The 72,089-nt window shown below is 34.2% G+C and overlaps 5 protein-coding genes across 5 annotated transcripts; 4 read left to right on the forward strand and 1 right to left on the reverse strand.

Moving 5' to 3' along the window:
* The first annotated feature begins 22,047 nt into the window (after nucleotides 1-22,047).
* On the forward strand, nucleotides 22,048-22,659 carry LOC131650444 (uncharacterized). The gene is made up of 2 exons (XM_058920154.1): nucleotides 22,048-22,335; nucleotides 22,422-22,659. The coding sequence occupies exons 1-2, from the start codon at nucleotides 22,247-22,249 to the stop codon at nucleotides 22,657-22,659; spliced, it is 327 nt and encodes a 108-aa protein (XP_058776137.1). The 5' UTR covers nucleotides 22,048-22,246.
* A 3,188-nt stretch (nucleotides 22,660-25,847) lies between these two features.
* On the reverse strand, nucleotides 25,848-26,855 carry LOC131647234 (putative germin-like protein 2-1). Its single transcript, XM_058917144.1, has 2 exons — nucleotides 26,711-26,855; nucleotides 25,848-26,554 (listed from the first exon to the last, which is right to left on the reverse strand). The coding sequence occupies exons 1-2, from the start codon at nucleotides 26,817-26,819 to the stop codon at nucleotides 26,010-26,012; spliced, it is 654 nt and encodes a 217-aa protein (XP_058773127.1). The 5' UTR covers nucleotides 26,820-26,855; the 3' UTR covers nucleotides 25,848-26,009.
* Nucleotides 26,856-34,461: 7,606 nt separating this feature from the next.
* On the forward strand, nucleotides 34,462-35,357 carry LOC131647233 (putative germin-like protein 2-1). The gene is made up of 2 exons (XM_058917142.1): nucleotides 34,462-34,579; nucleotides 34,695-35,357. Exons 1-2 carry the CDS (start codon nucleotides 34,462-34,464, stop codon nucleotides 35,237-35,239), a joined length of 663 nt encoding a protein of 220 aa, XP_058773125.1. The 3' UTR covers nucleotides 35,240-35,357.
* Nucleotides 35,358-58,983: 23,626 nt separating this feature from the next.
* Nucleotides 58,984-59,980, forward strand: LOC131647235 (putative germin-like protein 2-1). The gene is made up of 2 exons (XM_058917145.1): nucleotides 58,984-59,141; nucleotides 59,278-59,980. The coding sequence occupies exons 1-2, from the start codon at nucleotides 59,024-59,026 to the stop codon at nucleotides 59,820-59,822; spliced, it is 663 nt and encodes a 220-aa protein (XP_058773128.1). The 5' UTR covers nucleotides 58,984-59,023; the 3' UTR covers nucleotides 59,823-59,980.
* A 9,211-nt stretch (nucleotides 59,981-69,191) lies between these two features.
* LOC131647236 (putative germin-like protein 2-1) lies at nucleotides 69,192-70,282 on the forward strand. Its single transcript, XM_058917146.1, has 2 exons — nucleotides 69,192-69,348; nucleotides 69,471-70,282. Exons 1-2 carry the CDS (start codon nucleotides 69,231-69,233, stop codon nucleotides 70,013-70,015), a joined length of 663 nt encoding a protein of 220 aa, XP_058773129.1. The 5' UTR covers nucleotides 69,192-69,230; the 3' UTR covers nucleotides 70,016-70,282.
* Nucleotides 70,283-72,089: the final 1,807 nt, after the last annotated feature.

Raw genomic sequence — 72,089 nt, forward strand, 5'->3', positions numbered from 1 at the left:
TTCACAAATGAGATTATATGAGCAATGAATGTAATTGAAATTGCTTCAACCAAAGGATGGCACAATCTCGACTTGAAACATAATATAGACTAAATTTTTTGGTCTTTCAATTATATGTATACAATTTTGTATAATCTCTTAAAATTTCACAAAAATAACTCTTAGATAGGAAAGTCTGAATATATATGGGATATGATCAAATCACACAAAAGTATCAAAGTTTAATTTAACAGTAAATCTCAACCGTTCAAAACATAATTAAAATATATATAACCTGTTTTTTCTCCTTAAAATTAGGCTATTTATAATACCGTTTGTCGATTACTATTAACGGTTGAGATTTGGTGTCAAACTAAACTTTGACACTTTGGAGTTTGGTGTCATTTGATTATATATATATATATATATATATATATATATATATATATATATATATATATATATATATATATATATATATATATATATATATATATATATATATATATATATGTGTGTGTGTGTGTGTGTGTGTGTGTAAAATTCATTCACACCACGTGTAAGTCTTTACACCAAATCTCAACTGTTAATAGCATTCGATCAAACGTTTTTATAAATAGTCTATTATTTAGGAGAAATATTATATTTTTATTTTATTTAATATAATTATTTGATCAATTCTTTTAATGGTTGAGATTTAATATATATATATATATATAACAAAGTTTTTATAAAAACAATTAGAAACTAAAAGTTTATATATAATATTGTTAAATATATGATATATAAAACAATTTTTGAAATAACTATTTATATAAGTGTTATATAATATATACTTCTTTCGTCCCACAATGAGTGACATAGTCCACCATTTCACACAGATTAAGAAAAGTAGTTAAAAGTAAAAAAGAGAGAATAATATTTTTACTATAATACCCTTATTATGTATTGAAAATGATGAAACTTTTATTAATTTGAGGATAAAATTGGAAAAATATATTGGAAATTGAAATGGCTCATTCATTTTGGGACATCATTATATTCCAAATAAATCACTCATTATGGGACGGAGGGATTAATACTATGGTATATATTAATATAGTATGATATTGTGTATAGCTAGTTTGGTATAAAAAATGATTATACATGTCATCTCATCGAGTGTGATCTTAAAGAGTTAAGTGTGTAATCAATTTAAAAAACTAAAATTAACTATAAAATATTGTATATTTAATGCAAGAGACTAACTCACATAAAAGAGCGTGAGTATGGTAATATATCATGTGTGGTAATATGTCAGGTATAGTCATAGATTAAAAATTAGTGGGGTCATGTGCCTACACTTTACCCTAAATAGCTCTGTCCTTGCCTGACATATATGTCACTCGTCTCTCTCATATGGAAACTCCAAACTTATGCAAGAACTGTTGAAATCTTAGAAAATGTCTACCTTGCAGGTTCGTCTTCTTAATAGTTTATGTTTTTAAATCTTTTTATCTATTATTGTTCCAAACTTATGCACACAATCATCTTCTTAATAATTTGTTTGTTTTGACTCGTAGGTAGGGATGGATGAAAAAAAAATTAACGAGAATGAAGCTAAAGTGAACGCTGCAAACTTGTGTGAAAGACCCAGAATGACATCCATTCAAAATTAGCACTGGTTCACAATTCTCACTTCAGCTTCATCCTCATTTCCTTTCATATTTAGATGCCATTATGTGACATGTACGTTTCTGAAACATTTTGTTGTTATTAATAAAAGTGGTATGTTTTTTAAGGTTTGTTATTGATGAATATCGTTGTTAATGTTTGTGTAAAAGATGAGTTTATTATATCTTATGTGGTTTGAATGTTTTTCCAACTCCTTGCCAAATATATAACTTTTCGGATTGCATTAGACAATTGAATATGATAGATAAATTTATATTAGAAAACAAGTTACAAGTTTAATTCTAGACAAGAATTCTTCAGACCATTATTTGCATTTTGCCCTTTAACAGTTAGGACTTGATTAAATGCTTCTTGTTCTTCAACCTCCCCTTCCTTCACCTCTAATTTTATTTGCAAAGTAAATAATATGTTGAAAATGAAATAGAGGTGAAGGAATGAGTTGAAGATCTAGGAGTATTAAACCAAGTTTTAATAGTTAAAGAGCAACATGCGGTTATAAATCTCTTAATTTGCCATATTATAATGTTCTAGATCATATTGAAAAATTATATGTTTAGTGAGCATTGACGAAATAAATATTCCACATAATTCATAGTAAACTCAATGTATATACCACAACGGTTGTTTAGAACAAACGTTGTTAAATGCTTTGCATTAAAGCATATTAAAACGATTATTTGAAGTAATCGTTGTGATAGGTAGTGCACTACTTGACTTATAATCACGGTCTCACGACCGTGGTGGAAAGCATCATACATACAACCACCCCTTACTTCACAATGGTTAAACTGCCGGCCCGATATATTTTGAAACCTAAGACATATTTTAAATAAAATTCGAAATAAAAAATTTAAATATATTTATAAATATTTAAGACTTAATTTTTTTTAAACTTTTTAATCGATTTTATTTATTATATCTTTTTCAATCTTACGGATGGACAAATCTGTTTGAAAAGAGAGCTCTTTTATCGCGGATAATAAACAGTTCACTCAATATTTATTTATACATTGATCTTAAATAATTTAATAATTTTAATATTAACTATCATTATTATTATTATTAATAATGTGATGTCATGGTAAAACCAAAAACACTTAAATATTTTACAAAATCAAAAGTAATTTTTATGTTGCTTGTTGGATTTATCTACTGTTATTATTAATAATAAGTGATTTAAATAATAAAAATAATCGATATAACATATACAGTACTTCAATTACTTTTTTGTGCATGATGTTTAGGTTATTTTCTCTCCAAATTAAATTTAAATAATAAATTAAACTATCAAAATTTTCTATATGACCAATAAAAATCTACTGTAACACTATTATAACAAGAACAATGGCCTAATACTAATACTAATGAAAAGAGAAAAAAATTTGAGGCCTAAGGCAATGACATATGTGGCCTATTTGGGCTGGACCTGAATAGTTGGTCAGGCGTTGTGGTATTCCTTTTTTCACCGTTTTGGTATTGCTTTTTTGTAGTAGTGAATGTTGAAAGAAAGGGAGGGCAAGAGTTAGTTCAAGCTCTGCAGGATCAAACTTTAAGAAAGAATGGTAGTTTTGACAGACACAAAGGCAAAAAGATTCAAAAGAAATTAAAGAAGTATGCTAGTTCAAGCTCCTAGAAGACCAGACTTGATTGTAAACCTGAATCCTTTGAGAAAGGAGGATGGACATCAAACTTCAACTAACAAAAGGCTCAAAGTAATAACAAGAATCACATTCAGTGCTATAACTGTGAAAATATGGTCATTATGCCCCAAATTGTTGGTACAATTGCGATGATGAAACTAAGATAGCCTAGATGATTTAGATAATGGTATTGAAGTATTCATGGTTACAATGTCTAAAGATAAACAGAAAGAAAGATCATGGTTTCTAGATACAGACTGCTCAAATCATATGACAAGCCACAAGAACTGGTTGGTCAAGTTAATAGTACAAGAAAGAGCAAGGTGGTATTAGTAGATAATAGAACACTACATGTTGAAGAAATTAGGAACATGGTGATCAGAAGGAATGATGACATGTCTGCAATCATCGAGGATGTGTGGTTTGTACAAGGAATGAAGTGTAATCTAATAAGTGTTCACCAACTTATAGAGAAAGACTTCTTTGTAATGATGAATATTTATGTCTTTGAACTATCTGATCCTACTAACATTATTGTCTTGAGGTCACCACTTAAAAATAATATGACCTTCAAGACATTGTTCAATACCACATTGATCAATACCAACATTTAAGGTTTAGTTACATTAACTTTAGATCCATGAAATAATTAGTCATTCAAGGTATGGTGCTATTTTTTCCAAGTTTAAAAATAACCGACAAAATGTGTAATGGTTGATTGGTTAGTAAGCTACATAGGAACTCATTTAAGGCTAGCTTACCAATGAGGTAAAAAAATGTGCTAGGAGTTGTCCGCTCAGATGTGTATGGACCCTTGGAGGAGAAGTCACTTGTTAATGAGCATAAAAAAATGATGTGGATCTATTTGATTCATTCTAAGGATGAAATGTGATACATATTCAAGAAGTTCAAGGCTTTAGTTGAAAACCAAAGCAACAAAAGGATTAAGGTTCTAAGAAATTATGGTGGTATTGAATACACATCATATACTTTTGAGTCATTTTTTGATGATCAAGGTATACAACATAAAGTCAAATCTCCTTATACACCATAATATAATGGCTTATATAAAAGAAGAAATAAAACTATCTAGGGCATGGCTAGATGTTTGGTAAAACAAAGAGGTATGCCAAAATTATTTTGGGGTGAAGCGGTTAACACTGCATAATATGTGTTGAACAAATATCCAACTAGAAGGTTAAAAAACAAAGTACCTGAGGAGGTTTAGAGTGAAAAGAAACCTAATATGCATCGTTTCAGAGTATTTGGTGCATTATGTCATAAACGAGTACTTGATGACAAGAGAAGGAAGATGGAGGATAAGATCACACCAATACTTTTAGTTGGTTATTCTACTTATTATAATAAGGCCCATTCAATTCTTAAATACACTCATGGTGCTCATTTGCAAACAAAATCTTTTGCTCCGCGATCGGGGCCATTTACTATAAAATTGAAAGGTTCAATCATACTAATACATTTGATGTATGTAACAATGACCACCAAAATAAATGACCTTTAGTAAAAATAATTATCTAAGCAATAAGACACCAATTTGACTTGACATAAGAAGGTAAAAAACAAGAAATACAATATATTGTTTATCATGTTCGATCAAAAGATCCACTATGGGGGAAGGAGCAAGTCTTCGACTGACGATGCTTCAAAAATTTGTTACAAGAGATCAGAAATGAGTTACAAGAAAATAGTCGCCCAAGTTCTCAAAAACAAACTCGATTTTCTACCCAAGTGTTTCTCAGTCTTTCCAACTCTTAATATATGAATCACATAAGGTAAACGAGTTTAGAGGTATTTCAGAATTTCCTTAAATATATCCATGGGTTTCCCTAATTTCAAGAATACACTATTATAAATTTACCCTTTCCTCTCTAAGATTACCACTAGGATTTCTAAACCCTTATCTATATCTTTAGCACTAAAGTTCTAAAGGTTGTGAAGAAATGAATGATGGAGATAGAGATTTATTACTGCTTAAACTCTATGTATACGTAATGGGCCAAAAACTCAACCCATTAATAAACCTATCTACAAACTCAAAAAACCAAGCCCGATAGATAAAAACTGTCGGGACCATACCTGATACCTGACATATCTGAATCGCCCGTGTAATACGGTGAACTGACTTTTATATCGAAATGTTGCGGTAAGCAAGAGTCGCCACCGACTTTTATTTTATCCAAATAAACAGAAAGGCTAAAAGAACGGAAAAAAACCTTTTTAAAGAAAACAGGGTTCGGGGGGTAATTTATGCAAAGGGAAGGTTTAAAAAGCATCCTTTGCATCCATGGTTTTCCATGGGCTCTTAATTGCTTTGCTCATTTTCGTTCAGAAATGTAGAAGAAGTGAATTCGGACTTTAGCTCGTAAATGAGCGTAGCCATTTTGAAGGTTTATGAGAAAGAATAAGAAAAGGATTTTAGCCAGAGCAAGGCAATTAGGAGCAATTACCTTAATAATGTAGAAAATAGTTCTTTTAGCCTTTCAGGGTGAAAGGGTCTATCCATGCTATAAGAGGGCAGGAAGCCTTTCATTTGGAGGTTGAAGGGTCGTCGCAATGTCGTTCTCCATAAGACTGTCCCATGCCATAGAGAGGCAGGTGGTCTAAGGGAAGGACCAGAATAGCCTTTCGTTTAGGCAACCAGAGGATACCTCAGCCTTTCGTAGGCAACTTTCGAGGGACGAGATCATATTAATGTATCAAAGGCAGCATCAATAGGGACTTATGATCTTTGCATAATCGAGGCAACATGACTGAAGTATCCTCGTATTCGAGGGACATGACTATTCTGCAAAAAACACAAGGCAACAGGCAACAGGCAACAGGCAACAGGCAACAAGAGGGGTTACCACAAAAGCGTGCGTGGGTGCAACAATCACGTGATTAATTCAATATATTTATCTTGTAATTAGTTATCCTAATTTAGTTCAAGGCTTGCACTCCCAAAGATTACTAACCACGCAATAGCATAAACAATATAATTAAAGCAATATGGGGAAGGGGAAAAAGAAACCACTGGAGGAAAGGGAGAATGAAGCCAGCGGGTTTGACATAAGTAATAATTAAAATAAAACAGGGGTTTTAGGGTTACCGACTATTGAGCTTTGACGATCAACAAACCCTGAAAAGGTGGGAAAAATAGAAACCAACAGGAGTGAGTGCATTATCAGTTCAGAAACCAGGTGTGGTTAACCCTAATCAAAAATATAAAAAAAATACAGAGAAAAAGTGTAAAAGAAACTTAGCTTCGATTGACGAAGGTTGATAGTCGGAGGTCGCCCTAAGCATTGACTCTGATCCTCGGAGAATTGACAGAAAAAGAAAATACAGTGAGTGTATGGAGATTCTTTCATCAATAAGGCAGAGTAAACATTTTAAAAAGAATAAAGGGGAACATAATATTGCATAAGATATAAAAGAATAAAATTAATCGAGACTTAGCTTCGTGAAAGGCGTGACACGTAATCGGATGGCATTTGAAAAGTCAACCCTGAAAAAGACACAGAAAAAGTAATATTTTTAGTGTAGGGTTAATTCTCGTAAACCCTGATTCGGGTGTAAATTGCATAAAGTGACAAATCGATTTAATTAATTATTGATTTCGCAACCTAATTAATTAAATCGAAGAAAGAAAATAAAATCAGGCAACAAAAATATTTTTTTTATGATTTTTTATGGATTAAAATAAAATATATATGAATTATTGAAAATATATAAATAAGATATCTAATTAAAATAAATAAATATATAAAATAATTTAAATAATATAAATATATTAATTAAAATAAATAAATAAATAAACAAAATAAAAGAAAATAAATGATGAATATAAATAAATAATATAAATAAATAAGTAAAAAGAAAATAAATGATAAATAAAATATATTAATAATATAAATGAAATAAATTAAATATTATTATTATATATAAAAAAGGGTCTTTAGAAAATATACATATAGTTTTTTATAAGTAAAAATAAAAACAAATAAATAAAAGCAAATACATAAATATATAAATATAAAAGAAATTATGTAATTAAAAATAAAAAAAATTTATAAAAATCTTAGCTTTGATTCCATGCTACGCAGGCCTGAGAATACATGATGCATCCTCGCTCCTGGATGCGTTGGATCTATTGCCAGCAAGATCTGATGGTTGATGGTACGAGGGAGCATACTAGTGCGTGGACTGAGAAGCATGTGATCCGTCTGCACCATTATACACGTGCGCGCCAAAAGTGTTTTGAAACCGGCCAACCAAACGACGACACGTAGTCGTCTTTTCACTAAATTTCTGCAAATGTCCTTTTACAGCGCTTCTTTCTTCTACGCTGTAAAAGGCCTTATCTTCTACACCTGTGAAAATAAAAAACGCCCAGAAACTGCATAGAAATTTTTCGCGACCATCCGAACACGATCGTCTAGATGTCACGAGTCCAATGGTACATGTATTGAGCCTTAATTCTTCCCAAATCAATAAGCCCTAAATCAAAGTTATGAACCCTAAAATTGGGATTTATGGCAAACGTACATGAAAATCTAATTAAAGGTCCAGAATCGATCTACACATCATTACAAACAATAATACGCAAGCAAATTTCAATATGGATGCATGAGGTATTGTAATCGAACAAATTTAGATAGGTGCAAACCGTAGTGAATCGTGAGTGATTCTGAGTGTTTGAAGCCTTGAATTTGTTTGGAAAAGCTTCCTTGATGCTCCTGGAACGTGTTATGATCACCAAAACCACTTGAATCGACCTGCAACCTAGAATTGGTACTTGAGATTTTCTTGAATTTTTGTGCTCGGATTTTGTGGTTCTTGAGGCTGCAAAACGTAACCCTTGCCTCTGGAACTATTTAGTACTTATAATAGAAGGATTAGGGCAACAGAAATTGAATCAAATCCTCTTCAATCTTTGATTTGCATCTTGAGAAAATTTGATTGGAAATAATTTTTAAATGCTTCTAAATTTGGCCCTTAATTGATCTTTTTTGTACCTCAAATCATGTGAACGAATTTTGGGAGTCTTAATGAGAATATTTGATTGGTATTTGCCTTAGAATCAAAGCAATGATCATATCTTTCATCAATTTATTATTTTATATAATTAAATCATGATTTAAATGTATAAAAAATCATAAAATAATTAATAAAAACAATATAAAATTGAAAGATATGTCTTTGGGGCATGGTTGGACTTAGGATAAGGTTTGGATAAAAATAATATGGGCTCATTTTGAAACATATTCATTTTGAATCCTTTTTCTTCACATTTTCCTTTCAAAATTAGCCCAACTTTGACAAGGTCTATCTCCCTCAATTTTTGAGGTATAGGGGAGTTCTAGGACTTGTTAGAAACCTTGAAGAGTCCTCTAACCAGTGTTTTTGGTCCCATGTAAAAATGATTTTCCATGCTCTTTGTGTGTCCTTTTGAAAAAAATGACTTCTTGTTGATTTTTGAAAAGGACCTATAATGTTTTGGTCCATATCTCTCAAATGAAGCATTTTTTAGACTTGGCATGTGAGAGACAAATTTGTAGAGAATCAAATTTCCTTCAAAATGAGGTTTGGATGGAAAATTTCTGATGTTCCATGTAGGAGTTATGGCTGGTGAAAGTTCAGTTGACTTTCTCCTGTGAAAACCCTAATTTAGAAACTTTTGGAATTGTTGATTTCTGATCTTTCCTTGATGAACCATGATCAATTCTTGATCAAATGGTGAATGATACTTTAACATGAGGATGTTGACAAAAAATCAGGAGTTTTGACTGTACTTTGACCACAGTTGACTTTTAGGTCAATTCAGTCGACTGTTGACTTTTTGAGCAATTGAGTGATCAATCTTTTGAATTAAGACTTGAAACTTGTCATGGAGGTAGTGTGAGGTATCATAGACCATATGGGATGCCTTGGAGTCTTTGGTTCATTGATTTTCCCTCAGAACAACAAAACCCTAATCCTTGCTTAGGAGAGGTGTCTTTGAACATTGTACCTTGATTTGAACTTAAACAAGAGAAATGGTATGGGCAAATTTTGGGGTATGACAGCCCGCTAGAACTAATCCAAGTTGACAATGCTAGCCACCGTCGCTCGTCGCCTTCTTCGTTGATTCCCATACTAATTTATATTTTCTGCAATCTCAAAATATGCTTCATTTCTCTTAATCACTTAAGGTTTTAAGTCATACTTCAACAATATGGATGAAGTCAATTCTAAAGAAATTGAAAATTGAAGTAAATAGGCCAATCAAGTTGCAAATTGATAACAAGTCACTATTAACCTAGCAAAGAATCCAAATTTGCATGATAGGATTAAACATATCGCGACCAGTTTTATTTCTAGAGGGAACAAGCCAATATAGGAAATTTAGAGGTTGCATATTGCTCTATCTTGACACATGTTGCATACGTGTTAACCAAATGATTAAAGACTTACAAATTTATGATTCTTGAAAATGCATTAGGTGTTTGTTATAAGATTGAAAGATTGAATTAAAGGGAGCATGTTGTTATTTAATCCAATCCTAGATTGTTTAGAAAAATAATTAATATGGTAGTTAAGTAGTTATAGTAAAATCCATATGAGATTATTATTAATTACATATGTGATTACTACTAATTGCATGTGGTTATTAATTGACTAATGTGATTACTAACTAAAAGTTAGTTAACACATACTTATATCACTTATTAAACATAATTAAATACAATAATCACTTTCATCGCTCTCAATTTTGCCTTTATTTTTTTCCGTTTATTTCTCTAGACCAAAAATTTAAGCAAGACAACTCTTGCTCCAACACTTCGTGCTAAAATAAATGATAAATAAACAAAAATTCAAAATTATTATTGAGAGATTTGCTAGCACTTAACATTTTAATTTTCACTTAATGACTTTAAAAATTGATTAGGTGGATGGAGAAATCATTTGATACAGTGTCATTTACAAAATAGTACTACCTTTTTGGCCTTTTTCACACACATGACTTCCCTGACTTAGGCAGTAGCAGTATTCCCATATCAGGAATATGATGTCAACAAGATATCTATGAATTATAAATAAGTACTATTTTTTTATAATAATATTTTGTTAAAAATTTCATAATATTTTATATTAAAAAAATTCTAAACTACCATAGAATAATAAAATACAAATATGTTATTTTTAAGATTTTAAATTGGAATCTCGCATACATTAATTATGTCTAGAGTAAGTACAAATAAAATTTTCACTGATTTTAATTGATCATTCAACCGCAAAATTAGTTATCCATTTTATTTAATACTAAATAACTAAAAATATAATAAAATATAAAATAAATTATTTCATAGAATTCAAACATAAATATTAAATAGAAAAAATATTTATTTATTTATTTGTTGAACATAAAATTTTAATTTAGAATCCTTATATTAAATAATAGATGTTGGTAGTGTAGTAGTCTAGTCTAGTAATAATAAGAAGGGTGAAATTAATGTTGAAGTACATAAAGAAGTGATATGAGTTTAGACACATAGTGGTGTCACTGATTAACATTTGGCAGGACTGAGTCTGAGCCCCAATCTATCTACTAGTATATGACGTGACTTGTCACTATAGCTTATAGCCTGGTCCTATATATACTCCTCTACTCTATCACATTTAATTATTTTAACCTATGCTTGGCCTTAATAATGTAATTAAAATTATGTAGTACCATGCATGTAGCCATATATAGATTATTATATCAATATTGTAACTTTTAAACATAATTCCATGCACCTGGAAATAATTCATTTTATTCAACATTGGACACATAAAAAGTGAGTAATTTTATATTAGCTAGCTTGTTTAAGGGGGGTATTAGTTGAGAACAAAATATTATATGGTTACATTTTAGGAGGTTCATTAGGATCATAATTCATAGATCAATTTTTGAAGGCTATTATAATTAATGTTTTAAAAATTAGGCTTAATTGCAACTTTAGTCCTCTTCTTTTATCTTTTTCTTGATTTTGATCCTTCTATTTTAAAGATTACTATTTTAGTTTTCTGTTTAAGTTTTCTGTGTAATTTTTGTCCTCCTATTTTGTTTTTTTCTTCAAAATTAATCTCTTATATTCAAGAGAAATATAAGGGGATCAAAATCGTAGTTTTAATAATAGAGGGACCAAAATTGAAAAATAAAATAAAATGGAAGGACCAAAGTTACAATTAACCCTAAAAATTATAATGGGGAATGATCATGTAAATATACTGAATCTTCGTATTGTTGGTCTTATTGATGAGTAACTGATATGATTTAAAGGATATTTTTGATTCAATTTATAAAGGAATTTTAAAAATAGTAGTTTAGTTGTGTTTTAAATGATTAAATAAAAAATATGATCTGATCTAGCTTATTTTAGTGCAATTTGATTTTGATCAGTTTTTTAAAATTAAAATTAAAAATAAAATATTAAAATCATAAATATAATGGAATGACATAAAATCATATCAATATGATTTATTTTGCTAGTTTTTTGTTTTGTTTTGAATGTCATATATAAAAAATAAATGATAAGTGGATAACATATTGTATCGCCGTTCCTTCTAAATAATAGTAAAATAATTATTTATTATTTAGAATGATTTATATGATTAAAATAAATAAAATAATAACAAAATTAAAATAAACTAATTTGAAGTATTAAAACAAATTGAAAATTCCAAGAATAATAAATTAATATTGAATTTAATTGATATACACCAATGGTGTAAAACAGTTAATTTTTATAGCGGATTGATTTTACTTTAATTACATTTAAAGTATTACAAATAAATAGTTATGATGCACGAATTGAGTAAAAAAAATTATACCAACAATACATATCAATTAATCTCATTAATATTAAAGGTACTAACAAAAAAATATATAAATGTTAAAATATATGTATAGTTTGGTTTAGTTAAATCAACATAATAAAGGATTTTCACACAAAAATTCAAACACATCTATTAATATATAATTTTATGTGTTTTTAAATTTTTTTTCATATTATTTTATTGCTTATTTAAATCGGGCTTAAAATATTAATCATCACAACTATTAATTCATTAAAGGCGTTGAATTTTTAATTGGTATAAAAATATATAGTAATTTTATATGGAGTTAACTCCTTTTATTCCCACAAAGGAAAATAGAAGGTGTAATAATTTTTGTATACAATATAACTATTGTATAACTGTATATTTTGAAGTTAAAATAGTCACTATATATAAAAAAAAATTACGTGATATTTGAAATTTGAATCAAGTCGGAAAAAAATGCACGGTACTCTACCAAGCAAAACATAGTACTAGTACTATACAACGTTTAATTTGATAACTATAGTTTACTGTCGAAAACATTAATATGTATAGTTGGATTTTTATGCCCACTCAAAATACTACTAATATAGAAAAATTAAATAAAAATTCAAAATCGTGAAGATGTGTATAAATGATTAAATAGTATTAATTGGATGAAGTAAGAATAATGAAAGAGAAAGTTAGGGTAAAAGAAAAGAGGAATCCAATGTAGAAAATAAAGGAAGAAGTGGAGACACGTACACATGGGTTTCTGAGGAATCCTAAGCATATTAAAAGATTCTAAATTTGGAACCAAACAGTGTCTGTGAACATTGATACTACTATTTATAAATATAATGTAATAAATAAATGCTCTATAGTTTTTAATTATTTAATTAATTAATTTATTATTATTTCCTATAGTTTCTAGTAGCTATAGTTTGGATGTAACGCGGTTTTGGCTTTTTCCGTCACATCTTGTTACCCGCTCTGCCCGAGCTGCCCGTTAATTTGAAACGCAAAAGTCGGTTGGCGCCAAATCAATATGTTGTAGCCCGCGAAATACGGACTGTGGCGGCTTGTACTTTTACGCGTGGTATGTTGATTGACTAAATTGCCCTTTGTACTTTTTCTTTGGGACCCAGTTTCATCAAATCTGCACCGTCCAACGTATGGCGTAAAAACACTTATTGCATGTTGATTTTGTTTTGCAATTTATATGTTTGATTTTGTAGTCATAAATGATAATAAATGATTTTGGATGGACTCATATTTCAAATTGTTTTGGATTCGAAAATGAATTAACTGAAATTTTTTGATTTGATATGTTAATAATTAATTTGAAATTAAAAAATTATGTTTTGCATAAAAACTTTAAATTTGGATATTAGTTAAATTACATTATAGAAGTCAAAATCAATTGTATAATTTTAGACTCATATGTTTATTTTGACATGCATAAAATTTAGACTTGAATATTTTCCTTTTCTTTTTCCTTTCACTAGTAACAAATCTGTACCTACGCACGGGTTTTGTTTTGTTACGCGCATTTGGATATATAATTTATTTTAAATAAAATATTAAAAAAGAAAAAAAATAGATAAATAATTAATTATTTCGTATATAAAAATATTTAGAATAATAATAGATATTTTGGTCTATGTCATTTTAGAATAAAAAATATTTGGATCATAAATAATATTTTTCGTGTATAAAAATATTTAGATCAATAATAGATTTTTTCCTGTATACATACTTCATTTTTCTTAGGTATTATTTACAAAAATATTGGATCAATAGTAAATTTCATATATAAAAATATTTAGATCAATAGTAGATTTTTTTTCCAATATACCATTTTGGAATAAAGAATATTTAGATCATAAATACCATTTTTCGTAAATAATAAATTTTTTTCGTATAAAAATATTATTTTTGTTTAGGTATCTTTTACAAAAATATTTACATCAATATTAAATTTTCGTATATAAAAATATTTAGATCAATAATTGATTTTTCGAATAAGTTTTTCCCGTATACCATTTTTGAATAAAAAATATTTGAATCATAAATATCATTTTTCGTATATAAAATATATAGATCAATAATAAATTTTTTTGTGGAAGATAGAAGTGAGAAAGTGATGAAAGAGAAAAAAAATAAAAAATGGAGAGAAATTTGGTAAGTTTGATAAAATCCGAGAGTTGTATTATTTTAATAATAAAATTAAAAACTTTATTGTGCAAAGACCAAATAAAGACAATTTTAATATGGTAGCAAAAACCCAAATAAAGATATTGTACATTTTTTAATAACCATTAACTTTCTTATATTATAGATTTCTCTCTTTTTCTCTCTTAATCCCACTTTCTTTCTTTATTATAAAATTATTTTTGCTTAAGAGTGAGTTTAAGAGAGATAGAGAGAAATGAGAGAAAAAGAGAAAGAAAAGATCCAACGTAATAAAATTTGCGCTTCATTTGTTCAGGATTTATTATTTCATTTTTTTATTTTAATTATGATTTGTGTATATATTCTTTTTTTGATTTTTTTTTGTTAAAATATGTATTGCATTAAAATTGAAATTAATATTTTGTTTAACTTTTAACTAGCCTTATAACTTTCATTTCCCTCATATTTTAATTTTAATGTTCACTTTGAATATCTTATCATTCCCTCCATTCCTTATCTTGCAGCTTCTCGAACTGCTCACAACATCATTATTTTGGACTAGTCTAATTGTTTCAATTGATCTAATCCACTCGCTGGCACGAACCGGCCCAATAAAGCGCTAGCCCAACACACAAGAGCTGAGGGGGGGGGGGGGACTTTCCCCCCTTAAACCCAGCACGATTGGAGATTAGCCAAGCACGCTGGGACCCTGTCCCTGGCAACGACTAGTATTCCGGGCACGACTAGTCAAGACCTAGTCAACGGTCCCCTATATTCTGGGCTGGAAATCACGCTCAGGCCCACGAAGATAGGAGATCCACTCCACTCCAACGAGAACACGTATAAATAGCCCTCTATACCTAGAGGGCAAGGTAATCCAAACTTTGCCCAAACTCTCATACTTTCTGTCGTACCTTGTTGTTCTCTTACTTACTTTGGCATCGGAGTACCTTGCAGGTAAAACTCCCTTTTTTCTCAACCATCACCGAAGATCAAGCCTACCGTTGCTGGCCACCTGTTCTGCCCGTAGCGAACAATCATGTAATGATATATTTCCATTATGATTTTTTTTCTTTCTACTAATGATGTTTATTCGAGAGTCAGATTCATATAGGAAGCAACCATGTTGATGATGTAATGAAGGTGAAGGCTAAATTCAATAAGGAGTTCGACATGAAGGATCTAGGAACTACATCCAGGATTCTTAGGATTGACATCCGAAGAGATATAAAGCAATCAAGATTATGCTTATCTCAAGATACATACCTGAAGAAGATTCTAGAAAAATTTGGTATGTCAAATTCAAAGCCTGTTATGACACCAACAAATTCTCAGTGTCCTAGTACTGAGGTCGAAAAATCTTATTTGAATAGCATCCCATATGCTAACACAATAGGCTCTTTAATGTATGTTATGGTCTGTACTAGACCCGACATAGCATACGCAGTAAGTCTTGTAAGCAGGTACATGTTGAATCCTGGAAAGGCTCACTGACAAGCATTTGAGTGGATTCTAAGGTACATAAATGGGTCTTTGAACATACCCCTAATTTATGGTGGAGCATGTGGTGAAGATAGTAAAGCAGTAATCGAAGGGTATGTCGAATCTGATTATGCAGGTTGTATGGATTCCAGGAAATCTATTTCTGGATATGTGTTCACTATATTTGACACAACAATCAGTTGAAAAGCGAAACTTCAAAAGGTTGTTGCCTTATCAACAACTGAAGCGGAATATATCACCCTCACTGAAGTTGTTAAAGAAGCATTGTGGCGTTTTGCTAAAGAGCTGAAACTTCAAGGTCGAATTATCATTGTTAAATGTGATAGTCAAAGTGCAATACACCTGTCAAAGAATTCAACCTATCATGAGTGAACCAAGCACGTCGATGTGAGGCTTCATTTCGTCAAAGGGGTAATCGAGCATGGAGAAGTCCTAGTGTTGAAGATTTCGACAGATCACAATTGTGTTGATATGATTACCAAGTCATTGCCAAGTTGCAAGTTCTCCGATGTATGCACTTGATAAAGATGCATGAAGAAAGCTAGTATGTTTCCTTGATATTATAGAGTTTGTTCCAAGATGGAGATTTGTAAGGTATTGAATTGAACTCTAGTATGGTCGAATGATAGCTTCTTGGTTTGACAATTCAAAAGGATCTTAGCATGTCGTCGAAGTCTGGTCACATGCTATAATCGAAGGGCTGCAATGTTGTAGTCGAAGTATGCTTAAGTATGCAGTAGTCGAAATGTTAGGATTGTTAGCATGTCGAATTGGACCTCTTAGTTAAGCCCAATTGTTTAAGTTAGCTTGTTCCATAAGTTATCTTGTGTAATGGGTCTTTGTGTAAAAACCCATTTGCTTAATGTGTTAGTTTTATTATAAATAGTGCATACTAGTATGTAGTCTCTCATCAGTGCACACTGCAAATTCTAATTAGGGTGAGAGAGATTAATTGTTAATCTGTAACACTTGTAATCTTGTTTTAAAGAAAAAACAAATAATAACAGTTTATAATCAATTTCATCGTGTTCTTTTTCCTTCTCTCTTTTCCACCCTTGTGCGTTTCTTGCTAAACTAATTATTTATACTTTATTCTTGACATTGATTTCACAACATGTATATTGTTAAAAATTGATGCTCGTTTGACCAATTGTATCAATTTGAGAATGTGGTTGAGAAAATAATACCAAGGTGCAATTATATTTATCATATTTTTTAGAATATGTAGAACAAATCAAAAATTGATTTACTCCCTCAATTTACAATTATTAGTTGCTAATGTCTTCAACAAAATATCAATGAAATATCAATACAAAAGACATTAATCCAAAATTAATTTTAAAATTATCTTTTTTTAATGAATCCATGAAATATAGTCAAAGTTGAACAAAAAAGAAAGTGAATGACACAGAATCAAACGGAGTTATAAAATCAGGAAGGAGCCACAAATGAAACACAAATTAGACGTAAGCCAATATGCACAAATCATGAACGCTCACGTGCTGAGAAATAACTGAGTCATGTACACAGTGGCGGAGCCAGGACCCTGGACCAGGGGGTGCAAGCTCTTTTTAACAATAATACTAATAATAATATGCAGAGAGAATGAATTTAATTTATATATTTTTATTTTAGTTTATATATATTTTATTTTAAATATTTAAAGTATATGAATAGGAATGTAAATGTTTGACAAATATTTTGTTGACCTAATCGCAAAGTAAATAGATTTAAACTTTTGGTTTGAATGTTATCTGCATTGTTTTGTTAAATTAGTTTTAAACTAATTCTCTTTTATTAAAATGAAAACAAAATGTGGCAAAAATTGAGAAGAAAAGCATATACTTGTATCTTATACTGTCAATTGAAGAGAGAGAATTATGAAAGGGTTATATATTAATGAAAGAGAGAGAGAAGGGCATGGGCCTACAAATATGTTTATTGGTTCAATCAATCAAAATAAATTATGAACGGTGCAAAGACAAATTTTTCAGGGGGTGCAAATGTCAAGAAAAGTGTAAAAGTAGGGAGAAAGTAGTATAATATATAAAAATTGAGGGGGTGCATTTGCATCCCCTGAGCCTTACATGGCTCCGCCCCTGCATGTACACACGACGTAAGCCAATATGCAACCCAAAACAAAGTTGATACTTGACACCTTAATATAAGATCGTCACCAAATTGAGACTAAGCAAGTAATTTTGCCTTGATGCCTTTTATTTCGATACTTCATTAAATATATAGTAGTTACAACTTATAGAGTTAAAAATTACAAATTTCTGAGGACAAATCAATTTTAGATTTGTCTATAATTTGCTTAATCTATTTAAAAAAATATGTTAAATATAATTATACCTTTATATTATCTTTTGATTGACATGTTTTGCAAGCAAAACTCGACTTAAACTATTTTCACTCTAATAAAAAAGTTCATAGTATATTACATTTCCTTTTTTCTTTTGACATAGTGAACAACCTATCCTCAAATAAAAATTTATGAATAAATAATGAGAATATTTTATCCCACTCCTCAGTTCTCTCTTGCACGAGGCGAATTTTTTAAAATATCCTCTGTTTTCGTAGAAATATATCTGGAAGTACATTTTTTGTTTGTTTAAGGTTGTTTTATTTTCTAGATGTACATACGGAAGCTTCCGTAACTACATCCACGGAAGTATTTGATGTTATATTCGCGTCAGACTCATCTCCTCCCCATTATTCACTTTTCTCATTTCCAAACACTCAAACTCTCCAAACCTCAAAAATCAAACTTTCACAAAACTTATTTTCTTTCTCTTGAGTTCGGACAGTAACGTCAACATCAATTATCAACACATTCCAACAACTTCAAAACTTAATTTGATCGGTAAATTTTTGAGTTATTTTAGAGTATTTCTAATAGAGTTAGAATTCAATTTTTAGGTGTAGAAATGATTGGATATTTTTAAAAATATAGTTTAGAGACAATGTAGGTACTGTTTGATGTGTAAAACAGACGATTAAGCCACCAAAATGGGGTTTTTAACCCTCTGCAACCGTGAATAAACGTCATTGTTGCGTTTTTGAAGTTTCAGAAACTTTCGTAGATTCATGTACGGAAAAATGAAACGTTAAGTCATTTCGTAAATGCACATACGGAAGAAACCCAATTTTTTGAAACGCAAGGTACTTTCGTAGATGCATCTACGGAAGAGCAAATAATTTTTTTTCTTTTCTTGTAATAACCACATAGGATCTAACCCAATTTTATTTGTATCACAATGCAAACATTATGGCTGACCATCCAAACCGCATTATACATGGGAGGACTGCACAACATGCTTCGCTGGGCGTGAATGGATGCATGTAGTATCACAGGTGACTGATAGAGCTGGAGCTTCCGTTCCAGGAGATGTACCTGCTACACCCGTTCCAGCAGGGCCTTCTCCATCCGTTCTAGATGAAAGGTCTTCTCCATCTGGTCCAGATGAAAGGTCTTCTCCATCTACTACCTCATCACAGAGGCCTCAGGATGATGTTGAGGGTTCCTCACAAATGCCCTCCGCTCACAGACGTCGACGGGGACACTCTTTTACTTCTGTTCCTGTGCCAGTGACGACCGATGCAGGATCTTCGGTACCACCTCCTGAGTTGCACGAGGATGATCCGGTGTCGAGTCTGTCTGATACCCGGGGGGTCCTATAGATGCATCCCTGTTGATTGGGTATGCAGATCATTCTGTTAAACATATCTGGGATAGGGAGGTAAATTTTCTTTGGTTATTACTTATTACTTTTTTTTCTTCATTTTCTGACTTTGCTTATTAATAACATTGTTTTTTTTTGTTTGAAAATTTAAGGATAGAGATCCCTATAGGTTCTAAAACCACGACCATAAGATTGCCACTCTCGTGCAGCCTGACGAGCCGTGGTTCCAGGATGTACTCGCAGCTTCTAGCCTGAGGGACCTCTGACAGGTCGGCTTGCACACGATACATAATGAGATGCTGATGGCCTTTGCAGAGAGTTGACATCCAGAGACTTTGTGGTTTCATCTTCCTCATGGTGAGATTACCATCACTCTTTACGGCGTGGCATGCCTCCTGCATCTACCTATCATGGGTACCCTCTTTGGTCACAGTAGGCTGACGAAGGAGAAAGCAATGAAGATGCTGATTGAGGAGATGAGGGCTGATCCTGAAGACGCGCTTGAGGAGGTGGAGAGGACCCGTGGGACGCACGTGAGGTTTCACTTCTTGCAGCAGATATATGATGTCGATCTTCTTGCAGAACATGAGGCTTCTGGTGACGAGGCAGAGGTGGATAAACACAAAGAGCGGGTGCTGAGATATTACTTCCTATATTTGATAGGCACTCAGCTCTTTGTGGACACGAGCTCGTCGTACACAGACATCATTTACTTGAGGTACTTATCAGATACCGCACGTATCCATGAGTACAACTGGGGAGCGGCTACACTGGCGTACAACTATCATAGACTCGGAGATGGATGCTTGTGGAAGACATGGATTGTGGCTGGCAGCTGTACTCTCTTAGTGGTAACAATCTTATATCTTTCTACATTTTCTCAAAGTTTATTATATATTTGTGATAATATGTTTGATCACCGTGTTTTTTTTTCTGGTTTGGATATTACAACACTTCCCAGATATCATTGGCTTGGGAGAGGTGTCTGGATACACTAAGGCCATGCCACGTGCCAGAGAGCCTTCGTCCCCCTCAGAGGGAACCAGGTGTCGGATCTTACAAACGCTATCTTGATCGCATGACTGCCGAGTACGTCCGATATGATTGATATGCTGATCACCGTGAGATAGTTCCGTGGGATGACACCTCCTTATATCTGAATGGTTGGCTGCCAATTCGACCATTATTGTTCGTTTTCTTCTAGAGCGCGTCATCCGTCAATTTGACTACCAATAGACGATATCTCGCGACCTACTCTCTGCTCATATCGCCATGACTCATCGGCAGCTAGATGATGTCTTTGTAGACTAGGAGCATCACATGGTTTCTGACGAGGCTCGCGCGACCAGATCATATGTAAACTGGAGATGCATCTACGAGTACATCACCTGGTACTACATAGTGTCACACCCATACATGATTCCCACTGCACCGGGATCACTGCCCAGACTAGCCCACGAGGAGATTTTGCGGACTCATCAGGCTCAGTTGGACCATACTCAGGATGTTCTTTCTCGGTGTCGTCAGACAGGTGACGTGAGATGGACAAACATTGCAGATGGTTTCTTTCCTAAGGGGTCTAATGTCAGGAGTGTATTGGATTATATGATTAGGATGGCAGATGAGACATTTTTGTACCATTGACATCGTGCCAGGATAAGTGGGGCACTTGACGGTAGAGGTAGAGTAGCCAGCAGACGGGGTCAGAGGCAGAGGAGAGGCGCAAGATGATGTCCGACACACACAGTAGTGATGCCTGGGATTTTTTTTATATCTGTATTTTGATTGCATTTATGTACGTTTCTTTGATTATGTATTCGACATGTTGGCCGACGATTTATACGATGTATTTTTGTGTGTACTATTTACTATAGCGTTTAAATTGCATTAGTTTAATTTACTATAATTTGATTTTTCCTATTTGTTATAAAAATTAAGTTTTTGAGTGAAATGTATGTGATTTAAAAAGATTGCAGAATGTTCCGTATGTGCATCTACGTAACACTCTGTTTTTAACACGTTCCGGAGATGTACCTACGGAAAGAATCAAATTTTTTGAAAAAAATGTTTTTGGATGTGCATCTACGAAATCAGGGGACATAATTAAAATTTTGCCAGATGACTAAGAGATTCAATACGTGAATTGAATTTTTTTAAATAATATAATAATTCAAGTTGTACTTCATTTAAATATATGGTTAAATAAGTTTTTGGTCCCTATAAATATTGCTGTTTTCATTTTTAGTCTCTTCCTGCCTTTAGGCAACAATTTTTACAAAAATAAAACCGTTGTCAAAACCAGCTAAAACCGTTGCTCAAAGGCATGGAGGGACTTAAAATGAAGGCTTAAATGCACTTTTGACCCCCCTATTTTCAGTTTTATGAACTTTTGATCCCCCTTTTACCAAATTCGTTATATTGATCCCCAAACATTCATTATTTTGGCAATTTTGAAGTCCCCCTCCAAAATTACATATGTGGCACATGTAATTTGCTGAGCTGTCTAAAATTACTTATGCCATGTCATTTCATTTATTTAATTTATAATTTTAAATAGAAAACAACTTCTGAATATCCTAAATAACATTAATTCTCTTTTTATAAATCAAAAACAATTCCTAACCTAACCCAGAACTTCATCCCCAAATTGTAACGTAACCCAGAAAAATTTCATCTTCGTTTTCGTGACCTCTCTTCGTCGATGAGCAGTCTTCCATTGTCGCTCTAATCAGTTCTCGTCCATTCGCCCAAGCATCGGAGAAGATGAGCAGCATTCCACCATCATCATCAAAGACGACGCGCAACATTCCACCATCATCAACTTGCAAAGAGGATGTTCGTTTCTGTATGAGGTTTGTTCTCTTAAATCGTTAGGCTTAAATAACATTGTTTACTGTGGTAAAGTATTCTGAATGCTCATCCTTTGTTATTTGTTCAGACCATCTAAAAGCAACTACGTTAAGATAAGGCTTCATCATAGGGGACAGTTAGTAGAGAGTCCATGTAAATGGTATGTTAATGGTTTGGTGTCTGAACTGGATTGGGAATGGGATACGGACTACATGTCGTACATGGATTTAGAAGCTTCGATTAAGGATGAGGGATATATAAATATCAAATGTAGGAGATGGGATTTAACTGGAAGAGTAATTTCAACAACATCTACTCCCATATAATTTACCCTACTAATGGTCCACAGTTGTGGCCTTTGGATGAAGAGTCCACTATGAATCCTCCAGCTATGAGAAGGGCCATAGGTCGTCCCAAGAAAATGAGAAACAAGTCTAACGATGAACCAAAGAATCCACATGTCCTACCTAGAAAATTGGCAACTGTTACTTGTCTAATGTTATGATCATTGGCATTGGCATTGGTTATTCTGTTATGCTGATTAGTAAACTATTCTGTTATAATCATTGACATTGGCATTGGTTATTCTGTTATGCTGATTAGTAAACTATTCTGTTATAATCATTGGCATTGGCATTGGCTATTCTGTTATAATGTGCTTATGATATTCTGTTATGGCATTGGCATTGGTTATTCTGTTATGACTTTATTGATTGTCTAATAAAGTCTTGGCATCTGTTATATGGCCTGCAGTATAGGGATAATTTTAGGCCTGCATTATTAAGTCTTGGTCTGCAGTATAGGGATAACATGACACTTTCCAATCTGTCAATAGTTGCTTATATATGAAACAGAATTAGTTAGACATAAAATTACAGTTATGATTCGACACTTAATGCCTATGTGTCAATTCATGAGCCTTTATGAGTTGGCTCATGACTCCACGAGTCGATACATATTGTGATAAATCACAAACCAGTAGCTTCTCAACTTATATGAGTCGATGCAAACGTCGTATGGTCCGAACCATACACTTATGGTTCGATGCATAAAGGCTATGGTCCGATTCATACTGAGTAAAGATGCAAAACAAAATTGCATAACAATTATGGTTCGATCCATGTATCGTATGTATTGGCTCATGTTATTTTGGTTCGATGCATAAAGGCTATGGTCCGATACATGTTGAGTTTGAATTGAAAAACAGAGAAGCAGAAGCTGTATGAGTCGATACAAAACACGTATGGATCGGCTCATGGCTTTTCAGTTATTTAAAATTATAAATTAAATAAATGTAATTACGTGGCATAAGTAATTTTAGCCAACTCAGCAATTCCCACAGCCACATATGCATTTTTGGAGAGGGGCTCTAAATTTGCCAAAAAACTGAATGTTTGGGGATCAAAATAATGAATTTTGAAAATGGGGATCAAAAGTTCATTAAAATGAAAATAGGGGGGTCAAAAGTGTATTTAAGCCTAAAATGAAAATACGAAGGACCACAAATTTATTTAATTCTTAAATATATATTAATATTTTTTTATAAATAATATTTTATTAAATTATAGTAGTACAAGGGGTGCTCCAAAATATACATACTATAGTATTATCATATTATGAGAAGCATTGCATTAGTTGTTTTAGTATGATGAATTGATGATGACGACGAGCGTTCCGCAGAAAGCAGAAGAAGCAAAGCTAAGAGCAATCATAGTATGTACTAGTACTGTATAGCCCTATCAGTAACAGGTTATTCAATTCTACACTACACATCATCGTTATCATGACGTGCATTGTCCCTTACTTCAATGCAAATATTTAAACTTCAAAATCACATATGGTACACAAATTTTATCCGCCCGAATTAAACCGACCAACACATTAATTATTTTGTGTAATCGGATCAGATGTCAGGTTGATTTAGTTGTTTAATTAAGGTATTATAGGGTTATTCTGGTTGAACTAGAATGATTATTTTGAATTTATCAAAAACCGAATCTGACAAAATTTAATTAATATTTATTTTATTTATTTTTATTACTATAAGGCTAGCATATTATAAAAGTAAAATTCACAATATTGTCATGTTGTTATCATTTTTATAGTTTAACAATAATATGTTATCACAATAATATAAAAATACTTGCTATAAATTTTTTAATATTATTTAGTTTGTAGTTTAAAGTGTGATAATAACCAAAATAATGTCAATAATATTAAAAATATTATCACATAATAATACTTAATAATAAAAATAATTATTTTTTAATTATTCTAGAATTTTGTTTAATTTTTTTACAATTAAAAAATGAATATGTGAAATTTTATAAAAAAAATATTAATTTTAATAAGTTTATTCCAATAAATATTAAACCGATAAAATTCATCTAACTTATCCGTCTAACCGATTTAACCGAATCCGACGAAAACCGAAATTTTTTCAGTCGAAATTGAATCATTAAAATAAAATCACAATTTACGTCGGATATAATTTTTAGACCCGATATCGACCTCAACCACCTGGTTATCCACCCCTAACTTATGCCTTATGGATGCTTCATGTTCATGTTGATTAAGTTTAGAGCATCTTGAGTCATATTAAATTTTGCAAACCATAAGTCTAATTTAATTTAAATTTTTAAAGTCTAAATTTCACTATTTTATAATCTATTATACATTATTTTTAAATTTGATTTAACTTTTTTTTATATAAAGTTTTAGATCAACGGTTAATCTATTAACATATTTAAAACAAATAATTTAATTTATGCTTAAATATATTAACAATATAATGTACAATTAAAATGATTTTTTTTCTTATTTAATATACAATTTTAAAAAGTTTAAATATATAGTGACTTCATTTAATTTAACTTTCAATAATAAATTTAAATATGTAAAAGATTAATACAGTATAAAATAATAAACATAAATCACTGAAAAGGTCAACAAAACTATGAATTAATTTAATATATATTTTAAGATAAAGTAATAGTAATAGATAAAATTATTTATTTAAGTGGTGTGATAGCCATAGGTTCAAACGCTTGTATAAAACATGTAATTGAAAAACGGTTGTCATCCCACAACAAATAAAGCCCATGGGCCTGAACAACGTAATCATATTGGGTTTTATATCACACATACTAATATTTTCTATATCTCCAAATTGATTAGCACACCCTTATACGTATGTATAAAATGGGCAGAAATATTAATGAGTTCTTTAAAAGTAAAGATTTTGAAATTCTTTTATTTTTATTCTTTAAAAGTAATGGCTAGGGATGACAGGCTTCCAACGCCTGACTAGAAATATCTAATTGAGTAAAAATAAATGTTGTGATTTGGTACTTCAAATTATCAATAATGATAATAAAATGAAGAAGAGGCTAGGGTTTCAACAATATGAATATTAGCTCTAAATATGATATCTTTCAGAGTTAGGAGTTAGTTTTAGGCGTTAATTTTCCTTATTAAAAAAATAAATAAAAAAATAAATTATATAAGACTTCACGCTAAAATTTTATTCAAATAATACAAACATGCTTATAAGAGCAAGGTTCATATCAAACCTTGCATTTTATTCAATGGTATACTTTTATTTAATTATAACTATTCCAATAATCAATATAATTGATTGGATAAAATCTTAAACACACAACTTCAGTATCATGTTTTAATTGTTGTCCGTCCAAAACTGTTTTTGAAGATTGTCCACTATCTTATTGTCTACTTGAAAAGCTTTGGTGAGAACATCCGAAGAGATTTTTGGATTAGATCCAAATACAGCATTTGCGACGGTGATAACGCCTGGATTTTGGCTGCTAAGTCCAGCAATGGCAACCGCATTTCCATATCCGACATTCAATTGGAAGTGAATGAGACCAATTGGAAATACAAACACATCTCCTTTGTTGAGTACTTTTGTAATGAGACGGTTCTGTGGATTAGAAGTGACAAAACCAACATAGAGAGTACCTTCCAACACTATAAGAATCTCAGTACCTCTGGGGTGAATATGTGGCGGGTTTAGACCCTTAGGTGCAAAGTCAACACGAGCAAGAGAGATACCAAGAGTGTTTAATCCTAGTATCTCATTCACCGTCACTTGTGTTACTTTTGAACCGAGTGGATTTGATGTGTTTCCCTCTTTGACGGAGAAAAAGAAATCTTCTGGTGTAGCAAGTTTTGGATCCTCGCAGACTTTTCCATTCACAAATACTGCAAAACAAATTAATTAAAGATCAATTACATACTACTCTTAATCTTGTTAGATCGATGATCAAATCGGTGAAATTCTCGGTACACGATTCATTAGTAAAAACAAATAAACAAGTATTAGAAGAGTATTTTTGTTATTTAAAAAAGTATACTTACAATTGGTGTTATTGATAGCCACACAAAAGTCTTGTAGAGGGCTGGGATCAAAGGCAAATGCACAAGATGCTAAGGCCAAGGCTATCACAAACAAGAAAGTAGTCTTCATATTTTTTTGAGCAATTCTCTTTTGTATATATGTTTATGTAAGTGTGAGATATATTTTACAATGCAAACATAACGTCTATTTATAAGGAGGGGAAATTGAACAACTCTATAATATTACTTGCACAAGTGTACAAAGACCTAGTAAATCTTAATTAAACCAAGGTGTGTTTAATTTTTTATTATTAGGTGAACATTAGATGAATCATTCTTCAACAAATACTTATACTATTTCTTCTTTCCAAGATCAAATTGACCCACACACATATTTAATTTGTTTATATTTATGCTCCCACATTCTGACATGGTCTTATATATTTGTTAGTAAATTGCAAAAACTTCTACTAATTAATTATTAATTCAAGTAGTTTTGATAATCTAATATTATTTTATTCTAGTGGGCAAAATATATTTACCAACTACGTGAACTTTCTTTGTGATTCCATATCATGAATGTGGAACTTCATAAAATTTAAAACATAGTGGGCAAATATTATTATTATTATTATTATTATTATTATTATTATTATTATTATTATTAATATTATTATTATTATTATTATTATTATTATTATTATTATTATTATTATTATTATTATTATTATTATTATTATTATTATTATTATTATTATTATTATTATTATTATTATTATTATTATTATTATTATTATTATTATTATTATTATTATTATTATTATTATTATTATTATTATTATTATTATTATTATTATTATTATTATTATTATTATTATTATTATTATTATTATTATTATTATTATTATTATTATTATTATTATTATTATTATTATTATTATTATTATTATTATTATTATTATTATTATTATTATTATTATTATTATTATTATTATTATTATTATTATTATTATTATTATTATTATTATTATTATTATTATTATTATTATTATTATTATTATTATTATTATTATTATTATTATTATTATTATTATTATTATTATTATTATTATTATTATTATTATTATTATTATTATTATTATTATTATTATTATTATTATTATTATTATTATTATTATTATTATTATTATTATTATTATTATTATTATTATTATTATTATTATTATTATTATTATTATTATTATTATTATTATTATTATTATTATTATTATTATTATTATTATTATTATTATTATTATTATTATTATTATTATTATTATTATTATTATTATTATTATTATTATTATTATTATTATTATTATTATTATTATTATTATTATTATTATTATTATTATTATTATTATTATTATTATTATTATTATTATTATTATTATTATTATTATTATTATTATTATTATTATTATTATTATTATTATTATTATTATTATTATTATTATTATTATTATTATTATTATTATTATTATTATTATTATTATTATTATTATTATTATTATTATTATTATTATTATTATTATTATTATTATTATTATTGGTATCAGAGCATGTATTTGAAGGGTTACATGATGTTTATGGTTATTATTGATGGTGTTTAGAGCTTACTTACGAAATGTAGTGAGAATATCTATAGTTTTTGGTGAATAATTGTTCTTTCTTCTACCCTATAATTGAGGTTTTAAGAGAGAGATCTTTTAGGCTTGGATCTTTGGATTTAGAGAGTGGTAATTGTTGTACTTGAAACTTCACACACAAGAGGTGAGGGAGGGGGATGAATTTTGTAGTTTAAAAAAATTGGGTTTTGAAAACTTTTGGCAAGCAAAATCAAAGTTTAAAAACATTTTCACAAACTAAGCAGCGAAAAAGAATAAATGCGGAAAATAAAAGTTAAGGGAAAAGAGGAACACCACCAAGAATTATAGAGGTTCGGTCAAATAAAAATGACCTACTTCTCTTCCCAAGAATTGACTTGAGAGTTTCCAATGATAGTTGAGAGCTATTAGAATGAAAGACTGACGAACCCCCTTATACAAGGAAATGATGGTTGATCTTCAATCAATTACTACAAGACGATGGATGTGGGCGTTTGCGTCTTTTCTTCAATATATTGTTGAGAGTGAGGCAGAAAGTCTTCATTTCTAATGGTGGATTGAAGCGATTAGTCTTCTTTCCACGAACACGGACTTTTGTGCGGTTAGTCTTGAAATTCCAGAAAATCTGAGCTCAATACCTTGGTTTTAACTAGGCTAACCAAAAACCTGTGAGATTTTAATCAGACTAATTTTGAACCTATGAAACTTTTAATATCGGGATGAGCTTCAACCTATCTTAGTTTTTACTGGGCTGACTAAGAACCTATGAAGATTTTAACACTGGCTAATCTTTCAACCAAACCTAAGGCTGATCACAAAATCCCTAAATATAAGCATTCTATAGGATGAGCTTATAACTCAGATAAATTTCTAAATGGACAATATTCAACCAAGGTGTATACAAAAGATTTCTTTGGTGAATTTTACAATTCTACCCTTTATAGAAATGCAGATATACCCTCACTCACAAATGAACTTTTTTTACAAAGACTTTTGGCTAAAATATTTAGTGAGAGAAAGTTAAATAAAGTTTTAGAGAGTGAGAGATGAAAGTTTCAAAACACAATTTTGGATGGTTTGAAATGAGAAATGAGAGCCCTATTTTTAGCCATGAGGTTGGCTCAAAAGAGAATTTGCACTTAACGCGTTTTACCGTTAGCAAGTCGATTAGAGCAAGTTGATAATAGATTAGATGATGCAAACATACATTTTTAAGTTCTCAAAATTGAAGTTTATGATATCTAACCGTTGTACAGAATTTAGACGCATTCAAACTAGCTTGGGCCTTAAGTTTGTGCACTTATAGTTGATTTTGCATATGCTCTAATTGATTAGAAAAGTCAAAATTTTGCCTATGACTTATTTGATTGCTCCTAATTCATCTAATTCAAATTTCAAATGTTTTTAAAAGTATTTTTGTTTGGTACATCATTTTGGAAAATAATTTAGTGTGTGTGCGCATTTTAGCCCTGTACTTTCACAAAAAAGTCCATTTTCTTTATACATATGTTCACTCACTTACTAAATTAGGAGATTATTCATTTTCTACAAGCTTTCGCCATATGATGCTCTTTATGTTGACACTACTTAAGATCACTTGATATGAGGCTCCATATTATTTCCATTGTATTTTTCCTCATTGGATAGACAAGTTCATTAAACCATAATACTTAAGTTTGCATCTTTAACCACTTAATTATTCATGCTTGACTTATCATAGTTGTTATCAATGTAGCATCATGGTGGTTGTCATCTTCAAAAGTAGATGCCATATTAACTGCAAAATAAGGTTCCATGGTTATCATGCTCCTTTGTTCGGAGCATGGGACATGAAAATGTTATTCCCCTATTATTCTAGCGCATAAGGACATGCCACTCCCCATGCTTTATAAGTGGGTGAGATACGATAATCCATGCCTAACATGACAAGTGTTGTGACTAGTGGGCGACTAGAAACCCAACCTTAGGAGACATCTAGTGCAAACTCTGTATTCGTTCGTACTAGTGTGTCTGACTTGTCTTACTTTCCTTTGGATTACCTTATTTTATGCATAGTGAGATTATTCCAATACACAATCCCTTAAACATGAGGTCTTTTAAAATGCAAGGTGATTTAGTTTGAGTCTTTCAAGCGAGACTTTAGGTCGAGTCCCTCGGGAAATACTTCAAGTTGAGTCCCTTAGGAGAGACTTCAAATTCTATCCCTCAGACGAGATTTCGAGCTGAGTCCCTCGGGCAGGACTTCAAGTTGAATTCCGATAGTGTTTCATTTTCTTATGAAAGGGTCCAAAACATGGTGTATTTTATGATCTAGCAATAGAGTCAATCGTGAGTGGGTTGGCCAAGCCTGGTAATTCTTTAGTATTTGGCCCAATATCTATATCTCCCCTTAGACGGCAAGGATTCTTCAGTGAAGATCTAACATTTATATTGCCTCTAGGGTGACAAGTGTTGGACAAATGACTCCAAATACAATAGGGGGTGAATTATGATATTTAAAATTTGCGATTAATTTAAAACCTTTTCCAAACATGTAAGTAGTATTCACTCGCAAGACCCTAAGGAAACTTTGGTGAAAAATAAAAATATTTAGAGAGAGAAGATACATAAATTATGAAGAATTAGAAAATCCGAAATTCTGGTGTGGATTAAAGTGATGAGAAGCCTCCTTTTTATAGGAAAAATTATGGCTAAAAATGAAAACAATCCATGGGTCAAATAAATGACCTAATCGATTAGGTAATTAGTTAGGTACTTGAAATAATTGATTATTGCTGCTCAAGTTGAAAAGTTTTAATATAGAGTTGTTAAAAAGCATTAAGACATTGTCATAATCAATTAGGCTTCATTTATAAGATTAGGGAAATTTTCTAAACGATTAGACTATTTAAAATTTTCTCCTAATCTAGCTGACAATTCCCTAATTGAATTGGCTAGGCCTTAAAAATATTTTTGGGTCTTTTATAGTTGAATAGAGGCTTCATAAAATGTTTTAAGTGTGTGTGTGTGTGAGTTGCCTTAGTATCTTAAGAGTTATTCTCCTACTATCATAAGACTTTAGTCACTCAGACAAAACCTTCGCTAGATGTATCGCTCATATAAGCACTTTACTAGAACCTTGAATCTTCTACTTGATGCGGCTTGAGATGTTTTCAAGTTAATCACCATAATCAAGGAGTTGGAAAGATATCACCACCGACTTCATTATTCATTTGAATTGTCGTCATTAAAACACTAAGGAAGATTGTCATTAGGATCGTCAACTTCATACCTGCAAATACATAGAACCACAATAAGGACTCTTTAAGAAGATCTACCCTTTATATTGCCTCTTGGGCGACATGGATTCTTTAGAGAAGATCCTTTATATTTCCTCTTCGATAGCAAGAACTCTTCAGAGAAAATCCAACATTTTATATTTCTGCTTTGGCGACAATGGCTCTTTAGATATGATGTAGCGTTTAAATTGTCTCTTGGACAACAAAGACTCTTTGGATAAGATCCATTATTTATATTGTCACTTCGGCGGCAAGGACTCTTCAAAAAAGATTCAAAAATTATATATTATCTAATGAAGGACTCCTTTTGAAGGTTTCCTACTTTATGGGAAGATGGTAACAAAGCTAATTTAAGAAAGTTCATACATTGGCCGACTAAATACCTCTCGTTTTATAAAAATAGAAAACAGTAAATGGTTAGCTTAATAGCATCTTGAGTTAACTGAGTTCTCTGTTCTAGGTATAAGTTTTTCATCTAGCTACTCGAGTTTGTAAGCTCCATGAAGTAACTTTTGACACATGCAGAATGGACCTTTCTAATTAGGCTGTAGTTTTCCCAAATGAGTTTGCACATCAACTTTCATGAGCACGAGGTTGCTCTCATGCATTTCCTTTGTTTGATGGAGAATTCTCTAATATTAACGACATCATGGGTTTTTTCGATCTCACTGGATGCACAAGTAAGCCCTGTCTCATTTTTACTTGGATGCTGAAGAAGTAACGAAAGTTATAAAATAGGCTATCTAGCCAACCAAGATCTCACGAAGTAACAATAAGTTAATAAATCTCTTATTCCAAACCATGTTCAAAATCAACAAACCACTGATGTTGGGGTCTTCAAAGTAAATATCTCTTATTCGAATTAATTTTTGTAATTTATTGTTTTCGTTTTACTTTTTATTTTTCTATTCCATTCAAATTTCTTGTTCGGTTTCTTTATACATTAAATTTTTTTAGAGTGAAGGTTCATTTTAGTCCCTCACAAAAACTGCAGAGGTCAGATTAGTCTCTATTAAATCCTTTACAAAATTTAACCGAGCCATATTAGTCCCTCTACTAATATTTTTTTTAAACCATTTTTTTCTCTTACTTTTTAACCGTGACTGGACTGCCAATGAAGTCCCATTTTAGTCCCTCACAAAAAAGAGAGTCCAAATTAGTTCCTAATAAAAAAAGTTTTTATTTAATCCCTTACAAAATTTAACTAAGCCATGTCCGTCCCTCTTTAAATATTTTTTTCAAACGATTTTTTCTTATTTTTAAACCGTGACTGGACTTGACAAGACATACCCGCTTTCAGAAATTGAGTACGGATAAGAGGTTAAATTCGTTTGCACATGGTCTTCAGAGTCTGAGTTTCCACAGAAGTTAGGTTAACTAGTATACCTAATTGTTCACTAAATACTTTGTTATCATCAAAAGTTAAGGAATATGGTATACATCAAATTTCTTCCATCATATATCATGTGTATTATTTTCGCCACAAATATTATTTAGGCAAAATACCTTTTTTGGTCCATTATGTTAATCTCAGGGTTCATTTTGGTCCCTTAACTTCAAAAAGTGTCATATTAGTCCCTTAACTCTTCAAAAGGTGTCATTTTAGTCTTTTTTGTCGTATTAGCGACGAGAATAGCGACCGATTTTTGATTTTTTTCCGTCGCTAATTTGACAAAAAGGACTAAAATGACACCTTTTGAATAGTTAAGGGACCAATGTGACACTTTTTGAAGTTAAAGGACCAAAATGAACCTCGAGGTTAACATAAGGGACCAAAAAGGATATTTTGCCTATTATTTACATAAGTAAGAAATTAGCCTAAATCACCTCAGCAGCAGAACTAAACCTTCCTAAAAGATCATTAACAACTGAAACAATAACAACACCTAATACACAAGAATACATAACAAGAAAAATCGTATTCACTCATCCATAAGCCTGATAATAAACACAACAAAAAAAGAACATTGTGGTATCGCGATGATTTATCTACAGTTCCTTCAAAAATAATTTCAAATCAACAGTCGTAAAATAGGAGTTCAGTCACGGTTTAAAAATAGGAAAAAATCGTTTGAAAAAAAATATTAAAAGAGAGATTAACATGACTTAGTTAAATTTTGAAAGGGATTAAATAGACTATTTTTACTCAGGAACTAATTTGGACTCTCCCTTTTTTGTGAGGGACTAAAATGGGTCTTCACTGACAGTCCAATCACGGTTTAAAAGTAAGAAAAAAACCGATTTGAAAAAAATATTAGTATAAGGACTAATATGACTTGGTTAAATTTTGTAAGGGATTTAATTGAGACTTTTTTTTTCTCAGGGACTAATCTGACCTCTGCAGTTTTTGTGAGGGATTAAAATGGGCCTTCACTCATTTTTTTAATTAAATCATTTCACTTTTAACTAAGGTTTAAATGTAATCAATTTTTTTCACCTTATGACCAAACATATTCAATATATATATATATATATATATATATATATATATATATATATATATATATATATATATATATATATATATATATTTCAAAGGATTAATATTTTAAAAATCAATTCCAACTACTAACTATGTAATACAACTTCAACTTAGTACATCATCATGGACAAAAACCTCTTATATTAAATTAATCCTCTCTTTAATTGACTATATCAAAAAGGTTAATTAGAAGAATAAGTAGCATGTAGTTGTTAAAGATTAATTCAACATGTATCTTACTAATTCAAAAACTTTTTTTACTAGGCCTCTAAATGTATTTTTATAAGTAAATATATGGAATATTTCAATGCTTAAAAATTCTTATAAATAGAAGCAAACATACACCAAACAAACAAAGAGAGCAATATGAAGAATAGTTACTTGATTCTTACAGCCTTCATGGCCTTAGCATCTTGTGCCTTAGCATTTGATCCCAGCCCTCTACAAGACTTTTGTGTAGCTATCAATGACACCAAGAATGCTGGTATGTATAAATAATAATGTTTTTTCTGTTCATTAGTATTTTTCTGCTATCATAGGTTAAGCCTTTGAAATTTATTACAGTACAATCAATTTAATCACTCATATTTGATTTCCAGTGTTTGTCAATGGAAAATTCTGCAAAGATCCAAAACTTGCCACTGCAAATGATTTCTTTTTCTCAGTGAAAGAAGGAAACACATCAAATTCACTAGGCTCAAAAGTGACACCGGTTGCGGTTAATGAGATATTAGGATTAAATACTCTTGGTATTTCTCTTGCTCGCATTGACTTTGCACCTAAGGGACTAAATCCTCCACATACTCATCCAAGAGGTACTGAGATTCTTATAGTTTTGGAGGGTATTCTCTATGTTGGTTTTGTTACTTCTAACCCACAAAACCGTCTCATCACAAAAGTACTAAACAAAGGAGATGTGTTTGTGTTCCCTATCGGTCTGATTCACTTTCAATTGAATGTGGGATACGGAAATGCGGTTGCCATTGGTGGACTCAGCAGTCAAAATCCAGGAGTTATCACAATTGCGAATGCTGTATTTGGATCTAATCCAAAAATTTCTTCAGAAGTTCTCACAAAGGCTTTTCAAGTGGACAATAAAATAGTTGACAATCTTCAGAAACAGTTTTGGTTTGACAATAACTAGAGTTATTGCAAGTTGTGATATGTACTTGTAGTACTTAATTTATCTGAATTATTGTTAGTTTTATTTTTTGATATAATGTGATATTTATTTTAAGACTATACGAAAATAAAATGTAACGTAGGATGTACCTTGTATTCATATTTGAATCATTTGAATAAAAAAGTTTGCTTTCTATATTGTATCTGTAGCCTCTTATTCTTAAATATAAAAAATATTCAATTTTAGCATTTGCAACTTTTTTGAGAAGTGAAGAATTTCTCATATTTAATGGTAGCTTGTATTTAAAGAGCCAAAAGATAATGACTTATATTCTGCTTCTAATATCAACACAGTTAGCCCATGCATAAGCAACCCCAAAAACTGGCCAATAATTTTTGGAAAGAATAATCCTCTTTCCTGATTGTACCCCTTTTCCATAAACCTTGTCTTATATAACTCTCAATAGGCCTTATTCTTGATTTTATACACCCATGTACTTTCAATAGGCTTCGCATGGATATGAAGATCAACAATAGCCCTAGTTTTACTCTGTCTTAAGGCGTGCAACTCTGAGGAAGATTAGAATAAGAATGTTTAAGTAAAGGTTGCTTATTGTTATTTATGGAAGAATATTCATTGTCATTGTTGTTTTCGGAAATTTCTACGTGCGGAAATTTTTTGTTTCCCTAATTTTTGCCTGGACAAATTCTTTTGAATTTTGATTTGGATGTCCAGCGGGATGCCCTAACTTTTGCCTAAATCACATGCTTTCAACTTGTTGACTTAGCGGGCTTTTCTTTTTTCTTTATTTTTTTGTTCTCTCTTTTTTTTTTGAACAAGTCGTGTGATCCTGAGTCTCAGATTTGTTGGAAGTGATTGTGACTGCCTGAGTCCTTGATTGATGAAGAATTACCATTGTGGTATCGTCATATTTTGACCTCCTAATGTGAGGGATAACCACCGCGGTATTGATGTCGATCTCGACCTCCTGATGTGAGGGATAAAGCACAGCGGCTTTGATGTTGGTCTCGACCTCCTGATGCGAGGGATAACCATGATGTCTCAACCTCCCGAGGTGAGAGATAACCGTTGTGGTTTTGACGTTTTGTCCTTCAGCAGGATAACCATTATTGTATCCTTAGATGCGCACTCCTGATGAATTTCGAACACTCGATCAGGTTAACTGAACACTACCCGCCCATGGGTTAAAAAATAAGGGTTTTTTTATAGAGAAAAGAAACTCCTACTTCGAAGGCTCAGAAGGGTTACCGAAGGTCTATCTCCCTTATATCTCCAGTGTTTAGGAATTGAAACAATGCCTGTACATCATCAACAGGGTTTTATTCAAAAGCATACCATTTGAGGTTATTAGTACTATGTTCATCATTCTCCCTACGGAGTTATCATGCTTTATTAACAAGAGTTAGGTATCACAAAAAGCATAGAAAAACATATAAGAGCAAAAGCGAATGGATTTTTTACAAGACAAACATATCCAATGCATTATTATTATAGTTCAAAAACAACCAAGTTTTACATACGAACAGTATTGAACAAAGCAAGAAAGCTTAAACATGAACATGCATGATGAATTAGGAATTGCCAATGTTGAGGAGATCCTCTCCGTATGGACTTATTGCTTCAAAAGATCCGCTGAATCGGAGGAGAACTTCAATTCTGGCCCTCAAGAGTGCATGTGATAGCCTCAGTGTCAATCTGGTCTTGAACCTTGTCTCTGAATGATTGACAGCCTTCAATCAGATAACCAAGTTCCCCATAGTGGAAAACACACCAAGCGTTGCATATGTTCCTGTAGAACACTTTAGATTACTTCCCAGCAGAAGATTCCGGCAAAGTCATACAGAACTTGTAAGTGTCCAGCTTTTAGGGATTTGAGCCATGCAAGTAGTGCACAAACTCAAGATACAAGGCGTCTTGCTTATCCCTCGGTCGGGAGCCCCAAACAACAGCGACGGGAGTTTGTGAATGCTTTAGGGATTTGAGCTGCCAATGATGCAAACTCAAGAACACGGAGTCTTGCTTATCCCTCGGTCAGGAGCCCTAAATATAGCTGCTGAAACAAAAAACACCATCATGAATGAAGGACCTTTGTATTGCTATCGGCGAACAACATTAAACTCTGCGCTTGGTCATCAAAGTCGTTACTTGGAACACACAAGAGTTGTTGGGAAGGAAGCCTCTGGTAGTACAAATTGCAAGTGATTCTCATGAGTTACTCCTCGAGGAAGACCAAATAGTATACTTGCAGCAGATGAAATGGGATTGACCAGTAGAAACCATTATGAATAAACTCAAAATCTCTTCATCGAGCAGTTCTGGATACCTTGTACCTCAATACCTTATAAGGCTTGACAATATGATCAGGTGCCCCAGAATGGAAAACACCGAGTATTATCATCGAAATCAGGAAAGCAGCATGTGGTGATGAAGACCCAAATCAAGGAATCTTAACCGATTGAAATTCCATCAAACAGGAAAGCAACTGAACACCAGGCATTGGGATTACATCAACTGGCTTCTTACATTCTTTCTGTCTCTGTTGACAAACAAAGACTATTGACCAGGAAACTCCAAGAAGAGGTGTCTCGGGATGTGAAACAGATCCTTGAGAATGAGAGGTGTGCCCTTGAGGATCACTCTTGATTAGTGTCTGGCAGAAGATTCTGGCGAAGTCACACGCAATTTGTCAGTGCTTTAGGGATTCGAGCAATGCAAATGGTGCAAGCTCAAGACAGAATGGTCTTGCTTATCCCTCGGTCGGGAGCGAAGACTTGAAAATAATAACATCACGACCAGGTGTCCTAGGATAGAACTCAAACCTAGTGTCATTGTCATCAAGCATAGAATTTGTAGACATCCACACAGTATGGAGCTTAACCAATTACAAATAAAGTAAGCATAGAAGCCAATGAGCATAAGACGCGTCTAACTAGATAACTACAACTGAACCTTCTTCTCCGTCACTCCACAAAGTTCCATGACCAATCTTTGAGCACACAATAAGAACAGGTCGAATCTGTGAGTCTGGTGGGAGTATCAAGTCTGAATAAGAAATCCTCAACTCTGAACACCTGTTATGCATGAAATGCATGAGATGCATGATATAAATGCAATGCCATGTTCATTCAATTTCCAAGGAATCCTCGTGTTTGATTTTTTAGAAAGCAAGAGATGGAAAAGCTCGACACTAGACTTAAAGACACGATTCCTTGGAAATGGAAGGACACATATGCTAGTATGCTAGTTATTTTTTGTACATCATTTTTTGGAAAAGTAAATAAGCAATGATGCAAGGTGGTGGGAACCACAATACTGGATATATCTGGGATACCGAGAAATCACACGACACAGGTTCAAAGGTTCGGCACCAATTCGGAACTCCCCGTAGATCACGGGACATAACCAATAGAATCATAACCATAGTCACCATCACGGAAATGGAGCCGCTCGAACAAGAACCAAAGTAACCCTCGAACAAGAACCACGGTAACCCTCAAACAAGAACCACGGTAACCCTCGAACAAGAACAACGGTAACCCTCGAACAAGAACAACGCTAACCCTCGAACAAGAACAGCGGTAACCCTCGAGCAAGAACCAAAGTCACCATCAATGTACCTATTAAGCAATGATTGATTCCCGCCCCACTCACGGGTAAATCTAGGCCAGGGTAGGTCGAAAAGCCAACAGAGGATCGAATGTAGGCGTTATCATACGATATTGCCTCATTCCACCAAGCTCTGCCCGTGGATATGTGATCAGATCAATCAGGCATACGCCTTCTGTCCGTCACGGCCACTCTAGTCCTAGTTTCTATGGTATCACTCATGACCTAGGTATTGGGTCTTTTACCTCTTGAAACACCCACCCACAGACAGAAATCCAGATAGTCTAGAATATGATGCAGAAAAGTAAAAACGCACATAGAATGAAATGCAAACACGCAAATATGCAAAGCAATAAAACACCCAAGGATAAACACACAAGCGCTAGGATCGACTCGCTAAGTATGGACCCGCAATAGGTCGAGACGTCCCCAGCAGAGTCGCCAGCTGTCGCTACCGCGAAAATCAACAGAGTCGCCACTAACATATTTATCCTGAAAAGGAAGGGAATGCCAGCAAACCACAAAACAAAACAACGATCTCACGACCAGAGAAAAAGGGTAAGGGAGTCGGTTACGCGAGGGGAAGGTGTTAGCACCCCTCGCGCCCATCGTACTCGATGGTATCCACGCTTGTGTCTAAATCTATGGGTGTGTAAGCAAACTGCGCTAATCTGGACTAAAATGCATGCAGAATGTAGGGAAAAGAAAGAGTTATGCTCGCACGGGCCCTACCCCGCTGCCTACGTATCTGTTTTGCAGAATCAGAGCTACCGTAGCTCGGCTAACTAATTTCTGTTTGTTTTGTGTTTTTTAGGTGAACGAGTTACATTCACACCCCGCTGCTCGACCTTTGGAGACTTATGCTTGGGAATGGAACGGAAATAACAAGCTCTTAAGAAAAGAAAATCAAAGAGTGTGGTTTGTGTTTTAAAGGATGCATGAGGAAGACCAAGGGGGGAAAGATTGCTACCTAATGTTATCATACAAAGGGTACAAGTCTAAACTAAATTAGCAACCTACGGGGAGAAAGCGAAAGGCAAACAAGAATATCACACAAACGAGCTCCGCTCGTAAAGCAAACAAACCAACGACACTGGCCGAATGGTAGAAAAGCGGTCCCGCCATAGCCAAGGGGAGCGAATCACCCGAGTCAACCAAGCATTAGACCTCGCGAAAATGATCGGGTCATAGACAAGGGGAGCGAGTCCCTCTCAGCAACCAAGCCGTCACGGATCATAAAGGAAAACGGTGCGTGCGTACACCGAGCATCAACGTCGAGCGACGCGAGCTATAGGAAAGGCGGGGGTCCGGCTACATGAACCCTTTTCCTGACATACTCGATAACAAGATCTTGTGCTAGTTCAGAAGCGAGTCACGCGTAGCATGCACATACCGAATGCACTCGATGAGACTAGGCGGGGGTTGATTGCTAACCCTTTCCGCGTGCGTTCCATGAGGACTTAACGGAGTGCCATATAGGACTTATTACACCGTGACTCCCTGCCGCAAAGCACAAATGTAAACACACCAACAAAAACAGAGCCTCTTTCGAGGACTTGGCCAGATGCATGTCTAGGTCCTACTTCTCATGTTAAAGGATGATGTGAGAAAGCGATAAAGTGCAAGAAAAATAAAATGAAACAGAATCAATACCAAACGGATGATGATCCGTAAACTAAAGCGAAGAGAGCAAGGAAACAAGGATCCCGCGAGCGAGCTAGCAAAGCAAAGGCAAATAGTCAGCACACCGATTAGCCATGAAAGCACACAAAAGTTGACATGCGCGTCGAGCATAATCACAATACACCTGCAAGAGGAACAAGCAAACCAAACAAGCAGATATAAAGTAATAGAAGCGTGTCTCCAAGACGAGAACACGATACGAGTGAATGAGATCGTGTTCCGCAAGTAAAGCGGAACACTCAAGCAATAAGCGTCGGTTGGTGACTATCCAAAAGCCTTGCACACTAGCACACAAGTTAGAGATAACAAAACATCGCAATCGGAATTGCGTTATTGCATTCTTATCTAAAAGAAAATGAATAACTAATGCAAACATGAAATGAACACCAAAATGTCAAGGGGAAAACAAAGATGAATAAACCAAAATCAATCAACGCAAATCATCTCACAAGATAGCACGTTTCACAAGCTTTCCAACGATATAAAGAACGCGCAAATTGGAGTTACGAGTAAAAAGATATGAAAGATTGAAGTTAGGAAGTAAAGGAAGCAAAGGTAGGTCGACCTACTTTCGACCTAGGTCGACCTAACAGGTCCAGAAACGAAAGAAACAGCTCCAGGTCGACCTAAACTCACCCTGGGTCGAGCTAATAGTGCCAGAATCAAAAATGAAGGTTTTAGGTCGACCTAAACTCATCCTGGGTCGACCTAACAGTGCCAAATGCCAAAAAATGAATTTTCTCGCAAGGAAACATGATGCCATTCTTCATGAATGTTCAGCATACAAGCAAATATCAAACATGCAATGCTATGAGTTAAGAGCAAACACATTATTCAACAAATTGATTGGTCTTTAAGAGCAAAATTAAACATTCCATCAAACAATTAGCATGCAAGCATTGAATCGTAAGCATTGTGATTATATCATCAAGAGTAATGGTTATCAAACCTCAAATGGCATCAATTTAGCGTAGGCATCATGAATTATCATTCCACAATCAATCATCACATGCTAGAGCTCAAAATTAAGCATAAATGCTTCACACATTCAAATCATCGAACACTTAGCATGCAATTTCTTGGATCATAAGCAACATGAATGTATCATCAAAGACAATTCACCGGTAAGTCTCAAATTCAATCAAATAATCAAGATCAACACGAATCATTCGATCAACAAGCAATTATCATCATCAACTATCTTAGATCCATCATCCACAATCAAAAATCATCATGATCAATCTTGAATTAAGCAACAAAAACAATGATCTAGCAAGGTTTATAGTGAATTTACCGGATCAAACGAAGAAAATGAGATTGGATGAACACGAACACGACGCGAACACGAACGAAATTCAAGGTATGAGAGAGGGAGATTGGCGCGCCCTAGCCTTGGGAGAGAGAGAGAGAGATTCGAATTCGATGATCAATGAGAGAGGAGATTCTTCACTCTTGTTTTGATGTTCATTTGTTCTTGAGATTTGATCTTGAATTGATGAAGATTGATGAAGGTTTTGTGAGTTTTTGTGGTTTTGATCCAAGAAAATTGAGAGAAAGTGTTTTTGATCTTTTGGGTGAAATTGAAGTTATGAGAGTCCTCCCCTGATTTGTGAAGAGCAAAAAGTTTATATATCGTCAACGTGAAATATCCAAATTGCCCTCGGTGCGTCTTATTTTGGCTCGTTTTTAAGGAAACTCGGTTCGGCTCTGAATTCCGGAACGCAAACCAATGCCACTGCGAAGATGACCAAATTCGGGACTCGTTGCCGCGAGAATCGTCTCAATCCGATAAGCGATGAAGAAAATACGCCCGTTTGAATGACAAGAAACGCCGATTCATCTGGCGCGATAGTGCAGAATTTTGTGCGTACCGCTCAAAGAACTCGATAAAACTCCATCTTCGGCTAAAAATATGAACAGGCGTGTGTGACGGAGAATCGAAGCTAACGAAATTTCTGAGAGAATACCATCGGAGTGGACTTCATACGATAAAAATCGAAGAAGTTATGAATTTTCGAACTAGGCGCGACATACCTGAAAACACACTTTTACCGAAAGATTACGGCGTTCAATAAAATGCTGGGAGTTTTCGGTGCATAATCAGCCTTCGGTCCGAACACATGAAATCTTGGTAATGAAGGTACAGAGCTCTAGTTAAATTTTCAAGCGAATCCGACTAGCAGATTAGGAGATATGAATTTTCTGAGATCCGAAACCCTACATTCAGCACTCTTTTTCACCGTGAAACCTCAAGTATTCTGCAAATCTGACAACCTTCCTCAAAGAACTGGCTCCCGAGCCGAACACGAAAGTTGTAGATATCGTCGAAACAGTCGGGACCACGTGAGAATTCAGCTCATATCACTTTCAGAATAAGATTTGTGAATTTTCTCGTATTTCCACTGTTTGAACCATATTTCACTCCGTACCTTCTTAAACCCACGGAAACTCTTTATTATTTTTCTTCAATTTTCGAACGAAGAAATAAACATCGTTAATAACTTATAGCTCAAATTAAGAGGGCAAATTTTGGGGTGCAACAGCTGCCCCTATTCAAACTTCTTGAACCTGACGAGTGAGAAACGAAAGTTTCGAACCATTAATGTGGAAGGAGATTGAATACCAGAATGAACTCGAAAATTTGCACTCTTGATCAATAGAAGACTCCATCTTGCATGAAGAAGGAATGTACCACCCCGCAAGCAGGGAGAAAAAACTTCAATTGATCTAAGCATCGAGAATAAGTAAGCCTTCATCTGATCTGACAATTTCAGGGAGAGGGAGACAAACTTCTTCTGATTTAAACATCAGGATGAACGCCTGTAATGATTAGGCGAGTTTCTCTCTAGGGAGCGTTTGAATCTGGATAACTTTCCTGCAGAAAGAGACAGATATGATATGATTTATGCATGATGCATGTATGAATGTTTATGGAATAACGTTTCCGAGAAGGAAGACGCTACACGCTTAGAGAATGCAATGCGAATGATGCATGATTTGAACGTTGCTTAGGGAGACAGCGGAGGAGCACTGAATTGCTGAAGCAGTCCTTGAGAGAATATATAACTCTGCGGGGAGGACAAGATGAGTGACCAGAAGCCACAAACTGCGAGCTGGCAAAGATGGATCAGAAATCTGCTGGAGACGATCAAATCTATATGCGAGCTCTGTTTGGGGAATAAACACTGCTTGGGGATCAGGAATACCAATTGACTGCTTGGGGAATACCCTGGCAACTTCACTGGAGAAGCAAATTCTCGACACTCTGGGGATATGGAGATAAGGGCAAGTCAATGAGACAACTCTGATGGGGAGTGACCAACTTGCTGGTGTAGGACGCATTCCGCTGGGGAAGTTTTAAACAAGAACAGATTCTGCTGAGGATGCAAATGAGTCTTTGCTGAGGAAAGAAACTCAGTGGGGAAGATGAATACTATCGCACAACGATCTGCTAGGGATATGAGAAATCCGCTGGGGATAAGGAACTCGGCATAAGAACCTCTTGTTAAGGCAACTCCGCTGGGGAATAAGATGACTCTCCTGGGGAAAACAGGTCAATCTGTTGGGGAGAGAAACACTCTACTGGGGAAATGAGGAATTCGAAAAAGGAACCTCATTAAGAGCTCACTGGGGAATCAGATACCATTCAATCATGATTCAACTGGGGAGAATGCATTCCGTTGGGGAATGAGGCTTCTGAAGCACGGAGATTGCACTGAAATTTGCTTTGCTGAGGAGGTGAAAATCTTGGAACAGAGAAAACCTCGTCTGGATGCACTTAGTTGGGGAATGAGGATCTCTCACTTGGCTAGATCCGCCAACGCGCTGACACGGCGTGCTCAAAATATGTACCTGCGAGATAAGCAGATGATAATGCTCCAGGATATAGCATGACATCTTTCACAGGATCTCCTCACATGGTAGAGAACGGTAATGCTCACCCATAATGGGAAAATGCAAGAGCACACAAAATGTTATACATCTGAGCTTGAAACTTTCCAAACAAGCAATAGATTCACGGATTGACAAGCAAGCAGTGATTAGAACACCAAACAAGTATCGACCGGAGCATCAAACATGCATTGTCCAAGAGAATGCCACCAGGATGTGGACTTAAGGGGGCAAGCAAGTGTTGACTTCAAAGGGACCAAACAGGCATTGGCTTTCATAGCATTATGCATATTCGTATTGATTGTGAGGATGCCAATTAAGTAATGGGCTTATAGACATATTAGGGTGTATGCGACAACCATCCGTAATTGTTTGAAATCCATGACACGAGGGTCGGAAACTCACGACTCGAGGGTCGAAAATGAAATCAAAACTCACGACTCGAGGGTCGGAAAAGAAACAAACTCACGACTCGAGGGTCGGAAAGGAAACAAACTCACGACTCGAGGGTCGGAAAGGAGATAAAATCACGACTCGAGGGTCGGAGAGGAGATAAACTCACGACTCGAGGGTCGGAAAGGAGATAAACTCACGACGCGAGGGTCGGAAAGGAATCAAACTCACGACAAGAGGGTCGGAAAGGAAATAAACTCACGACTCGAGGGTCGGAAAGCAAAGGACTCACAACACGAGGGTTGGAAACTCACGACTCGAGGGTCGGAAAGCAAAGGACTCACAACACGAGGGTTGGAAACTCACGACTCGAGGGTCGGAAAGCAAAAGACTCACAACACGAGGGTTGGAAACTCACGACTCGAGGGTCGGAAAGCAAAAGACTCACAACACGAGGGTTGGAAACTCACTACTCGAGGGTCGGAAAGCAAAAGACTCACAGCACGAGGGTTGGAAACACACGACTCGAGGGCCGGAAAGCAAAAGACTCACAACACGAGGGTTGGAAACTCACGACTCGAGGGTCGGAAAGCAAAGGAATCACAACACGAGGGTTGGAAACTCACGACTCGAGGGTCGGAAAGCAAAGGAACTCGATGTCCACATAACAGGACTCTAGTTGAGGGATACCGATAAGCAACGGTTCAACCTCTGGAAGAGATTTGAAAATCACACTGAAATGCAAAGATGCCACTAAAGATTGGACTTTCAGCTTCAAACCATTGAGGATGATGACCCTGATGGTTCTCAAGTTCATAATTTGTTTAGCTCACACCTGAACTTTAAACTGAACACCTCCTGATGAGAATAAATACCAATGCATAGTGTCTTGCCCTAGCCTGTAAGGACTTTGAAGAAATTCGTCTCGTAAGGACTTCTTGAGATTCGTGCTATCCTAGCCAACCTGCCCCAGTATCATGAACTTTAAAACCGTGCCCTTGCATGGCCTGTGTTGGAGGTAGCTTCAGCTACGCTGGGGTGAATGCCCCTGATTGCTTAGCATTTTGAGAGACTCTTCGAATCTTGACCTGATAGCCTCAGATTGATTTAAAACTTACTCGATAGAGCCCCTGAGGTTGATCGAACTTTGAAATATTGCTGCCTCAACTCAACGGAGTTCTGAAGACAACTTGTCCTTCGGGAGGATTAAGCTTTTCATCTGAAGTTCATGATGGAAACTTTCTTGATGTCAAGCACTTGTTCATATGCAAAGAATGTTTATTATGAGAAATATAATTCTAATGCAAAGAGTATGTTTGTCTCGAAGTTAAAAGAAACCTTTTGAAAGGATGTCGTAACATCGAGTTTTTTTATGAAAGAAAGATGGTGTGATACCAACTCAAGCGTTTAGCGGATCTCCTAGGAGTCAGCTTACCATATTCTCGTGTATAGTCTGCTTTCGAATTAACCCATGCTTCAGTTAGGACTTTTAAGGGTTGTAACGTGGCTAGGTTCATGGTTTGAGAAAAAAGGATTTTTAGGCTCAAATTATTTGGTGCCCACCCCCTTCGTGATGTTCTCCAGTCCTATATTCAGTTAACTTGATACGAGCATTCATCTTTCAAGAGGAGTTTGAAATGATTGAGGAATCAATGAGGTCTTCTGGACACGACAATCACTTTACCTTTCGTTTTTGGTGTCTGATCACACGACTTTGTTCTTTTGATGAGGATTCTTATTTTGTAATCCTTGTTTTTCGCTTTTGCTTTGCTTTTTCTTTTTCTTTTTTTTTTTGTTTCCTTAATTTTTGCCTGGACAAATTCTTTTGAATTTTGATTTGGATGTCCAGCGGGATGCCCTAACTTTTGCCTAAATCACATGCTTTCAACTTGTTGACTTATCGAGCTTTTCTTTTTTCTTTATTTTTTTGTTCTCTCTTTTTTTTTGAACAAGTCGTGTGATCCTGAGTCTCATATTTGTTGGAAGTGCTTGTGACTGCCTGAGTCCTTGATTGATGAAGAATTACCATTGTGGTATCATCATATTTTGACCTCCTAATGTGAGGGATAACCACCGCGGTATTGATGTCGATCTCGACCTCCTGATGTGAGGGATAAAGCACAGCGGCTTTGATGTTGGTCTCGACCTCCTGATGCGAGGGATAACCATGATGTCTCAACCTCCAGAGGTGAGAGATAACCGTTGTGGTTTTGACGTTTTGTCCTTCAGCAGGATAACCATTATTGTATCCTTAGATGCGCACTCCTGATGAATTTCGAACACTCGATCAGGTTAACTGAACACTACCCGCCCATGGGTTAAAAAATAAGGGTTTTTTTATAGAGAAAAGAAACACCTACTTCGAAGGCTCAGAAGGGTTACCGAAGGTCTATCTCCCTTATATCTCCAGTGTTTAGGAATTGAAACAATGCCTGTACATCATCAACAGGGTTTTATTCAAAAGCATACCATTTGAGGTTATTGGTACTATGTTCATCATTCTCCCTACGGAGTTATCATGCTTTATTAACAAGAGTTAGGTATCACAAAAAGCATAGAAAAACATATAAGAGCAAAAGCGAATGGATTTTTTACAAGACAAACATATCCAATGCATTATTATTATAGTTCAAAAACAACCAAGTTTTACATACGAACAATATTGAACAAAGCAAGAAAGCTTAAACATGAACATGCATGATGAATTAGGAATTGCCAATGTTGAGGAGATCCTCTCCGTATGGACTTAATGCTTCAAAAGATCCGCTAAATCGGAGGAGAACTTCAATTCTGGCCCTCAAGAGTGCATGTGATAGCCTCAGTGTCAATCTGGTCTTGAACCTTGTCTCTGAATGACTGACAGCCTTCAATCAGATAACCAAGTTCCCCATAGTGGAAAACACACCAAGCGTTGCATATGTTCCTGTAGAACACTTTAGATTACTTCCCAGCAGAAGATTCCGGCAAAGTCATACAGAACTTGTAAGTGTCCAGCTTTTAGGGATTTGAGCCATGCAAGTAGTGCACAAACTCAAGATACAAGGCGTCTTGCTTATCCCTCGGTCGGGAGCCCCAAACAACAGCGACGGGAGTTTGTGAATGCTTTAGGGATTTGAGCTGCCAATGATGCAAACTCAAGAACACGGAGTCTTGCTTATCCCTCGGTCAGGAGCCCTAAATATAGCTGCTGAAACAAAAAACACCATCATGAATGAAGGACCTTTGTATTGCTATCGGCGAACAACATTAAACTCTGCGCTTGGTCATCAAAGTCATTACTTGGAACACACAAGAGTTGTTGGGAAGGAAGCCTCTGGTAGTACAAATTGCAAGTGATTCTCATGAGTTACTCCTCGAGGAAGACCAAATAGTATACTTGCAGCAGATGAAATGGGATTGACCAGTAGAAACCATTATGAATAAATTCAAAATCTCTTCATCGAGCAGTTCTGGACTCCTTGTACCTCAATACCTTGTAAGGCTTGACAATATGATCAGGTGCCCCATAATGGAAAACACCGAGTATTATCATCGAAATCAGGAGAGCAGCCTGTGGTGATGAAGACCCAAAGCAAGGAATCTTAACCGATTGAAATTCCATCAAACAGGAAAGCAACTGAACACCAGGCATTGCGATTACATCAACTGGCTTCTTACATTCTTTCTGTCTCTGTTGACAAACAAAGACTATTGACCAGGAAACTCCAAGAAGAGGTGTCTCGGGATGTGAAACAGATCCTTGAGAATGAGAGGTGTGCCCTTGAGGATCACTCTTGATTAGTGTCTGGCAGAAGATTCTGGCGAAGTCACACGCAATTTGTCAGTGCTTTAGGGATTCGAGCAATGCAAATGGTGCAAGCTCAAGACAGAATGGTCTTGCTTATCCCTCGGTCGGGAGCCCCAAGCAACTTCGAAGACTTGCAAATAATAACATCACGACCAGGTGTCCTAGGATAGAACTCACACCTAGTGTCATTGTCATCAAGCATAGAATTTGTAGACATCCACACAGTATGGAGCTTAACCAGTTGCAAATAAAGCAAGCATAGAAGCCAATGAGCATAAGACGCGTCTAACTAGATAACTCCAACTGAACCTTCTACTCCGTCACCCCACAATGTTCCATGACCAATCTTTGAGCACACAATAAGAACAGGTCGAATCTGTGAGTCTGGTGGGAGTATCAAGTCTGAATAAGAAATCCTCAACTCTGAACACCTGTTATGCATGAAATGCATGAGATGCATGATATAAATGCAATGCCATGTTCATTCAATTTCCAAGGAATCCTCGTGTTTGATTTTTTAGAAAGCAAGAGATGGAAAAGCTCGACACTAGACTTAAAGACACGATTCCTTGGAAATAGAAGGACACATATGCTAGTATGCTAGTTATTTTTTGTACATCATTTTTTGGAAAAGTAAATAAGCAATGATGCAAGGTGGTGGGAACCACAATACTGGATATATCTGGGATACCGAGAAATCACACGGCACAGGTTCAAAGGTTCGGCACCAATTCGGAACTCCCCGTAGATCACGGGACATAACCAATAGAATCATAACCATAGTCACCATCACGGAACTGGAGCCGCTCGAACAAGAACCAAAGTAACCCTCGAACAAGAACCACGGTAACCCTCAAACAAGAACCACGGTAACCCTCGAACAAGAACAGCGGTAACCCTCGAACAAGAACAACGCTAACCCTCGAACAAGAACAACGGTAACCCTCGAACAAGAACCAAAGTCACCATCAATGTACCTATTAAGCAATGATTGATTCCCGCCCCACTCACGGGTAAATCTAGGCCAGGGTAGGTCAAAAAGCCAACAGAGGATCGAATGTAGGCGTTATCATACGATATTGCCTCATTCCACCAAGCTCTGCCCGTGGATACGTGATCAGATCAATCAGGCATATGCCTTCTGTCCGTCACGGCCACTCTAGTCCTAGTTCCTATGGTATCACTCATGACCTGGGTATTGGGTCTTTTACCTCTTGAAACACCCACCCACAGACAGAAATCTAGACAGTCCAGAGTATGATGTAGAAAAGTAAAAACGCACATAGAATGAAATGCAAACAGGCAAATATGCAAAGCAATAAAACACCCAAGGATAAACACACAAGCGCTAGGATCGACTCGCTAAGTCCGGACCCGCAATAGGTCGAGACGTCCCCAGCAGAGTCGCCAGCTGTCGCTACCGCGAAAATCAACAGAGTCGCCACTAACATATTTATCCTGAAAAGGAAGGGAATGCCAGCAAACCACAAAACAAAACAACGGTCTCACGACCAGAGAAAAAGGGTAAGGGAGTCGGTTACGCGAGGGGAAGGTGTTAGCACCCCTCGCACCCATCGTACTCGATGGTATCCACGCTTGTGTCTAAATCTATGGGTGTGTAAGCAAACTGTGCTAATCTGGACTAAAATGCATGCAGAGAATGGAAAAGAAAGAGTTATGCTCGCACGGGCCCTACCCCGCTGCCTACGTATCTGTTTTGTAGAATCAGAGCTACCGTAGCTCAGCTAACTAATTTCTGTTTGTTTTGTGTTTTTTAGGTGAACGAGTTACATTCACACCCCGCTGCTCGACCTTTGGAGACTTATGCTTGGGAATGGAGCGGAAATAACAAGCTCTTAAGAAAAGAAAATCAAAGAGTGTGGTTTGTGTTTTAAAGGATGCATGAGGAAGACCTAAGCTAAGGGGGGAAAGCTTGCTACCTAATGTTATCATACAAAGGGTACAAGTCTAAACTAAACTAGCAACTTACGGGGAGAAAGCGAAAGGCAAACAAGAATATCACACAAACGAGCTCCGCTCGTAAAGCAAACAAACCAACGACACTGGCCGAATGGTAGAAAAGCGGTCCCGCCATAGCCAAGGGGAGCGAGTCCCTCTCAGCAACCAAGCCGTCACGGATCATAAAGGAAAACGGTGCGTGCGTACACCGAGCATCAACGTCGAGCGACGCGAGCTATAGGAAAGGCGGGGGTCCGGCTACATGAACTCTTTTCCTGACATACTCGATAACAAGATCTTGTGCTAGTTTAGAAGCGAGTCACGCATAGCGTGCACATACCGAACGCACTCGATGAGACTAGGCGGGGGTTGATTGCTAACCCTTTCCGCGTGCCTTCCATGAGGACTTAACAGAGTGCCATATAGGACTTATTACACCGTGACTCCCTGCCGCAAAGCACAAATGTAAACACACCAACAAAAACAGAGCCTCTTTCGAGGACTTGGCCAGATGCATGTTTAGGTCCTACTTCTCATGTTAAAGGATGATGCGAGAAAGCGATAAAGTGCAAGAAAAATAAAATGAAACGGAATCAATACCAAACGGATGATGATCCGTAAACTAAAGCGAAGAGAGCAAGGAAACTAGGATCCTGCGAGCGAGCTAGCAAAGCAAAGGCAAATAGTCAGCACACCGATTAGCCATGAAAGCACACAAAAGTTGACATGCGCGTCGAGCATAATCACAATACACCTGCAAGAGGAACAAGCAAACCAAACAAGCAGATATAAAGTAATAGAAGTGTGTCTCCAAGACGAGAACACGATACGAGTGAATGAGATCGTGTTCCGCAAGTAAAGTGGAACACTCAAGCAATTAGCGTCGGTTGGTGACTATCCAAAAGTCTTACACACTAGCTCACAAGTTAGAGATAACAAAATATCGCAATCGGAATTGCGTTATTGCATTCTAATCTAAAAGAAATTATGAATAACTAATGCAAACATGAAATGAACAACAAAATGTCAAGGGGAAAACAAAGATGAATAAACCACAATCAATCAATGCCAATCATCTCACAAGATAGCACGTTTCACAAGCTTTCCAATGATATAAAGAACGCGCAAATCGGAGTTACGAGTAAAAAGATATGAAAGATTGAAGTTAGGAAGTAAAGGAAGCAAAGGTAGGTCGACCTACTTTCGACCTAGGTCGACCTAACAGGTCCAGAAACGAAAGAAACAGCTCCAGGTCGACCTAAACTCACCCTGGGTCGACCTAACAGTGCCAGAATCGAAAATGAAGGTTTTAGGTCGACCTAAACTCATCCTGGGTCGACCTAACAGTGCCAAATGCCAAAAAATGAATTTTCTCGCAAGGAAACATGATGCCATTCTTCATGAATGTTCAGCATACAAGCAAATATCAAACATGCAATGCTATGAGTTAAGAGCAAACACATTATTCAACAAATTGATTGGTCTTTAAGAGCAAAATTAAACATTCCATCGAACAATTAGTATGCAAGCATTGAATCGTAAGCATTGTGATTATATCATCAAGAGTAATTGTTATTTAACCTCAAATGGCATCAATTTAGCGTAGGCATCATGAATTATCATTCCACAATCAATCATCACATGCTAGAGCTCAAAATTAAGCATAAATGCTTCACACATTCAAATCATCGAACACTTAGCATGCAATTTCTTGGATCATAAGCAACATGAATGTATCATCAAAGACAATTCACCGGTAAGTCTCAAATTCAATCAAATAATCAAGATCAACACGAATCATTCGATCAACAAGCAATTATCATCATCAACTATCTTAGATCCATCATCCACAATCAAAAATCATCATGATCAATGTCGAATTAAGCAACAAAAACAATGATCTAGCAAGGTTTATAGTGAATTTACCGGATCAAACGAAGAAAATGAGATTGGATGAACACGAACACGACGCGAACACGAAGGTATGAGAGAGGGAGATTGACGCGCCCTAGCCTTGGGAGAGAGAGAGAGATTCGAATTCGATGATCAATGAGAGAGGAGATTCTTCACTCTTGTTTTGATGTTCATTTGTTCTTGAGATTTGATCTTGAATTGATGAAGATTGATGAAGGTTTTGTGAGTTTTTGTGGTTTTGATCCAAGAAAATTGAGAGAGAATTGAGAGAAAGTGTTTTTGATCTTTTGGGTGAAATTGAAGTTATGAGAGTCCTCCCCTGATTTGTGAAGAGCAAAAAGTTTATATATCGTCAACGTGAAATATCCAAATTGCCCTCGGTGCGTCTTATTTTGGCTCGTTTTTAAGGAAACTCGGTTCGGCTCTGAATTCCGGAACGCAAACCAATGCCACTGCGAAGATGACCAAATTCGGGACTCGTTGCCGCGAGAATCGTCTCAATCTGATAAGCGATGAAGAAAATACGCCCGTTTGAATGACAAGAAACGCCGATTCATCTGGCGCGACTGTGCAGAATTTTGTGCGTACTGCTCAAAGAACTCGATAAAACTCCATCTTCGGCTAAAAATATGAACAGGCGTGTGTGACGGAGAATCGAAGCTAACGAAATTTCTGAGAGAATACCATCGGAGTGGACTTCATACGATAAAAATCGAAGAAGTTATGAATTTTCGAACTAGGCGCGACATACCCGAAAACACACTTTTACCGAAAGATTACGGCGTTCAATAAAATGCTGGGAGTTTTCGGTGCATAATCAGCCTTCAGTCCGAACACATGAAATCTTGGTAATGACGGTACAGAGCTCCAGTTAAATTTTCAAGCGAATCTGACTAGCGGATTAGGAGATATGAATTTTCCGAGATCCGAAACCCTACATTCAGCACTCTTTTTCACCGTGAAACCTCAAGTATTCTGCAAATCTGACAACCTTCCTCAAAGAACTGGCTCCCGAGCCGAACACGAAAGTTGTAGATATCGTCGAAACAGTCGGGACCGCGCCGGAATTCAGCTCATATCACTTTCAGAATAAGATTTGTGAATTTTCTCGTATTTCCACTGTTTGAACCATATTTCACTCCGTTCCTTCTTAAACCCACGGAAACTCTTGATTATTTTTCTTCAATTTTCGAACGAAGAAATAAACATCGTTAATAACTTATAGCTCAAATTAAGAGGGCAAATTTTGGGGTGCAACACTCTATTGGCATGAGCTATGATAAGATACATGTCTGTCCAAACGATTGCGTTTTGTTTTAAAATGAGTATGCATCGTTAAATGAGTGTCCTAAATGCGGTGTCTCTCGATATAAGAAAAATTTGTCTCCAGCAAAAGTCTTATGCTATTTTCCTATAATTCCGAGATTTAGACGCATGTATCATAGTGAAACTGATTCAAGACCCCTGACTTGGCATGCACATGAAAGAATTATTGATGGAAAGTTTCGACATCCGGCATATTCACCACGGTGGATGAAAATTGATAATGAGTATCTGGAAAGTTTCGACATCCGGCATATTCACCATGGTATTCAGAGTATTTCGCATAGCACATGGCCTGTGATTATTATGATTTATAACCTACCTTCATGGCTATGTATGAAGCGTAAGTACATGATGTTATCTATGTTAATTTCTGGGCCCAAACAACCAGGGAATGACATAGACGTCACCTTCACACCCTTAATCGAATATTTAAAGTTTTTGTGGGAGAACGGTGTGGAGGTTTATGATGGGTATAGGAAAGAAAGTTTCAACTTGAGAGCGATGTTGTTTGGAACAATTAATGATTTTCCAACATACAGAAGCCTATCAGGGTACCTGCATGATTTTATAATTTACCTAAGTTATATGATTTTTAGGTACCTGCTTAAGAGTCACAACAAGTAAGCCAGAAAATTAGTAGCGTACCCAACAAGAAAGGGGATCTTCCAAGAACCGTGGCAAGAAAAGCTTTTGTACCCCGACTCCGGATGTGTCTTGAAACACTTGCGGGGACATCATATTTGAATGGTGTTATTCGTCAAATGGATATGGAGGAAGGTATCTTTGGTTTTTCTTACTCCGAAACAATTGCAAAAGAGGAAATGAACAGATTTTTCAGCATGCAGAATTAGGCATCGTTGTTGTACACTCATACATCTGGTAAAGCAATCAATCTATTATTTAATTAGTCGAACAATTTATTTACACATTTCAATGAAAATAGTCTAATGTTTATTATGTTTTTATTTAAGGTTCTTGTATGAAAAATTGATGTGCGGGAATCAATTGTCAAACAGATTCCATTTCGTGTCTGCCTCCCGTGTCAACGGAGCGTCAATTGTTAAGGATCCATATTCAGTAAGATATCACTTAGTTGAGAGATATCACATAAAGCTTGTATCTTTTACCGTATAATATTATTTCTGTAGGGTTAGTACTTCATTCTAAGTTCATTCTAATCTTTTGTATTGAAAATTTCCATCTAAACTTTTGTTTTAATTTATAGGCATCACTGGTTGTTGGTTTCTATTGATTCTTTCAAAGAAGTGGTGTATTATCTGAATTCGGTAGATGGTGATTGGACAAATTATCCAGATATGAAGTTAATGATTGATACGTATGTGAGATTGTTCTAAATATTCGTGTGTATTTTTATATTTAATTATTTATGTGAGATTGTTCTAAATATAAGTTTTTATTTTGTTAGATCAATACAAGTATTTCTCTCTCAAAGAGAAGCTCGAGTATCACGGTATAGATCAAGCAAAATTACATGGATCAAAGTTAAGGTACATTAATTTTCACAACTTTGCTTATAATAGTGATGCTACTTGATTAAACAAGACAACTATACATTCTTATTTGTTTTTCTATGTAGTGTGATCGTCATCGTAACGGTATAGATTGCAGATACTTTGTTATGAGATTTATGAAAGAAATCCTTCATTTGAATCGAATAGAGATTCCAATCACGGTATGGATTTATAACTTACGATTTATTTAATATTTATCGGATATTTCATATAATTTATTATTTTTAACTATCATGCATATTATGTTTTGTTATGTAGTACTTTGATGAATATAAGTGTGCTCATTACACGAAAAATAAATTGAAAGAAATCAAGGAGGAATTGTGTGAATACTTTATTGAGAAAAGAATCATACAAGGTATTGGAAATTGAAAGTTGTTATGAAAAATTAGGTTTAATTGTGTTGGAGCCAAGTTAGTTTAATTGACCGTGTTGTTCTGTTCATACCTTGCAGGACCTTTAATTGTGTCGGAGCCAAGTTAGTTTAATTGACTGTGTTGTTCTGTTCATACTTTGTAGGACCAGGACTGTCCGCTCGTCGGATTTTGGCGATTTCGGGCTGATTTAGTTATTGTTAGGGCCAATTTTGTTAGGGCTGATTTAATTATTGTTAGGGATGAATTTGTTATTGTTAGGGCTGATTTTGGTTCTGTTGCAAACATGTGAATTGAATTATAATGATGTATATATTTTGAATTATAATGGTATATAATGGTATTATAATGGTATATAATGCTTTTATTTTGGTATATAACGACTTCTTTGTTGAAATAAAGGCTCGTTGAAATGTAAGGCTTGAATTACAGGTTTATGGGATTATTCCCAAAAATATGCTTTCTAAAAAAGAAATAATAGGCAACGCTTTTACATAAAAAACGCTTAAAATGTCATTTTTTACGTGAAGCAAAGAAAGCGCTTTTTTAAAAAAGCACTGCCTATAGTACACAATATAAAGCGCTTTTTTTTCTTCTGAAAAAGCGCTGCCTAAAAATGCCAACAGAAAGCATAAAAGTCTAGACAAAGCGCTGCTAAAGGCCTACTTTAGAAAGCGCTTTTCTAGGATAAAGCGCTGCTACAGACCTAGTTTAGAAAGCGCTTTTCAAGGAAAAAGCGCTGCCTAAAGTATACATAAGGCATCACTTTTGCGTAAAAAAAGCGTTGTCTACACCTACAGCAGCGCCACCATAGGCAGCGCTTTTAAGTGCTGCTAAAGGCCAAAAAAAGCGCCTTCTTTTCCCTTTTTTGCCGTAGTGAAAGTTGGGATTTGTTCATTTCAACATTTAGCTAGTGACAACCGCTCAGACAATAAACTAGTGGGATCAAGGAGGATTTTCATATACAAAGACTTGGAGTAGGTTATTATGGATAACAAGGCTATTGGATCAAGATCATTAAGGGTCTTGTGTTTATTAGCAGTTTGATTATTTGCATCAACAGAGGAAACTACGGTGTGATATTTCATTGCAATAAAAATGCTTGTATCAAAGGTATCAAATAGTGGAAGATCGTGATTATTTCGTGATGGTTTTAACACCATTGAAGAGTGGAGCAGGAGGAGCGAGGACGAACGCCGTACCACTATATATCTCTGTTTATCTTTTCTTTCTTCCCTTATCTCCATTAATTTTCTGCATTCATTACTATAACTATAGGCTTATTACATCATTTGTATTTTATTTAGGTTAGAATTTGTTTATAGTGATTTAATGTGTAAGCTTAAAATTTCCTTATCTCGTGATTTAATGATTTTGTTGGATTAATTTATTGAGATGCTTCCAAACTCTCTTAGTGTTGTGTTTTGCTTCTGCATATTTTAAAATATCTGATTTTGTTTTATGTGACCTAAAATGTTTTTGGGATTGTCTTTTAAGGGATAGGCTTGTTCAACCCCCCCTTTTTCTTGACATGTTTGTGTCCATATTCTCACCTAACAATAACTTTTCAAAAATGATCCCAAACGATTCAGTTCTACTTCAAATCAGACTATGACACGGATGTCGGTCAAGGATACTTAAGGCTTACCTCGACTCTTCTAGGGCTCGGCTAAGCCTTGGGGGCAACTATTTTAGACCAACCAAAGACCCAATTGGCAAAATGCCCAATTTGTCTCAAGCCCACTCTACTCGACCCAACATATAAAAATAGTTCACATGCGATAAGAAGGTACACAATCTCTGATATTCAATTTCACTATACTAATCCTGAACCATGAACAACCTTGAACGTTGGAGTTCTAACCATGCAAATCCACCCCGCGCCACCGTAACAAAGATCGGAGCCACTGTTCAAGAACAGCGGTTATCAAACTCTCATCATTTTTTATTCCTCCGCGGAGCTTAAGCATCTATTTGTTGTTCTCGCACTAAGCAATTACAAAGAATTTTTGATAAAATTTCAAATAAAAATTTAGTTTGAATAGTTATTTTTAGTCGTTTATTTTAGATATTTCATTATTTAATTTTAAATTTTGGGGATATTAAAATTTTATAAAATCACTTAAATTCAAAGTTATTTCAACTAGCTTTTCGCAAAAATTATTTTTGAAATACCACTTTTTGATAAAATTGCGGTTTTGACTATATTTTGATCTTCAATAATGTATGTTTATATTATAAGATTTCAAAATAAGTCTTTTAATTTATAAAATACGAATTTGAAAAAACTTTTAATATTTCAAAAAAATATTTTATAAAAATCATATTGTTTTTTAAAGTTAAACAAACAGCCCCCCCCCCCCCCCCCCCCCCCCCCAAACTTTCACCTATGTAAAACCATAAACCAACACCCATTATCTTCATTTTCGTTTAAGGATGCTCAAATTTGGGTCAATCCGATTCTTCTTGTCTGCCCTTACTGATAACTGTGAGCTTCGAGGCTCAAACCTAGATGGAGATGCCCAACCTAATAATCATGGTTTTAAATTCGGTCTGCAATTGCAATTGTGACCACAATATAACTAATGTGTTAGTCTCTACAACTTCATCGGACTATAATTGTGGTGTGATTTAAGATCACGCATACAACCATATTATAAACCATATCAAATAATCTTGACCATGTTTGTTTAGCTATTTTATTCAAAACTCAACATTTGAGAATATCAAAACTCGTTTTTCTTTTAATATAATAAAAATTCATAACTTTAATTGTTTCTTAACTGTGTATTTCAAACACCTTCCGATCAAAATTAACGTTGCAACGGTCACGATGTGCGTAACAACAACCGCGATAAACACAATCGCAACTACATACATATACATAAATTGCAATAACCAAAATCGCAATCCCATACATCAACCACAATTTAAAAGCATATGCTAATAATATTTGAAAAAAATCAAATGCAACCACTAACTCTGAAATACATTTTCAACTTGTTACATCATCAAGGATAAAAAACTCTTATGTTCAATAAGTCCTTTCTGTAATTGACTCTATCAATAACTTGAAGCGCGGGTGACAAGTTATTCATTAGAGGAATTAGTAGCATGTAGTTAAATATTAATTGAACAAGCATCTTATACAAATTCAAAAAGACATTTTTACTAGGTCTTTAAATGTATTTTATATGTAAATATATGGAATATTTCAATGCTTAAACTTCTTATAAATAGACTCTCTCTATGTCTCCAAAATATCACCATTCATAAACATACAGAAGCAAATATACAACAAACAAACAAAGAGAGCAATATGAAGAATAGTTACTTGATTTTTACAGCCTTCTTAGCCTTAGCATCCTGTGCCTTAGCATTTGATCCCAGCCCTCTACAAGACTTTTGTGTAGCTATCAATGACACCAAGAATGCTGGTATGTATATATAATAATGTTTTTTCTTTTCATTACCGAAATAATTAGTATTTTTCTACTATGATAGCTATGGTTAAGCCCTTGAAATTTATCACAGTCAATCAATTTAATAGCTCATATTTGATTTAATTTGTAGTATTTGTCAATGGAAAATTCTGCAAAGATCCAAAACTTGCCACTGCAAATGATTTCTTTTTCTCAGTGAAAGAAGGAAACACATCAAATTCACTCGGCTCAAAAGTGACACCGGTTGCGGTTAATGAGATATTAGGATTAAATACTCTTGGTATTTCTCTTGCTCGCATTGACTTTGCACCTAGGGGACTAAATCCTCCACATACTCATCCAAGAGGCACTGAGATTCTTATAGTTTTGGAGGGTACTCTCTATGTTGGTTTTGTTACTTCTAACCCAGAAAACCGTCTCATCACAAAAGTACTCAACAAAGGAGATGTATTCGTGTTCCCTATTGGTCTGATTCACTTTCAATTGAATGTGGGATATGGAAATGCGGTTGCCATTGGTGGACTTAGTAGTCAGAATCCAGGAGTTATCACAATTGCGAATGCTGTATTTGGATCTAATCCAAAAATTTCTTCAGAAGTTCTCACAAAGGCTTTTCAAGTGGACAATAAGATTGTTGACAATCTTCAGAAGCAATTTTGGTTTGACAATAACTAGAATTGTAAGTTGTGATATGTGCTTGTAGTACTTAATTTATCTGAATTATTGTTAGTTTTATTTTTTGACATAGTGTGATATTTATTTTAAGACTATACGAAAATAAAATGTAAGGTAGGATGTACCTTGTATTCATATTTGAATCATTTGAATAAAAAAGTTTGCTTTCAATATTATATCTGTAGAATTTTTTATTTTTTTTATAGAAAACAATCTCATTCATTAGATGAAAAAGAGAGAGTATAAATATAGAGAAAAAAAATATGTTAGGACATTTTTCATCTACACATTGACAACATCACTAATAATTAAGACTAACAAGCTATGAACATTAAAAAGCTTTGAGAGGATAGAAACCGAAAGGAATGTACCAAACCAAAACTTTAATCCAATCAACCTAGCAAAGTTCTTCCACAAGAGACATGTGAGTTTTGGAACTCCAATCTTTAAATCTATTCAATTACGGATCATATCTTTAGCTTTGACATTAGCTTTATCACGCTCAAATCGATTATTCGATTTCACAATATTGATTAATCTCACAACTAGTGAATGAAACAATTGTTGACTAAAAAGAGGAGTTTGATTTGCCACATCCCTAGTAAGATTCTTACTCCAAAACATATTTCCTTCGTCCAATCTTCTTTGAGGCATTTCATAAAATACCTTGAGCACAAGTTTAAAACAACACAAGCCTAATAACAACAGACCCAACAAAACAAACCAAACAAGAAAAAATAGAACCCACAACAAAACAAGTGTAATAAAATAAACTAATACATGAACACACACACACATACACACACATAAAATTTGGGCTTCCTTATCTTCCGGTGGTGGCGGCTCCGGTGGAGGTGATTTTGGAGTTGCAAACGATTGATGGTTGGTGGTGGAGAGGAGGAGGAGCTTGATGGAGGTTGGAGGAAGAAGCATGTATGGATCTAACATGAGTGAGGGTTTTAAAGGAATGAAAAGAGAGGAGGAAAATCTTACAATGGGGGAGGAACCTCCATTAAAGAGGAGATGACCACCATAATGGTGGTGAATAGTTTCCATGAAGGAGGAGGAACCCCTACAAGAGGGAAGGTGACACCCATCAAAAGAGGGGAACATGGGGAATCCTAAGTTTAGAGAGAGGAGAGAGCTTCTCTCTCTAAGCATCTTATATATTATAAAATATAAAAAATATGTGGTTTGAACTGTATGTTATCCATCAAGAGAAGAGTTTAATTATACTCCATATAAGACTTTGGTGAAGTCAAGTACAAGTTGTTTGTAAGGTGGAGTTGAAAGTTGTTCAACTTTGGTGAAGTCGTGTAAAGACTTTTCATGGACAAACACTACGCCAAAAATGGGAAAGGCAGCACACCATAGACAACGCTTCTTTCATGAAGTGCTGCTATAAGTTAAAAAAATTTAAGTTATATACTAAATTAATAAAAAGCGCTGCTAAATACATTGTTAAGAAAACCCTTTCTTGAAAATGCTGTTAAAGGGCATACGTTAGAAAGCGCTGCTAAAGGGAATAGATTAGAAAGCGCTTTATTAAAAAAAGCGTTGCCTTTTGTCATTAAATCTAAATTCTAAAATTAAAACACTAGCAAAACACGATACTTTATGCAACTCACCTCTGTTCTGCAACAGTGCTCACCGTTTTCACCTCCGTTCATGACCGTTCTGCTCCGTTCACGGCTGTTCTGCAACTGTTCTCATTGATTTCATAGTTTTCACCTCCGTTCACGTTTGTTAACCTCCTTTCACCTCCGTTCACGGTAGTTCTAGCAACTATTCACCCTCGTTCATGGTGTTCTGCAACTGTTCACGGCCTTCTCCTTCTCCGCCTCCTCGCTTATCACCGTCATTGCATTGTCGAATTCAGTTTCCTCTTTCTAAGGTAACATACTTAATGCATTATATTATTTTATGTAGGAATTTCATTTTATTCTGGCTTACGTTTTCGATTTTCTCCATGAACGTTTTGTATCATTTTAAGGGTTTAGTAAGACATTTATATTTTCGTATCTATTTTCTCCATGAACGTTTTCTCCATGTCATTGTGTTTTGTTTGGATGATTTTATTGTAATTTTTTGGTAGATTAGGTCATATTTGAATTGCTTCAATTGTTACTTCTCATATGAAATGTGGGAAACTGGTATTCCCACCTCATTGTTTTCCTGTACCAAACACCCTACGGAATAGCTGAAAATCAAGTGTCTAACCGAAACATAGACCCAAATAATAGTTTAAGAAAATAAAATATATAGGTCCTTTGATTGAATCAGTTTGAAAGTGGTATCATTTTATTTGATTTTATGAGTAGCATGATATGTTGAATTGTCAAGGAACCGATTTTGTGTTGAACTTCTTGTAACTCATTTTGAAGTGTGAAGTTTGGTACTGATTGTTGTTTCTTTTGCGTATGTCATTAGTTTATTTGAATGGTTTTGATGAAAGGTTAATGCTATTGCTACGATTATTCCTATTGAAGCTAATCGAGAAACCTTTGAGGCTATTCTATGTGTAAGTGTTTAGTCGCGTTTTAATTTAATTGAAATTGTTAGTGAAGTAAGGTTCCTTTATGATTGTTGGTGATTACAAGAAAAGAAGTAGGTTGGCTTATATTCATTCAACTATTAACTCTTTAGCTAGGCCATCACCATGTGATGTAGGATCATTCTACATTCAAGTTCATAAAATTTATGGTCAAGCAATCTCATGTATACTTCTGGTATATAATATAAGCTATCAGATATTACAACGTATAGCAACTCGCTTTTGCTTTGAATAGTTCACAACCAAATGCAACTGGTTGTGATTCATTTCATCATTTCTATGTTGATTGGCATGGTTCCCTCTTTCAAGATATGGGATCTATCATATATTACTTTACAAAGACAGTGAATAATTAGTTATTTGAGTCCATCATTTAACTCGCGTTTTAATTTCAATTGGAATTGTGAGTGAAGTGAGGATTCCGTGATGGTTTAATGTCAATGTCGTGTTTATTCGCGTAGATTATGACTGAGAAACCATTCGGGAAAGCCATGTTGTCTTTATCATCGCATTAAATTTAATTAAAAAAGTGTGCTTCGTTCTTGCTTGTGTTGAATTCGTTCGACTTAGAATATTTTGGTCATTTGAGTCAGTTCCGAACGAAACTTGTATATCACACTTATTTGTTAATTCATTTTGAATCCATTTGAAATTAATTTCATGATTCGAACCAATTGGAATTAATGATCGTATTCTTGATGTGGTTGGTTTGAATTGTTGGGTTTTAATGTAATGAAGTTGTGCCCTTATGTGGTGTCAAGTCTCACTCCTGAGCTTTTAAGCAAAGAGTTGAGTATTGTTCTTGGTTGAAGCTTTTAAGCAAGACTAAGTATTTTGTATTGGAAGTGTAATCTTCTGGTTTAGTTATTTTGATACAGTCACTGGGATTGGGATTGTTTTATCATTGAGGTGATTGATTTTAGGAAGTGAGAGGGGGATCGTATCTAGAGGGCTCTAGGTAGAAGTTTCACAGGATAAGAATTAGGCGAGCAGTTGTAAATTGGGATTGTTTAGGCTTTGAACTAATACTATCATAGTGAATTTCCTTCTTGGTTTGGTAGCCCTAGAGTAGGTAACGGTTTACCAAATTGCGTTAACAATTATCTGCGTGATTTATCATTCTGCAATTTATTTTTGCATAAGTTACAATTTTGATATATTGGTTATGTCTGTCAACAGATGTTGTAACATCTATGTTGACATTATTTTCTGATGTTGGGACATCAATATTAACATGTTTAAAAGTGCCAGAATTTCAAATACCATGAAATTTGCAAGGACTATTGTCACTTAGTCCAACGACTCCACCTAATTTTATATCCTTAGTCTTAAAATATTCTTTACAAGGCTACAAGTGATATGAACATCATGAGTCCGTGACATAACTCTTTTTTATCTCTAAAATTGCCAATACTAGCGCACAACACTTTCATAATCTTCCTTATTTTAAGAAGCTATAATTTAAACAAAATCATTCCTATCGTTTTTTTTGAAAAAAATTCTTGAAGTGACCGTTTTTTTTACAAATGAGGCGTTTTAACCCTGACTTATCAAAACCCTTGGATTTATGCTTCCACCCATTCCTCTTGAAATACTTAAGGCTTTACCACTATGACCACTCTTCAAATCTTTCATCTTTAGTAGCTTCTTGGATCTTACAGTCGCTTGGACTTCATCTAAGGTGATAATATCTTCCTTTTCATAAAGAAGAGAATCTTTGAAGTGATCGTAGGATTTGGATAATTAGATTAACAAGATTAGATCCTTGTCCACATCATAAAAATTCACCTAAACATTTTCCATGTCATCAATGATATTCTGTCAATTTCTCCGTAATGGATTTGTTATATACCATTCAATGTGAGAATAGTTATTATTTTAGACACAATCTATGAGCCAAGTACTTATCATATATAATGTTTTAAGCTTGTTCCTTATCAAAGCCACAATATTCTCCCTAGAAACATCCCTTTAGACATTATCCATGAGGAACAAGATAATGGAATTCTTGGGCTTATCCACCATCCCATTCGTTTTTGCTTATGTTAGGAGTGCGGAAATTCAATGCTCCCCCTTCAGGACTTTTACATGCCTCTGTTGAGATAAGATTGCTTGTATATTCACCTTCGACAATCCAAAATCATTGTCTTTAGAAAATATCTTGATGCCCCATTTAAAATCCATGATGCTCACTGTAACACCCCATTTCTACCCGGCAATTATAATGCGGAAAATATCAGAGTATTTAAAAATTTCTCGACAAACAAATGAGGCGTCACATATTCACTTCAACAATAAATCACTTCATCGCATTTAGCGGATACATAGCACTTTCTAAAATAGAATAACTTCTTTTATTAATAAAACAACGGAGTCATGATTCTCAATTTCCGAATCAAGTAACATCTTAATCACATAAACAACATCATATTAATAAAGCAACTTCACTTAACATATCATCCTAATAAACCAGGATAGTCACAATAAACAACAACATCATAAACATTATAAATCGTCCCCCCGAGTGCTACGTATCAGAGCGACAACCGACTCGATTAACGGCAACTAAATCTTCATACTCGAACACCGGCACGTTACCAATATAAAGGAAACGACGAACAAGAGAAAATGGCGAGATATCTAATCATATTAGTGAGCGCATGATAAATTATATATTAGGATCCAGACATATATAGTCATCACATCGCAAGTATTAATATCGCCATACACTTCATACTTTCACCAAATCACAAATCTCACGTACTTTTCATCACACCACAAGTCACGACACTTCATATTCACATCAATTATATATCTCATTCATTTACTTTGTAAGACAAGTCATGATACATCACAAGTATAAATCACAATTCCAATCCCAAAACGTCATAGCATATAAGTCATACATCTAGTCATAAAACATCATATAAACATCTAAACTCAAAACATCACATATACATCTAAACACAAAACATCACATATAAGTCACACCAGACATATTCAGTTAATCGCATTCACAAATATTAATATCATCATACTAATCATAAAATCATCAATTTACATCTTCACATACTTCCATCATTTAACAAATCATGGAATACAATCACGATATAGTCACAAAACGTCATAACTATAAATCACGTAAGGCACATGGGACATGACTCATGTATATGCATGTGGTACCAATCAGAGCTTCAGCCCCCGTCACCAATTGCCCGAATCTGAGGCACAAGGCATAAGCCTTCGTCACTAATTTGCCAATCCAGGCCGTCACAGAGTATGCATATGAAATGTGACTCGACACACGAGACAACACAACATACTCACCACAATCACATATCGTCACGAGGCATAAGCCTATATCACAATCAATTACCATTATACGAGGTAATTCACGTCACCATAATATTTCACCTTCACTTAGTCACAAAATTATCGTCACGAATATATATACGACATCACGTATTACCAATCATCACAAACATCATCATGTTTCGACACATCACGACAAACATATAATTTCAAATATTAACAAAATCATCACAACATCATCATGTTTCAGTATATCACAACAAATCAACACATTGAGTCAATTCACATTAGTCTCATGATTCTCTATAAATTAGTCGTTTGATCAACTCACTAACCCACTATCAACTAACCAAAATCATTCGCCCAATATTCTCTAATTAATTATATATATCCTACGTCACTACCGGTTATCTAAGTTCCGGTTAAATCCTTAATATTCACGACTTTAAAATTTTTAGGGTTATACTCCCAAGTCACTAAAAACATAATTCAAACCGGGTTAATCAGACACAATTTAATTACTTCATCGATTATTCGATTCATTAAGTTAAATTCACTACTTACTATCATACCATAGTTCCTAAGTTAATTACTAAATCCCAAAGTATGATTACGGTCAAATTCTCAAGATACCGTAATTTACCGGCCAACCGAACATTTAATCTAAATTCAAGTTTATTCTAATTAAATAGGTTCATTGAAGATTAATTCAACCATTAATTAATCGACCGTTTAATATCGCAATTCTGACAAAATAACACCACCACGTTAATGTACTAATTAAACTTAGCTGCCACGTCAATTTTCATCAAATTTCGGACAACTAATTATATCGCTTAATTCGGCTATTTCGGTCAAACGGAACTGTTTGCATTTCTTTAATCCTATTATAATGTTTCACTTATATCTCATAAATTGATATCATTAGGCCTTATCCTTACCTATTATATTTTACTACTTTTTCCAAGTAATAACTTAACTATTATCTTCGATTTTTATATTTTACTACTAACATTTCCACATTCATAAAAGGTAGTACATGTTAAAACAGAAAAGCAAGACGCAAAGCAACAAAATAATGATGCAAAAGTGGTTATGGACTCATGCTAATCATCATGTTTTCAAATAGGAAGTAGTTGATCAATGGGCCCTATATAATCAGGTTGTATATAAGAGTCATCTACAATCCTTCACTGAAATACACACTCCCGGACAAATTCTTTTGCAGTTGTAGACGTCAATTTCAATCACAATTGACTGGAAAAAATATTATTCAAACCAACAATGATGTCTAAACGTATCAGCAGCATATAAACATATAAAACATAGAGTGCCGCCCGTCACTACTCGTTCCATCATCATGCTTAACGCAACAGTAACAAACAGCAGCAACAACAACAATAGAGACACACGAAATTTCAAGTTTCGGTAACATTTAAACACAGCACCATCAAAACTAATTTTTAGCTACAATTAACACAAGCAAAAGCAATAAATCTATATACCCAATTCCCACATACAATTGTTCCCCATTATAGAAAGAGAATCCCACCATTACCTTATCAATGGAAGCAACTCAATGGGTCTCTAATTGCATCTTCAATTGACACCATAGATGGAAAATCTTCAAACTCCTTCTTCTTCTCCATAGTCTTGTCTCTTTCTCCTCTATTCTTGTTCTCTTCATTATGACCACTCTCCTCTTTCCAATTCTCTAAAACCCTAATATAAAATCTAATTTGGGCTTGGTTAACACTTCCTCTTCACAACCAATTTTAGGCCCAATAAGTCTAATAACTCCAATTAAATCAAAATATCACTTTTGTTATTATTCCAACAATATTATAAATTCCGACTTGTAAATAATATTATTCTTCGACCGTCCGACTAAAATCTGACTTTTAACTTAATAAATTCAAATACGCTTCTTAAAATAACACCAACAATCCAAATTCGACCAATATATCATATTTCCGGTCTAATCTTAATTACTCAGAAAATTCTCAAAACTTCAAATATTATTCCAATAATATTTCTAATACTGAAAATATCAAAACTCTTGATTAAATATCAATCCGTTATCCCGAACTAATACCGACTAAATCGTCTCAAAATACGAAAAACTTCACTAAACGCTCCGAACGTCTAGATTAAGCGAATAATCGAATTTCTGGGCGTTACACTCACATGCAAATTTAACCCCTTTTTCCCACTGTGGGAGCAACTCGATGTAACATATGCCTATATTTAACCATATCAAGATCTTTTATGTGTAAGACAAAAAACAACGGAAACCAAAATAATTGATGTTAAGTAAAATTAATCAATCTTCTAAATAATATTAAAAAAATCCACGCAACCAAGAATAAGATAAAAGACGAGTACACAAAATATTCTTGCATTGTTTGATTAAACCAGTATAATATGGGGATAGAATACCTCTTTGATTAACTATAATTTGAAAATTGTTAGAAGAGATTACAAGATGAATTGCATGAAGATAGCTTTCAAAGTTCTCATGAACAAATCTTATTTTCTATTCAATTATTTCTCAATCTCTACGACTTTTAATATATGAATCATACAAAACCACAATGTTTAGAAGTGTTTCTCAATTCCCAATCCTCATAGTTATCCCTTAATGTCTGTCAATTTCAAGAACAACGAGTTCTAAAAACTTCTACCCTTATTTATCTAAGTTTTTCTAATAAACTTCCAATGTGTACCAAAAAGCTCTTAACGAGATCTTTGGATATACCTCGTGTGATTCAGCTGACACATAAAAACAATGACAAGATGACATGAACTTGTCTAACTTAACTAAGAAATAATAAGTGTTATAAAATATCTAGCCAACCAAGATCTCAAGAGGTAAAAGAAAAGTTAATAAATCTCTTATTCCTTTCCATAAAAAAAAAAAAAGAAAGAAAGAAGAAATCTCTTATTCCATGTCATGTCCAAACTCAACAAACCATCCACTGATCATGTTTGGGTCTTCAATGCAAATATCTCTTATTCGAATAAATCTTTGTAATTTTTTTTCTTTCTTTTTACTTTCTTTTTTTCTCTTTTCCATTCAAATTTATTGTTCAGTTTGTTTTTACATCAAAATATTTAAATTAAATTATTTCACTTTTAACTAAAGTTTAAATATAACCAATTTTTAAATATATCAAAGGATTAATATTTAAAAAATCAACACTAACTACTAACTCTGTAATACAAATTCAACTTAGTACAACATCATGGACACCCTCTTATGTTAAATTAATCCTCTCTTTAATTGACTATATATATTCATAACTTGACAAGTTATTCATTTGAAGAATTAGTAGCATGTAATTGTTAAATATTAATTGAACATGTATCTTACTAATTCAAAAACACTTTTTTTACTAGGTCTCTAAATGTATTTTATAAGTAAATATACGGAATATTTCAATGTCTAAACTTCTTATAAATAGACTCTTCTATGTCTCCAAAATATCACCATTCATAAACATACAGAAGCAAATATACAACAAACAAACAAAGAGAACAATATGAAGAGTAGTTACTTGATTTTTACAGCCTTCATGGCCTTAGCATCCTGTTCCTTAGCATTTGATCCCAGCCCTCTACAAGACTTTTGTGTAGCTATCAATGACACCAAGGATGGTGGTATGCATATATAACAATGTTTTTTCTGTTCATTAGTATTTTTCAGCCATGATAGTTATGGTTAAGCCTTTGAAATTCATTACAGTCAATCAATTTAATCACTCATTTGATTTGATTTGCAGTGTTTGTCAATGGAAAATTCTGCAAAGATCCAAAACTTGCCACTGCAAATGACTTCTTTTTCTCAGTGAAAGAAGGAAACACATCAAATTCACTCGGCTCAAAAGTGACACCGGTTGCGGTTAATGAGATATTAGGATTAAATACTCTTGGTATTTCTCTTGCTCGCATTGACTTTGCACCTAGGGGACTAAATCCTCCACATACTCATCCAAGAGGCACTGAGATTCTTATAGTTTTGGAGGGTACTCTCTATGTTGGTTTTGTTACTTCTAACCCACAAAACCGTCTCATCACAAAAGTACTAAACAAAGGAGATGTGTTTGTGTTCCCTATCGGTCTGATTCACTTTCAATTGAATGTGGGATATGGAAACGCGGTTGCCATTGGTGGACTCAGCAGTCAGAATCCAGGAGTTATCACAATTGCGAATGCTGTATTTGGATCTAATCCAAAAATTTCTTCCGAAGTTCTCACAAAGGCTTTTCAAGTGGACAATAACGTAGTTGACAATCTTCAGAAACAGTTTTGGTTTGACAACAACTAGAGTTATTGCAAGTTGTGATATGTGCTTGTAGGCTTGTAGCAAATTGTGATGTGATATTTATTATAAGACTATAAGAAAATAAAATGTAGGGTAAGATGTACCTTAGAGTGTGTTTGGATGGAGCATTTTAATGAGGGAAAGTAATGTTTTGAGGGAATTTAAAATGATTTGACCAAAATCCATTGTTTGGATACAAAAATGAAGAATTGTTAAAATGATGTAAATTTATGGAGTATTTCATCTAAGTTAAATTTAATCATTTTGAAATGACACCAAAAACCAAAGGATTTGAAATTCCTCTCATGTTCCATAGAATATATTTGTTATTATTATTTCTTCAAATTTTACAAATTGGTCCTCATATTTTTGAAAATTATAAAATTGACCCCAAATTTTTTTTAAAAATTGCAAATTGGTCCTTAATAATTTTTAAATTTTACAATTTGGTCCTTCAAATTTTTAAAAATTGCAATTTGGTCCCTACTTTTTAGTTTTTTAATTTGGTCCAAAAAATTTATATTTTATAAAAAAATACCCAAAAAATCTAACAATGAATTACCTTAATACTTCATCCAAACAAAATAATTTAAAATGAATGGATTTCAATTGAATCATTTGAATTGCTTTGAATTTTAAATTCCCTTAAAATTTCTAATTACCTCATCCAAACACACTCTTATAGTTATTTGAAATCATTTGAATAAAAAATTTATTTTCTATACTATATGTAGCATCTTATTCTTATATATAAAAAATATTCAATAGTAGCATTTGCAACTTTGGAGATAAGTGAAGAATTTCTCGTCGTATCTTTTCTAATTTATATTTATATACAAAATGATAATCCAAAAACCATATAATAGCAATCAGTGCAATATTTATTGAACAAAATTAATTTTCATTGTGTATTTAGATTATTAACTTGTGGGATGTAAACTAGATGTATTCCCCTGTTATATGGACAACAATGTGATATGTATTTTGAATAGAGAACAGTTATCTTATCTGTAAAGATGTCTGTCTTAAGATCTCAAATGATAAAAAAAAAAAAAAAAAAACTTGTTTTGAGATTGTCTAAAATTAGAACGTTTGCAAAGCAGCAAGATAGTTGACGGAGTATTCCCGAGTTGAAAGTTGCAAGGCGGCTCGGCGGCCGACCGGAAAGTCGATGGAAGTGGTGCACAGAGGCATGAAACTCTGGTTGGGAGCAGTGGCGAAGCTAGAAAAGTTATAAAGCCTGGGCAAAAACACATTTTGAGCATTTTTTTAAAAAACTAAAATTTTATTTATTCTTATAACAAAATGATCTAAATAATAATATACCATACAAATTACTCCAAATATGACACATCTAAACAACAACTTGCAGCAGAATAACTTGCAAATTACTGTGATTCAACTATCTCAACCAGAAGCACACGCCAAGCAGTATAATAACTTGCAGAACATGCTTTATCTTGACACCTTTGGATCTTGATTCCTACTACTTTGAAACCTTTTTATCATGATTAATTGTTAAAAAATCAACCCGTCTTCTCCAAATAGCAAGGTTAAGCCATCTGTTTTGGATAAAAAATGCTATATTAAGGATCATCGATGACAATGTGCAACTAAATTTCAAATACTTATACAACAACAACATTATAGGCTACATTAATCACACAATATCATGATAACCTATCTAGTTTCCAACTCACTAACATGTAGGAAATACTTATGATGAGTTAAAAGTATCATAAACATTGTTAATAGAAACATATTTTAAAGTGAAGTTAACACAAAAGCATGGATTGTTCAACATATTTCAAAACAAAACTAGTCATACATGGATTGTTCAGCATGAATTAGAGAGAATGTGCATGAACATGTCATAATCAAGTAATAGAAAACATATAATCTTAACAAATAAAGCCATGTTAGAGACCTAATCATTGATAGGTTAGGACAATAGATCTAGCAACAACTTTATGCAATTTATAATAAATTATTATAACTCAAAGCATCATGAACCATATATGGTGGCTCTTATGTGTAGAGATTTTTCAATTATTGGACCGAATGTGTGTATAATGCA

The sequence above is a fragment of the Vicia villosa genome, linkage group LG2 (genome assembly GCF_029867415.1).
Source record: "Vicia villosa cultivar HV-30 ecotype Madison, WI linkage group LG2, Vvil1.0, whole genome shotgun sequence".
Classification (NCBI taxonomy): Eukaryota; Viridiplantae; Streptophyta; class Magnoliopsida; order Fabales; family Fabaceae; genus Vicia; species Vicia villosa.

What these genes read in the sequence shown, in the direction of transcription:
- LOC131650444 (XM_058920154.1), top strand. Translation starts at nt 22,247, where the DNA reads ATGAGCAGCATTCCACCATCATCATCAAAGACGACGCGCAACATTCCA. An exon ending in GATGTTCGTTTCTGTATGAG is followed by an intron (nt 22,336 to 22,421) that starts GTTTGTTCTCTT and finishes TTATTTGTTCAG; the next exon opens with ACCATCTAAAAGCAACTACG.
- LOC131647234 (XM_058917144.1), bottom strand. Translation starts at nt 26,819, where the DNA reads ATGAAGACTACTTTCTTGTTTGTGATAGCCTTGGCCTTAGCATCTTGT. An exon ending in GGCTATCAATAACACCAATT is followed by an intron (nt 26,555 to 26,710) that starts GTAAGTATACTT and finishes TTTGTTTTGCAG; the next exon opens with TATTTGTGAATGGAAAAGTC.
- LOC131647233 (XM_058917142.1), top strand. Translation starts at nt 34,462, where the DNA reads ATGAAGAATAGTTACTTGATTCTTACAGCCTTCATGGCCTTAGCATCT. An exon ending in CAATGACACCAAGAATGCTG is followed by an intron (nt 34,580 to 34,694) that starts GTATGTATAAAT and finishes TTTGATTTCCAG; the next exon opens with TGTTTGTCAATGGAAAATTC.
- LOC131647235 (XM_058917145.1), top strand. Translation starts at nt 59,024, where the DNA reads ATGAAGAATAGTTACTTGATTTTTACAGCCTTCTTAGCCTTAGCATCC. An exon ending in CAATGACACCAAGAATGCTG is followed by an intron (nt 59,142 to 59,277) that starts GTATGTATATAT and finishes TTTAATTTGTAG; the next exon opens with TATTTGTCAATGGAAAATTC.
- LOC131647236 (XM_058917146.1), top strand. Translation starts at nt 69,231, where the DNA reads ATGAAGAGTAGTTACTTGATTTTTACAGCCTTCATGGCCTTAGCATCC. An exon ending in CAATGACACCAAGGATGGTG is followed by an intron (nt 69,349 to 69,470) that starts GTATGCATATAT and finishes TTTGATTTGCAG; the next exon opens with TGTTTGTCAATGGAAAATTC.